General features: G+C 44.0%; 1 protein-coding gene across 1 annotated transcript; it reads right to left on the bottom strand.

The window, feature by feature from the left end:
- Window positions 1-43,562: 43,562 nt before the first annotated feature.
- KLF15 (KLF transcription factor 15) lies at window positions 43,563-70,288 on the bottom strand. The gene is made up of 3 exons (XM_020981149.2): window positions 69,879-70,288; window positions 60,353-61,443; window positions 43,563-45,615 (listed from the first exon to the last, which is right to left on the bottom strand). The coding sequence occupies exons 2-3, from the start codon at window positions 61,375-61,377 to the stop codon at window positions 45,444-45,446; spliced, it is 1,197 nt and encodes a 398-aa protein (XP_020836808.1). The 5' UTR covers window positions 61,378-61,443; window positions 69,879-70,288; the 3' UTR covers window positions 43,563-45,443.
- Between the last annotated feature and the right edge of the window lie 1,801 nt (window positions 70,289-72,089).

The raw sequence follows: 72,089 nt of genomic DNA, 5'->3' as shown, positions 1-72,089 counted from the left end.
CTCAGAATCTCTAAGCCTCAGAGTTAAGACAGGACCTTGGAGGCCCTTTGGTCCAATGGGCACCAGACAAAAATCTGCTCTAGAACAGTCCCTGAAAGTGGTCTCTGGCCACTGTATGAAGACCTTTGGAGAAAAATCATACACTTGGAGCTGAACAGGACTTTAGATGCCATCTCATGTAACCCCCCTATTTCACAGATGAGAAGACTGAGGCACACAGAAAGAGAGGTGAAGTGTCTTGCTACCAGGTCACCTAGGTAGCAAGTGTCAGAACTAGCATATGCATCTAGGTCCTCAGACTCCAAATTCAGACTCTTTTCCACACCTGGACCATCACATAACCTGCTGCCTGCCAAGTCAGCCTATTCCTAGACACAAAGTAATTTTTAAAAGCTTTTTACTTGTCACAGATCTCAGCGGGAAAAGCATCATATCTGGAGTCAGAAGCTCCAGATCATAATGTCTGCCACTCAACACCAGCGCAGTGAATAATAATACCTAATATCTCTATAGCTGCTTTAAGGTTTGCAAAGTGCTTTACAAATGTTATCTCATTTGATCCTGACAACAACCCTGGGAGGGTGGTACTGTTATTATCTCTAATTTTTTTTTTGGCAAGGTAATCGGGGTTAAGTGACTTGCCCAGGGTCACACAATTAGCGAGTAGCATGTGTCTGAGGCTGGATTTGAACTCAGGTCCTCTTGACGGCACTCTATCTACTGTGCCACCTACCCACCCCTATTATCTCTATTTTTACAGATGAGGAAACTGAGGCAGAAAGAAGTGATTTGCTCAGGGTCACAGAGCTAGTAAGCATCTGAGGCTGAATTTGAACTTGTCTTCCTGACTCCAGGTTTAGCACTCTAACCACTGAGCCACCTAGCTGCCTCCAAGGCAAAGAGAGATTAAATGACTTGCCCAGGGCCACACAGTCAGTAAGTGTCTGAAGCTGGATTTGAACTCAGGTCTTCCTGACTACAGGCCAGTGCTCTGTGCATTATGGGGCCACTTAGCTGTGCCTTCTAACTGTAGAAGACAATGCAGATCTTGTCGTTAGACAACAGCTGGGTTCAAATTCCACCTCTAACCCGAACTAGCTGTATAACCATAGAAAAGTCACAATCTCTCAAAGTCTCAGTTTCATCATCTGAAAAATGGGAATGATCACAAATGTACTTACTTTATGGGATTCTTTGGAGAAACATGTTATATTGTATGTAAAATACTTTGTCAACTTGAAAAAATTTGGCTATTATTGTGGTATTCGGTCCCTTATGATACAGATGAACATGCAATGGATTTCTAGCCCAAAGACCTGGGTTTGAGTTACAACTTTACTGCTTATGCTATCTTGAGCAAGTTGTAGAGGCCCCCCTCTCTGGGGTCATTTCCTCACCTGTGAAATGAGGACATTGGACTATGGCACCTCTGAGGTACCTTTTAACTTCTAAAATCTGCTGATCCTTGGGCTCACACTTCTTCATCCAAGGCCAAGTTCAATCAGTATGTCATATATTAAAAATGATGATGATTATTGCATCTCATACTGAACTTCTGTGTGTCCTTGGGTGAGTGACTTCCCCTTTCTGGGCCTGTGTTTTCTCCTCTGTAAAATGAAGAGATCAGACTGGCTGAGTTCTAGGGGGTCCATCCATACCTGAGATTCTGAGATTCTGGGATTCTGGGATCCTCACAACATAGGGCGGAGAAGAAAGATGTCACCAACATTACCACACCACAGTGTTGGTATGTGACAGACTGAGCATTCACTTACCTTGCTGCTATCATTCCCAGGGCCGTACCCTGCTTCTCCCATCCATACAGAGCCATGTTGTTTAGGTCTGGTCAAAAAGATGTCAGAAGAACCAAGAACACTTCCTTAAAATAAGAAGGGCTGAATTAGAATTTAGTTGTGTCAAAGTCAAATCAAAATGAGGCTGCTAAGCCTTACAGAAGGATCTATGCAGGTTGCATAATGACTTAGAAAACCAAATATTAGCATTACCTATGTTTTATTGTATTTTTATTTATTTTGTTACCTATTTCCCAGTTACATTTTAATCTGGTTCAGGCAGAACTCTGGAGTGTCTTGGGCAGCACAGGGGACACATCTTTAACACTTTTGAATTAAATGACCTCTAAAGTCCCTTCCAGCTCTAAATCTTATGATATGAAATAATTTCCTCTTCCTAGGCATTTTTTTCTCTACCTATAAAATAGGGTTGGGAAGGAGGGACAGTATCAAGTGATCATACTTTGTCTGATTTACAGATCTGTCGTAAGTTTAGACTAGATGCTGCAAAGATGAGCACCTTGACCATCAGAAAGACCTATGCAAATATAAGGAAAATTCTGTTATCAGGTCATAACCTTCCTATCATTCATTCCATCTTTGCCTATGCCTTACCTCTCCTAACCATATTCTTCCTCCTCCCTGGGACCTCTAGTCTCTCATCTCCCCCAGATTCTCCCAGGCCATCCCCTCTGCTCCAACTTCACTCTCTTTACCTCCCACTCTGGACCCCTTTGTTAGCCAGTCTAACTGGCCACTCTTCTCTCCTCTAGAATACCTTGCCCCACTGTCCTTTTGACACTCAGAGCTTGCTGAACTCCAATCCTGGATTAGACCTGAGATCTGTTTCCTTTACTCCTATCAGTATGTTGCCTAACAGCGCTAGCAGAAGCTATACTAATGAACTAACTGGCTCTATCCCAAATGTGCAGCATCTAAACAAATGAGGCAACTAGATGGAGTAATGCGGAGTGGGCTAGAATGGGAATCAAGAAGATCTGAATTCAAATCTTACCTCAGACACTTACTAGCTGTGCGACCCTGGGCAAATCACCTCTGCTTTCCTCATGAGTTTCCTCATCTGTAAAATGGGGATAATAATAGCACCTACCTCCCAAGGTTGTTGGGAGGATCAAATGAGTTAATAGATATTAAGAGCAAACATTAAAGGACTATATCCATGTTAGCTAGTAGTAGTAGTAATAGTAGTACTAGTAACAATAGTAGTGGTAATAGTAGTAGTAGTAATAGAAATAGTACTACTTTTAATAGTAATAGTAGTATTAGTAATAGTGCTGCTACTAGCAGTAATAGTAGCAGTACTACTAGTTTTACTACTAGTACTATTTCTGTTATTGCTACTACTATTACTACTACTACTTTTACTATTACTACTACTACTTCTACTACTAGCTAACATGGATATAGCCCTTTAATGTTTGCTCTTAACATCTGTCAACTCATTTGATCCTCTAGTAATAGTAGTAGCAAACTCAACTGGACCTTCATGGTGGAGAAAACAATCCTTTTACTCTTCCTTAATTCAGTCTCTATCCTACCCCCTCCCCATGCAGAGGCTCTTCAGACCATCTCTTTTCTCCTCAATTATCTCATACCATCCCCTTCTGCCACAATCTGAGCTTAGGAATTTACCTCATTCTTTATGGAGAAAATAAAGAATATTCACCCACTGGCCATGAGCTACCTCTCCTCTCTTTTCAACATCTCAACAACCTTTGACGTTATCCTTCATTTCCTCCTTTTTTTACTCCAGTTTCTGATGAAGAGTGCCCCTTCTTGTCAAGACCAACCCCTTTACATGTCTTTTTGACCCCATCCCTTCCCATTTCCTCCATCAGATTGTTCCCATTCTCTCCTCACCTGTCTGATTTTTGGTCTCTCCCTATTTACTGATTTCTTCTCTACTGCCTACTAATACGCAAAAATCTCCCCTGGACCCAGCCATTCCTTTGAATCATCATTCTCTGTCTCTTATTCTCCTTTCTCAGGCAAATGCCAACCAAAAAAAAATCATCATGCTCATGGCCTCCAATTTCTTTGCTCTCATTTGCTTCTCAGTCTGACACTGTTAATCACCTTCTCTTCCTGGATACTCCCTTCTTTTGGCTCCCATGATATTTCCCCACTTCTAGCTCTTCTCCCATTTTCCTGGCCACTCCTTCTCAGTGTCCGTTGCTGAATCATCTTCCATAGCATGGCCCCTAACTTAAGTATTGTCCAAGACTTTGTCCTAAGCATTCTATTTTTCCCACTCTTTCTACACTCTCTTACTTGACCACCCTATAAGTTTCCATGGATTTATAGAGATAAGAATCTCTGTACAGGTAGCTCTCAGATCTATCTATCCACATCTAGCCTTTCTCCAAAACTCCAATCAGTAATCACCAACTGCCTACTGGAATTTCAAATTGGATGCCCCATAGACTTCTCACTCTCAACATGTCCAATACAGAAGCCATCTTCTCCCCAACCCAACCACACTTCTTGCCATATTCTCTGTTCTTTTGAAGGCTCCATCATTTTTCCAGTCACCTTGGTTTACAGCCTCATTCAACTCCTCACTCTCTCTCACCCCACATATCCAAATCTTGTCAAGTCTTGTTGCATCTACTTCCACAACATCTCTTGCACCCAACCTCTTCTCTCTACTCATGTGGTCAAGATCCTTGTCAAAGCCCTTCTCACTCATTTGACAATTGGGGATAATGATAGCACCTACCTCCCAGGGTTGTTGTGAGGACCAAATTAAATAATGATCAAATTAAAATATTTGATATTTATAATATTTGATATAAAAACAATCAAATGAGATTGATGTTAAGAACAAATAGTGAAGGGCTATATAAATGTCAGCTAGTAGAGTAGAAACTATGACAATAGCCTCCTAATAGGTCAAGCCTTGCCCTACTCCAGTGCATCCTCCACACAACTGATAAAGGGATTTGCCTCAACTGCAGGTCTAATTACGTCTCTTTCCTTCTCAGTTAACTCTAGTGGTCCCTTATTGACTTTGGAATCAAATATAAACTTTGGCTTTTAAAGTGCTCTGCAACCTGGTCCCATCCTATCTTTCCATATTCACCCATCATACGTCACCCCCTTCCCAAGCTTTGTGGTCTGGCCAACCGGATCATCTCACTGTTCATTACACTTTATAAGCCACTGTGGATTTTTTGGAGGAATGTGAGTGACTGGGGAAAGTATTCATGAAAGAAGATTGAAGGAGAGTTTCATGACATCCATCATCTCCAGTCTGATAGCCAGAACTGGACCTGCAGGCCAGGGTACTCAGAGCTAAGTCAACAAGCATTTATTAAGTAGCTACTATGTGCCAGGCACTGTGCTAAGTGCTAGGAATACAAAGAAGGCAAAAATTAGCCCCTAGTCTCAAGGAGTTCACAGTCTAATGGAGGAGACCATAGAAGAAAGAAAGGAAGGAGGAAGGAAAGGAGGGAAGAAAGGAAAAAAGGAGGGAGAGAGAAAGAATTTAAGTACCTACTGTGTGCCAGGCACTGTGTTAAGTGCTTTGCAAATGTTATTTTATTTGATTCTCACAACAACCCTGGGAAGTAGATGCTATTATGATCCTCTTACAATTGAAGAAACTGAGCCAGATAAAGTTTAAGTGGCTTTCCCAGGGTCACACAGCTAAAAGTGTCTGAGGCCAGATTTGAACTCAGGTCTTTCCTGACTCCAGGCCCTGTGATCTATCCATTGAATAAATTGGAAATAGTCTTAGTGGGAAGGGGTCCTTTGCTGGGCCATCATCCATATCACACCCTCTAACCTGGATCTTCCTCCAAGACTTTTTCCTAAGCTCTCCTCACCCTTTTTTTTTTCTCTCTCTCTCTACAGTCTTACAGAGTAATGTTTTTAAATGTGTAGGATTACAAAGGAAAGCAATTACATTGAAATAATTTATCAAAATATATATTTTAAGTTCACAAGCCTCAGATTAAAAAGCCCTGATCTAGTCCAAACCCCACATTTCAAAGATGAGGAAATTGAGACCCAGAGACAAGATCGTTGGCCTTCAGATCCAGGGATCTTTCTCTTCGGCAGGATATTCCCCACACTCCAGCTGCATTGTAGTGTGAATCATCTGTCTAGGGACTCTGGACACCTGTCACCCGTTGTCACCTGTCACCTGGGCCTGGCCGATGAGCCACCAGGGGTCTGCATGCACTGCTCTGTGCTGCTTTCTCAGGCCTCAAAGAGTTAGCCCAGTCTGGGAGGGCAAAGGAGGCCCTGGGAAGCCCAGGCGGCCAGGCCTTTCTCTCCTCCTCTCTGTTTCCCCGTGGGCCTCTCTGAATGTGTCTCTGTTCTCAATTACTTTTATCAATGTCTTCAAAGGCCTGCCGGGCCCCTTCTCTCCACCCCTGATGATTCCCGGGAGACACACACCAGATTTGAGCTGGGGACAGACAGCGGGAGGGAGTGGGGCCCTAGGCTGGCTATAAAGTAGTAGAATAAACAGAAACAAAATGTACCAGAAGATGCTGAATGCCTCGGCCTGAGGCTGAGCTGCACAGAGGAAAGGGAGGAGGCCGCAGCCAGCCAGCCAGAGGATGGATGCCCTGTTTGGGATGAGGATTGAGGGGTAAGGGGTGGGGGAGGGGGAGGGGACACAGAGAGGAAAAACCGTGCTGGAAACATTAGTGCCTCTGATTCTCTCCCTTCCTCTTCTTCCTCCTTTGGTTCTGTTTCCTCGCTTTCTCTTCTCTACTTTCCATGAAGGAAGAATTACAGAAGTTCACATTTCCACACTTATTTATGATTTACATGGATCCCAAGGATCATGATGACCATTTTGCAAAGGAGGAAACTGAGGCTCTGAGAAGTAAATGCACTTGCCCCAAATCATGAAGGTAACGAGCATCAGGTAAGGAGAAAGATCCCAAACCCTTTACAGTCAGGATCAGAAGGACTTTAAAAGGAAAAAGACTTCAGAAGTCAGAGAACCATCGATCTGGAGCTGGAAGTGACCTTGGAGATGCTGCAGTCCAGCCCAACCCCCTCTTCTCACTTCTATTTTTAAAAATATGTTCTATTGGTGCTTTCGATTTTTTTATATCATAGTCATTTCCAGATTTCTCCCCTTCCACCTCTGAACCTGATCTTCATTTGTAATGAATTTTGTTCAACAAAAATATAGTGAAGGTCTGACGATGGACGAAACATCCTGCTCATCAGTGCCCTACCTCTCCGCCAAGAGGAGGGAGGTCTGTGTGGGTATGTATTCTCTAAGAACCTCCTTTGACAGATGAGAACAGCAAAGATCAGAGAGGTAAAGGCCTTCCCAGAGGCCACACAGGCAGCAAGGAGCCAAGCCAGGATTTCAACCCAGGCCGTGGGACCTCCGAGTCTACTCTCTAACACTGAGCTCCAAAACAGAAGACCCACTGACATTTTGAACTTCGTGGCTAGATCCAAAGTCCAAAGGTGATCATCACCATTGAAAGCCAAGTGGGCTCTTCAGACTCAAAGTCTAGGATGATTTCAACTGTACCAAGCCACTTCTCCAGTTATTTGTCCAACTCCTGCCATCCCCTCCTACCTTCTGACCCCTCCTACTTCAATTTCCCATTTGTAAGAGGCAACGCAACTATAAATAATGCTTGTTTCACTGTTGTCTGGTATGAGCTAGGACAAGGTCTCCCCTGGAATTGTTTCCTCATCAGTTACATCAATTACAATCAAAGAAAGTGAGCCAGGTAAAGTTTAAGTGACTTGTCAAGGTCACACAACTATAAGTGTTCAATTAGAGTTCAATCAGATTCAATACAATACAATATAGAGACAGGGAAGAATAATGAGTAGCACACTGAATACAGAGTCAAGAAAACCTGAATGTGACCTCAGATGTTTGTTAGCTGTGTGACCCCAGATGAGGTCCTCTGAGCCTCAGTATCCTTGTCTCTAAAACAAAAAGTTTGGTCATGATAATCTCTGAGGTCCTTTCCAGCTCGAAATCCATAATCCTAACAATTCAATTCACTTAATAAGCATGTATTAAATGCGTGCTGTGTACTAGGTCTGGGCATTCAAAGTTGAAAGAAATAATTCCTGCCCTCGAGATTACTTTCTAGACGGAGGACACAAAATGGCGGTGGGCAGCTAGGGATGCCCCAAGTCAATTAAAGGAAGGAAAGAGCATGAAATGGGAGGATTTCCGAATTCTTCAGAAATAGGAGCTGTGAAGGAAGCCTGAGAGACAGAGGTGAGGAGAGAGTCCATGCCAGGCACTGGGGATAGCTTGTGCACACAGTGAGGGAGATGGCCTGGATCAGGGAGATGGCAGGTAGACCAGTCTATACAAACTGTAGGGTATGAATGGGGAAAATGTGAAGGAAGTTTAGGAAGGTAGATCATGAAGATCTGGAGTCAGAAGAGTGAGGATCTTGGATTGGAGGCAGGGGTGGATTGACACCAGCCTGGAGGAAATGGGAAGCCATACGCTTAGCATAACCCTCCCTGCTTCTGCCAGGGATGCCAGTCTCAGAGCACAGTGGTGAGGTTCAGACAAGATGGGGTGGTAAAGTATTCTGGAAGAGACAAGAGGGTTGCGCAAGTCTACAGTAGGAGACTGTCCTCTCTGGAAAGCTTGTGAAATGGTTAAGTAAGGCTCCTCCTTCCCTGTTTGCACAACCAGCCCAGTTCGAGAAATGTGGCCCAGGCTGGAAAGAGGAGAAGAGCCGGCTCCGAGTTAGCAATGAAGTCATTAGAAGCTGTCTGAGGCCTCTTGTCTCCCCTTTCTTCTGCCCCTCCCCATGTCCTAGAACCCCTCTCCCCCAAGAAGGAGGACCAGGCCCTCCCATCAGTCTTGAGTCCCTACTTCACATTCTACCTCCTGGAGGAAAGCCTTTTTTCTGCTCCCCTTAGGAATGTGCAATCCCCCTTCAAATAATCATGTATGTATTTATCTATACATACTTATCTCCATATACAACATGATGTTGTATGTCCCCAAAAACAGCATTTATAGAGCCTGTTAAGGTTGACAAAGCATTTTGCAACTGCTTATTCATTTGATCCTCACAACAAACCCGGGAGGTAGATGCTATTATTATCCCCACTTTACAGATGGAGAAACTGAGGTATGGAAAGGCTAAAGTGACTTATCCCAGGTCATTCAGCTAATAAGTATCTCAGGCTAGATCCAGACTCAGGTCTTCCTGGTGCCAGGTCCAGTCCTCTGTCTACTATTCCACCTCGATGTCCCATAGCTATTATTATATACCTTTGGGGCATGGATCTGGTTGCAGGAAATTTATGAAATTAAATTCATGATAAATACATGAGGAATGGTTCACCTCACTTGTCACCCACTCCTGCTCCTTCTAAACCAGAACAGATTAAAAAAAAAACAACTCTGGCTATGTTTTGTTAAGCAGAGAATGTTTCCCTGTGAGCTATACTAAATATAATGGAATTCTAGAGAAGCATAGGACTATAAGAGTCAGAAGGAACCTTAGAACAATGAAAGTCAGAGCTGGAAGAGATCTTAGAACATAGAATGTCAGAACAGGAAGGGACCTTAGCCTTAGATCATAAAATGTTGATGGAAGGGACCAGACAGGCAGAGCAGGAGGGGACCTTAGAACACAATGCCAAAGGTGGAAGGACTCTTAGAACACAGAATGTCAGAACTAAAAGGGATCTTAGAAGAGCAGGAAGGGACCTTAGAACACAGAATGTCAGAGGTGGAAGGGACCTCAGAACATAGAAAGTCAGAGGTGGAAGGGACCTCAGAACATAGAAAGTCAGAGGTGGAAGGGCCTTAGAACATAGAATATCAGAGCAAGAAGGGACTTCAGAACATAGAAAGTCAGAACAGGGAAGGAACCTTAGCACATAGAATGTCAGAACAGAAAGGGACCCTAGAACATAGAAAGTCAGAGATGAAAAGGTATTAGAACACAGAATGTCAGAGATGGAAGGGACCTCAGAACATACAAAGTCAGAAAAGGAAGGGTCTTAGAATATAGAAACTCAGAACGGAAAGGCAAATAAAATGATGATTTGCTCCAATGACCTGGTTTTACAGATGCTCTGGATTTGGAGTCAGAGGAGCTGGGATCAGATGCTGGCTCAGTTACGACACAGCAATGCATAGCTCTTCTCTGGGCCTCAGTTCCATCATCTACAAAATGAACTTCCCATCTCTGACCCATACTGACTTTGTGAACCTGAGCAAACTATTCCATGTCCAAGCAGATCTCTGAGACTATGCATCAGAAGAAAGTGCCAACCTGCATTGGTAGAGGGAGTTTTCTCACCTGGAAGTCCCCCACCCCAATGAAATCACAGCTGCAATCCACAACAAAACACGTTTCTACAAAGAAAGTACTTGGGCTGTGGTTATTTTTGTCTAATCTTCTTTGAGGCCATTCCCTCAGGTTCTCTTTCCCACCTCTTCCTCCTTACCACCCCTCCCATGCTCCCAGCCCTAACCTCCTTCTCACTACTTTTCTTGGTTTTGGAGTTTTACTTCTTAACTTACTCATTTCTTTTTCTTTCTTCCTTTTTTCTAATGATCATATTCTTCTCTTTTTTTCTTTTAGTTAAAAAAATCTTCTTTTCTCCCATCTCCCTTCAAATTCTTTTCTTAGTTTTTTTTTCATTTTCTGCACTTCTATCTAAAAAAGTCTAAAAAAGATTTCCTTGCTCTTGTTCTCTTCATTAATTCTCTTCCCTTTCTATATATTCCAGATTTTTAATCTTTGATCCATCTTCCTTATACTAATTGATTTCTTCTCTACTTTCTGTATTCCTTTTGAAATTAAAGCTCCTAAAATACCATTTGGGTTTTGTCTTCTAAACAGTTTTTGTGTTATTACCTTTTATGTCCAATTTTAGTTGGACCTCCTCCCACCACAAAAATCAAAATTTCTCCCTTTCTTTCCCCTGTGTTTCAATTGCTCCCTTTTTCACCTTACCCATTTATCCATAGCCCCTCTTCTTGAGGAGGTGAGAGACTATAAACGGTATTTTCCCTTCATTGTTTATAATTAATTTAATTAGGGTTTATCACAAATTCCCCCTATATCTTTATACTTTCCTCTCCTTTTTTCATATGTCCTCCAGTTCTGCAGTTTAATCTCACAAAAAACACTAATCTACCTGTAGGTGAGATTTAGTCCAGAGTATTTCAGTGCTGTTCCTCCACAACCATTTCTTATTTTTAATTCCACTTTATTTTAGTTAATAAAATTAAATTTTAGTTCCATTTTAATTCTTATCTCCTTGTGTAATTTTTGAAAGGAAAAAATCTTATTTATCCCTTTGCTATTATTTTGTTTTTTTTGTTTATCTTGCCAGTTGTTTTTTTCTTTTACTCTTTTATTCTGGGGAAATTTATTTTGTTACTTGTGCTTTCTTTGGTTGTCGATCTGTTTACTTTCTTTGTTTCTGTTGCATGGGATGTTTGCTCAGCAAATAATCTGCTCATGTCATTTTTTTTCATACGAATGTTTTACATGTCCCTCTTTTATCGAACATTCATCTTCTCTCATTGATGATCAGGTTAAGGTTAGCAGGGTGTACCCCCTTTGGATTGTAACTTGAGCTCCTTTGCTCTTCAGATGACTTTCTTTGACTCCCTTCTATAGTTCCTAGTAGGTGCAGATTAGTCTTGTTTTATTAGAATTCCCTTTCCTTTATATTTAAGGGTTTTACTTGAAGAATCCGTTGTTTGTCATTGAAATTGAAATTTAATCATTATGTATCTTGAAGTTTGTGGCATACATTGTTGTTTTTCTTCTTGTGGCTATCTATGGATTCTTTCTGTTGATACTTTGTTTTCCGAGTTTAGAAGTTGTAGACAATACATGTGCGTCATTTCTTATAGTATAGCAGTCAGATTTTTTCACTTTTCTGTTCTCCCGGGAAACCTGGGATTCTTAGGTTGTCTCTATGTGTGATCAATCAGTTTTTCTTATACAGAGATCACATGTTCTTTTAATGTTATTGCTTTTTGCTTTTCCAAGATTCTCCTTCCATGTATTTGAACTGGTAAGATTTGCCATAGTAGATTAAAATTTTTCTATTGTGTGGATTATTTCTGCCGTGAAAGCCATAAATTCCAGTTTTGTCTGCTTTTTAACAACAATAATAGCATTATTTATATTTATACAATACTTTAAGGTTTATAAAGCACTTTACAAATTTTAACGCCTATCCTCACAACAACCCTGAGATGCAGTTGCTATCCTTGTTTTACAGATGAGGAAACTGAGGCAGTCAGAGGTTAAATGACTTGCTCGGGATCATGCAGTTAATAAATGTTGGAGGTTAGAATCAAACTCATTTCTTCCTGATTCCAGGTCCAGTGATCTACCCACCTAGCCTACTCACCTTCCTCTGGAGGAGCACTCATCCGTAGGAAAGCTCTCTTTTTTTTCCCCCCCTCCTTCAACCAACTTTGCCCTAGGCCATAATTAAGCTTAAGTCTCTCTCCTACGTTCAAAAACACAGAACCTTTCAAACCTGAACTTCAGGTTGGAATGACTGGCACTGATCGGCAGAGGCCTGAACAGGTTCCAGGGGAAGCCTGGTGGTTTGTTTTTGTTTGTGAGTTTGCCTGCTTGTATCTCCTCCCTCCTTTTTGTTTCTTTTTTCTTGTTGTTTTTCTTCTGACTGAACATCAAGGTCCTTCCAACCTCTCCCCCTTCCCTGTTGCTATAGTTACAGAAAGGTACGTGCTAACATTTAAGAAGGCCAAAGAGATCAGAGTTGAACTGTCCAAAAGTTAATATTTAACCTTCAATCAAGTTCCAGGTAGAGTCCTGCCGGCTACCTATGAGAGGTAGCAAAGGTATCCACAGGAATAGCCTGAGTGCTAAAACGGAAGTGTCCCCCTCACCAAGGGACAGCCCTGCCTCTGATTAGTCATGTGATCTCAGGCGTCAGTTCCTTATATCTTCGCCTCTGTTTCCTCCCTTGTAGAGTTAGGGGATTAATATGGCAGACTTTAAATTCCCTGGTAGAGAAGTCCCTTCTCTCAGGGAGTGGAAATGGGAAGGCCCACCTTCCCCTGGCTGCTCACCTCTGTCAGTCTGTTTCGAAGGGATAGAACAAAATGGGACAGTGGGTGGGGAGGAAGGGAAGAAGAGGGCAGTAGAACAAGGTTTCCCATAAGTGGAATATAGGCGGGCTATTGGAGGAATGAATAAATACAGGGACCAAAATTGGGGGATGGGACGTAGGGTTCTAAATCCAGAACACGAGCTCTTAACTTGTGGAATGTAACCTTTTAAAAAATAACATCTTGGGACAGCTAGGTGGCACAGCGGATAGAGCACCGGCCCTGAGTTCAAATGTGACCTCAAAGCAAACACTTGGCACTCACTAGCTGTGTGACCCTGGGCAAGTCACTTAACCCCAATTGCCTCAAAAGGAAAAAAAAATCTTGCTGACTCTATTTCCTTTGTAATGCTACATATTTATTTTATGTGTTTAAAAATGTTATTCTAAGCAGTCTATAGGCTTCACCAGATTTCCAAAGGGGTGCGTGACAAACTGAAAATGATTAAGAACCTCTGATCTGCAGCTAGATGGGACCTTCTGGGTCACCTTCTCTAACCCTTTCATTTTATATACAAGAACCTGAGGCCCAGAGACTTTAAATGATGTGCCCAAGGTCATACAAAGAATAAAAAGTAGAGCACACACTTGAGTCTGGATCTTACGATTTCAAATCTTGTTCTCCTTCTACTGCACCACTGAGGAAAAGTCATCCTGGGTCTATCTCCAAAAGGGAGGAGGAAAGAGGAAGGGCCGGCTGGGCAGATGCTGTCAACACCTAAGAAGCTGGCCTTTTTATCTCTTCCATTAGGGTCAGAGGACTTACCACTCTGTTGGTCCTTCTCTCATAGCTTTCCTTCCCAGGGTCCTTCTTACTCCTAGGCAGATGACTGCAAATCTCCTACCACGAGAATCATTTGATTACAACACGGATGAGGGGACCAGCTTAATGATAATAATGACAACCACATTCATATAACGTTTACTATGTGCCAAGCACTGTGATAAATGCTTTTCAATTATTATCTATTTAATCTTCACAACAACTCTGGGAGGTAGGTGCTGTTATTATTCCCATTTTGAAGATGAGGAAACTGAGGCAAACAGAAGTTAAGTGACTTTCTCTGGGTCATACAGCTAGTAGGTGTTTGAGTTCAGATTTGACCTCGGGACTTCCTGATTCCAAACAGTGGGCTAGGGCCAAAGCCCAAGCCCTATGCTTCTTCCATCCCACATCTGGCCTCCAAGTGTCTTCTTTGCTTATCTCCAATTTGTGTTCCTCTGGACTCCTCTTCTTTCCAGATCTCCAAATTCCTTCCCTGCCATCCAGGGACACAGAACAGAAGGAAGAGAATGTGAGTTCTATGGTCCGGTGGTTTTCATAGAAGGTTTGTGGCAAACTCTCAAAAGTGATGTGCCAAAGTTCTTGCCCTTGCCCTTTTTCTTCTGGTCTGCTGGGTAGTAGGAGTAGGGGTAAATGTGAGCAGGAGAGATGCTAGAGTAATGGGCGAGGGGCAGAGATTGGCTCTTATGAAGGCATGGTAGTGGGTATTGTAGTTACCTGCGTCCCTGCATCTTGGCCCCCTACTGGACTGCAAGCTCCATGAGGGAAAGGCACCCATGGGGCAGTATGCACACAGAAAAAGCTTATTAAATGCTGTCTGAATGAATGAATGAATTCAACTGAATTGAAAAATATGTGAAGGGCCAGGCTCCCTGAAGGCAGACATTATTTTATTTTATTTTTATTTTTGGACCACCTAAGACGACAGCAGCTGGCAGTTAGTAGATGTTTTACAAATGCTGGTTGATGGATCTTTTTGTCAATAACACCTAGCCCCATTTTGGGGGGAGATTACTGAGTACATTTCCTTGGAGTCGGGAGCTCCTGGTGAGTAACTCAGTTTATCGATTCAGATTTGCATTGTATTCTGAAATGTATAGCCTTGCAGTTGCCTGGGCCCAAGATCATTCAGCCTGTGTTTGTCAGCAGCTGGAGTTGAATCCAGCTCTTCCTGACAGTGAGACCTGCTCTTTATCAAATCTAAAAATATTCATAAAATGCTTAGCACGGTGGCTGGAGTGGAGCAGGTGCTACATAAATGTTCCTTCTTTATTTACTACACCAGGCTGAACTCAGGACTGCTCAGGGCCTTGTAGGTAGCTGATGCTTAATAAATGTCTGTTGTTGCTGGCTCTTGAAGACAAGTATTGGGGGAGGGGAGGGTGGGTGTCATTTCCCTGATGTGAATGCCACACTTGGACCATGACGTGGCTCCTAATCCCTCCTCTGAGCTTTATCAGACGCAATAGCTGCCAGGCACCTGCCTGCGCAAAGGACATTTCAACCACCTTTGAAAGCCTTTCCCTTCCCCCCTCTCCAGGAATCCATTGGGCCCAAGTGAGGCTGAGTTGAGAGGTTTCCTGCTGAGAAAACTGATTTTCAGGACACTGAATGGAGAAAGTTATTTGCCTTTCCCTCTAATCTTCTGCTCCCTCAGTAGCCATAACCCTTTGCCCTCCTTGAAGACACCCAGACTTTTTTTTTCCTTTTGGCAGACTCATTCTCTTTGTGAGTTGCAGGCCAGGAAAGAGAGCTTTCCAGAAATTCCTTCCAGCTCAAACATTCTGTGGGTCTAAGAAATCTGTCAGCGCCGTTGAACCACAGGGGATGTTAGACATTGAGGCACAGTTTCAGAGTTGGAAGGAGAACAGGGGCCCTTCAGTCCAACCTATACATAAGAAACATGGCAGCCGAGTGGCTGTCCAACCTCTGCCTGAAGACCACCACAGAGGGGGACCTCATCACTTCCCTGGAGACAACCTATTGCTCAGATTTTTCATCTATAGAATGAGGGGCTCGTCTAGATGGCCATGTGGTCCCTTCTCAATCATGAGCCTACGGCCCCTCCCACATCTAAATCTATGGACCTGAGACACTTTTGGATAGCACTAATCCCTGGGAAATTCCCCCTCCCTTCATTTTACAAAGAAAAAAACTGAGGTCCAGAAGAAGTTCACACAGAGTGTGGTAGGGTCAGACCTGCAGCTGAAACCCAAATCTCCAAGCCTAACACTCTTTCCATAATCCCATTCTGCCCTCCAGACATCATGGCTTTCCTAGACCCCTTCTACCCTGAACTCAGTCTGGGGGAGAGGGGAGGATTTGGGTCAGGTTTCCACACACCTGAGTTGCCTTTGTCCCCTCGCTAATGAACTCTGAGCTCCTGTTTCTCTTCCAAAATCAACATCCTCGGGTCCCAGCATGCCAGGGACTTTGTGTCCATGACAACCCTCACCTTCCCTTGCCCATTGAGGAAGGCCCACAGAGCTAACACGACTTCACAGGCCAGGCTTCCGGCAGAAAGAGTGATCAAAGTCACTTGTGTACCTTTGATAATCACATGGCAGGCATGAAACCAAGTATATCTCAAAGTCAAACAGGATCTGAAGAACTCCGAAGAACAGTTGCCAGCCAGGGCTTTCCTAGGGGAGCCAGTAGGGAGAGACTATTCCTACTTTGACCACACAATTCAGTTCAGGGCAAAAAATAGATCTTTGAGGTCTAGACCTGTCATATAGACTAAAATTTCTCAGCACTAGAGATGGAAATGGTTTCTCCATACCATATGACCTCAATTCTTTCCTTTCAGTCAATCTCACTTATTTTTTAACTCTTTTTTTATAAAAAGATTAGATAAAGCTGGAAGGGATCAAAGAGGTTATTGAGTATAGACTTCCCCTTTTACAGATGAGAGGACAGAGGTCTAAAGATGCGGAATGACCTACCCAAGGTTATACAGCATAGGATTTGGTACATAGCAGGTGATTAATAAATACCTGTTGGTTGGTTTGGATTGATTTTGGTTGATTTTGGAATCTCCCGATTCCTGACTTGTAATATTCAGTGGGCTGAATTCTTTCCCCTCAAGACAAGAGGGGTGACAAAACAGAGAGTGACAAAAGTGACTTTATGCAATATATTTGCTGAAAAATTATGAGTGTGTCATTTTGTTTTTATAAATCCAAGTCTCTTATCTCTGACCTTATTCTCAATTCAGAGAGGCTTTGTCTTCACTTCTGACTGACCTAAGAGCAGTCATAGGATTATAGGCTTAGAGTTGGAAGGGATCTTAATGACCATCTGGTCCAATTTGTTCATTTTACAAAGAAGGCAACTGAGGCTCGGGAAGGTTCTGTGATTTGTTATAGGTAGTAGCAGACCTGGGATTCCAATCTAAACTCTCATTTTGATAGCAAGTTTGTAGAGTCATAGATCTAGGGCTAAAAGGGACCCTAGAGGCAGTGTATATGACAGGGCCAGATCTGATGCCTCCGACACACAGTGCATAGAATACACGCATTATCAATGGATTTAAGGAGGCTGCTGGTATAGAAGGAAAGGAATGAGGCCATGAGTTAGGAAAGACCTGCACATTACTTACATAGTAGAAAGGGTGATGGCTTTGGAGTCCAAAGACTTGGGTTTGAATCCTGACTCTGTCTTTTGAGACTTGTGTGACTTCTGGCAGGTCACTAATCATTTCTGAGCCTCAGTTTCTTCTTCTGTAAAATGAAGAGGTTAGATTATCTAAGCCTTTGGGGTCCCTTTCAAGTCTAAATTTATGATTTAGAACTTGGGGCAAAGTACTTCACCTCTGTGACATTAGTTTGTTCATCCATAAAATGGAAATAATAATATTGCTTTCCCTCTCTCCTACCAACATTATTGTGATGACCTTATAAACCCTCTACTCTCAGTCTGTCAAATCAAAATAACTTCTAAGAAATAAAAACTTGGGTAAATTAAGGGATTTTCTGTGTGGTCTTTTGGGGAATGAAAGAATCCTTTTGTCATGCTAATTATTCTCTTCCGTTCTGCTGATTTTTCTGGTCTGTAAGTTACTTTTCAGAGACGGAGTTTGATATAGGATGAAAGGTTTGGAGCCAGGAGAGAATTAGGGTCCAATCCTGGCTCTAATCTTTCATATGTTCAATGGCAAATGATCCCCACCAGATAGAGGAATCAACTGAGCTTCAGAAAAGATAATGGGCTAAGAAAAAGGCACCCACATATGATAACCAAAACAGTAGTAGCTCACATCTTTGGAAAGTATGGGGAGGTTGACTTACCTTGAGCATCTCGTCTGATGCTCACAACAACCTTATGACATAGTTGTTACCATGATCCTCATTCTACAGATGAGAAAACTGAGGCTCGGGAGGTTAAGTAACCTGTCCAGGGTCATACAACAACTAGGTGTCTAAGGCAGGATTTGAACCCAGGACTTCCTGACTCCAAGTCCTCTGCACTATCCATTTCTACGTGCTACCCAATAGGTTAAAATCTCCTTGAGGAAAAGGATTGTCTCACATCTATATCCCCAACACCTGGTACAGTGCACGGCACATAGTAGGTGTATAATAAATGCTTATTAATTAATTGATGCTATTTCCATAAATAATAGTGATTTCTTTAAAATGTGTTTAAAAATCAAGTTCTTTAAATCTTATTGTGAACACTTTAGGGTGGAGGATCATTGAAAGGAATCATAGTATAAATCCTTGCTAAAATAAAAAAGAGAATCACATGGTAAACTGAGGGACTACAATCTTCTTTTCATGTGTAAACAGTATTTTCATATAAAGGTTTTGCTTAAATTGAAATATATCTGCACAGTCTTCTGGACATGGAGAAAGAATCAGAAGCTTCGATCACCTTTCCCACAGTTTCTCTGCCGTCAAGGAAAGTTGTGTCCAACCCTTGAGGACAGACAACATGATCTCTCAGTGCAGAATAATAGAACTAGAAGAGACCCCAAAGATAATCCAACCCATTCTCTTATTTTACAAAGGAGACAAGTGAGGCACTTTGAAGGGAAATGACATGTCCTACATCAAACAGTAAGTTAGCAGCAGAACTGGGCATAGACACTGGGTTTATTTGCACTGCCCCATGCTAATTAAAGAACCAGCAATTCAAGTTTGGCAAAAGGAAGAACTTTGAGCCTGAACAGTGTGATGAGGGAAAATGGCAGCCAGCAGAGGATATCTGAAGGATAGAAGAAGGATCTCACTCACACTTGATTTCTTAGAAGAAGAACCTGACCTCCACAGACACTTTGTTTTTTCCCAGATCTGAAATAGATTAATGTCTAGGAGTAGAAATAAGATCATGAGATCTGGAACTGGATAGGAAACTCAAAGGGCATATATCTAATCCAAAGCCTTCATTCTAGAGAGTAGCAAACTGAGAAGCAAAGAATGAAGTTTTTTGCTCAAAGTTACACCCATAGCAAAACCAGAATCTGAACCCAGGTCTTCTGATGCCAAATCTAGTCACATGGAAGAAGAAGCAAACTTGTTCTGACTATAGAGAAAAGAGAAAACTACAGGGAGGCAAATTTTGCTTTAACAAACTTTCTAAGATCTTTCTAAGGATCAGAACTGTCCAACAGCGTAACAAGCTACCTCAGGAAAGAGTGAGTTCCCTGTAACCAAAAGTATTTAAGTAGATGTTTAAGCAGGGATGTTTAAGGAGGATTCCTGTCCTAAATGGGAAGTTACTTGATAGAACCTCTAAGAGCCTTTCCATTTCTAAGGTTCTGAAATTCTATTTTTCTTTAATCAAACCCTTGAATGCCTTCAATCTTTATCTCTACTGGTATACCTTGGACTCATCCCCAGTGAGTTAATCATTGAAGTCCCCAGTATGTAATTGCTCTGTGGACAGTTTGTCTCATCAGAGATACCATCAATTGTTTGTATTAGGCTTCTGGTGACAAATGTCCTCTTACTTGGCTCAGCATCAGGTTCTATTCCCTCTGAGATAGTAACTGAAACCCCAACCCCACCAATATCTAACTGCATCTTGCCTTTGCTCTACCACCTCCTTTCTTCCTCCTTCCAAAGTTCTTCCATCAAAGAACTGTCTTGTTTCCAGTTCTTTTCAAGCAAAAATAGAAAACAATGTAACTTGCCATGTTATGAATTACAGAATGTCAATGAAAGGGGTGTTAGAATATAGAATATCAAGGCTACAGAAAACATCAGAAATCATCTAATCTAATAGCCCCCTCATTTGACAAATGAAGAAACTGAGTCACAGAAAAGAAATGCAATGGGCTAAGGTCACCCAGCTATTTAGTTACAGAGCACAGACTAAAGCCAAGGTCTCCCGAGACTCTGGGCAGAATTTTCTCCACCGCACCACTAAATGAGTCAAAAAGGTTTTATTTAGCACATGACTATTATAGGGACTAGAAAAGGGAAATAGACAGAGGTTCCCAAGCAACTTGGAGGAAGGAAAACTTCCCAACTATGAAAGCTACCCCAGAGTGGAAGGTGACGTCTGGCAGGTATTGTCCTTCATTGAAAGACGTCTTCAAACAAAGGCTGGATGACCACCTGGTGGATATGAGTGAAGGTGACTCTTTCTCCACTAAGGTAGCATTAGATGGTCTTTGAGTTCCCTTCCCGTTCTGAGAGTTTATGATTCTCTGAAATGGAGGTTGTCCCCTTGAGAGGTTGTAAACTTGTCCTGATGAGGCAGTGTGGTGCATGGGATTGGGTGTGGGACTCCAACTCAGATGGACCTCAGTTGACATCCTGCTTCTGACATTCAGGCGTTCTCCCACTGAGCCTGGCACATAGTAAAGGCTTTGAATCCCACTTCCTGCTGCATGACCACGGGCCATGCTGAATGTCAGTTTTCTTATCTTTAAAATGGCGATGATATCTTAATCTTATGAGGCTCAACTAGGGTAATGAATGTCAAAGATTTTGTAAACTTTTTAAACTTATGTAAATATCAGTTCTTACTATTATTTACCAGGCTTGGGGCCACAGCAGCTTGCGCTGTTCCAAAACAAATCAAATCCAGCCTCAAAAGCCTAGGATTTGTGGCCACTGGGGGTATTCCAAAGCATGTGACTCTGGCTTCCAAGGAAATTTCCTATAATGCTTTGAGTGAAGGCAGTCTCAATAGAATAGTCACACAACTTCTCAAGGGGACAGCTTTGAAGGGGAAGGGGACAATATTTGCTTGAATGTATTATTTTAAGTGGGTTTGTTAAGCAATCAATCTCATTATGAGTAGGGGGAGGGGGGAGGTAATAGAAAGTATATTTAACTTAGAAGACATGGGTTTGAATTCCAGCTTTGATATTTAAGTGACCTTGGGCAAGCCACTTCCCTTCTGTGTTTCTTCATCTGTAAAATGAGGAATCAGACTGGATAATCATATAAGGGCTTTACTGGCTCTAACACTATGTTCATTAGTTCTTTCCAACTGTGACATCCTATGTTCTAAGGCCCTTCTGACGTTAAAATGTTGCTCCTACCTTTGGCATTATATGTTCTAAGACCCTTTCTTCATTTCATGGCTCTGTATTTTGAAAATAATAAGAAATATACTGGAAAATACGGGTTAGTAAAAAGTCATGAAAGATGTTGAAGACTTTTAGATTACAAAGGAGGCTCATGACTCTATAATCATGAATATTTGCTTCTTTCAAAGAAAGAATTGGTTGGCACTATCAATCAATCAGTCAATAAGCATCTATTAAGCACCTACTGTGTGCCAGGCACAATACTAAGCACTGGGGATACCAAAAAAAAAAAGACAAAAGACTGTCCCTGCCCTCAAGAAACTTACAATCTAATGGGGGAGATAACAAGAAAACAAACATATACAAGGCAAACCATATACAGGATAAATAGGAAATAATAACTAAAGGGAAGGTGGTGGAATTAAGGGGGATTGGGGAAAGATTCCTGTAGAAGGTGGGATTTTAGTTGGGGCTTAAAAGAAGCCAGAGATGTCAGTTGTTTGAGAAGAGGAGGGAGAGTGTTCCAGGATAGGAGAAGGCCAGAGAAAAATGTCTGGAGCCACCAGGCATAGAAAGCACTAGAAGATATTTTTCAAGTTAAATTGCTTAGATTTTAACAAACAGGAAAAACCTCATCTCTGAGGTAGGAGTCCTTCGTGAATCAACTGTCTACATATAGACATAGTCATGTGACTATTAGATCAAAGATCAGAATCAGCACTAAATAATGAAAAAGAAAGATACTGGATTTAATTGAAATGTTTCTATTGAGAGACCTATTCAAGCAAGTTAGTAATAATGAAAAATGAGTGATAAAGCATAGGAAGGACAATGTTACATAATATAACTTAATATAGAAATTTAACTGATATAAATTAAACATCATGAGAAGGAAAACAAAAGATCCTAAAGAGTACCTTAGTCAGCAGCAGATACTTGACCTATTTGTCAAGTGGAAAGAGAGCAGCCAAAGGCAATGCTGGTTTAGAATAGAAACTCATTTGTAAAATCTTGTGATGGAACATGACAGAAGATTATGACCAGTATTGCTTCATAAAGCAGAGAGAAGCAATGGCAAGTTAAAATTGGTTTAAAGAAAGCAATTGGCAAGAGACCCACCTCGACAGAGTCATTCCAGGGGCATTTAAAGATGAAAACAGAAGGAGGAGAGCAAGCAGTAGAAGAATGGTGAAGATCAGCAAAGATTTTTACAAGAAACTGTTTTCACCATCGAGGACAATAGAATCACTGTATGGACTTGGACGCTAACAAGACGGCCCCAAGTATGCTTGGAGAAGTACAAAGGAAGCCAAAGAGAACAAAAACAGGAAAAGCAGCTGGAGTAACCCAAGTCCATAGAGGGGAAAGCTGTGTAGAGGTAATGCATTCAGGAGGATGTTAGGATCGTAGATTTAAACTAGGCAGGATCGCACTGGACCTAGAGTCAGGAAGACCAGAGTTCAAATACAGCCAAAGATACTGACTAGCTGTGTGACCCTAGGCAAGTCCTTTAACTTCTGCCTGCCTCAGTTTCCTCATCTGTAAAAGGGTGATGATAATAATAGGACCTACCTCTCAAAGGCAGCTGGGTGGCTCAGTGGATAGTACCAAGCCTGGAGTTAGGAAGATTCATCTTTCTGATGATAAATCTGGCCTCAGACCAGCTGTGTGACCCTAGGCAAATCGCTTCACCCTGTTTGCCTCAGTTTCCTTATCTGTCAAATGAGCTGGAGAGGGAAATGGCAAACCACTCCAGTGTCTCTGCCAAGAAAACTTCAAATGGGGTCCGTGAAGAGTCAGGCATGAATGAAATGACTGAACAACAACAAAGCTCCCATTGTTGCTGAGAGAATCACATTGGATATTGGTGACGCGATCTGTAAATGCTAGCTAGTAATTAATTATGACGTCTAGTCCAATGCCCTCATTTTACAGGTGAGGCCCAGGGAGAACAGGTGATCTGTCCAAGGTCACACACGTAGCAAAGTGTCAGAGGTAGGGTTTGAATCTAGGACCTCTGTGCCAATGTGCTTTTCACTAGTCTACTATTCGTAAGACATCTGAAGTAGGGAAAGATCACAATGTCATGGAAAATACCTTAGACCTTATTAACTCTGGCAGAAGTGACCAAGAGATCATAAGTAATCACCAACCTGCTTTCCCATCTATAGAAAATCTTGAGGATAATGGATATGATATACACATCAGGGGTATCTTTATTGAGGGAACCGGTAGAGAAATGAAAGGCTTTTGCATGAGATAGCCTACTAGGAGCTAGGTCTTTACCATCACACAATTGATTGAAAGATACAACGAATACAGGATTCCATTTGGCTTATTGTTGACTTGGAAAAGCATGCCATTTAGTAGGGCAAAATGCCACTTTAAAGTCACTTTTCCCATCCAAATCGTTTTAAATTCTCTAAAAGACAAAACCCCAGAGTTAACCTTGTTCAATGAATCTTTGATCATAAATGTCATAAAAAGTATAAAGAAGAGGGAATGATGTTCAAATGGCCTTAAAACAAAGAATGTCAAAACTGGAAGAAAGTTTAGCCTATAGATAGTTACAAGTTTAAAGGACCTTAGAACATAGAATGCTGGGGCTAGATGGGACCTTAGACTATAGGATGTTAGAGCTAAGGGGAGTATAATATATAGAATGTTAGAAGAGGAAGGGATCTTAGAACATCAAATGTCCAAGCTGGATAAGATCCTAGGATATATAATATAAGAAATGGAAGGAATGTTAGAAAAGAATGTTAGAGTAGAAAGCAGAAATAAACTAGCAATACTGATGTAAAGGGAAGTCACATGAAACATACCGTCAAATCAACTTTTTAAGGTGAATTCAGTTAGGGGGTGGGGAAGAACTTGGGATACAAGATAAGAGAGACTGAGACAGAGACAGAGAGAGGAGGGAGGGAGAGACAGAGAGAGACACAAAGAGAGACACAGAGAGAGAGGAAGAGAGAGACAGAGAGAAACAGAGAGACAGAGAAAGAGAGAGAGAGAGAGAGAGAGAGAGAGAGAGAGAGAGAGAGAGAGAGAGAAAGAGAGAGAACTCTATATCTTTAGAGGTGTCTCATTCATCTCATCCAAAGAGTTCTTAACCTGAGGGCCATAAACTTTTTTCATGTTCTGAAAACTTTAGTTCAACATAATTGGTTTCTTTGTAATCCTATGCATTTTGTATTCTGCATTTAAAAACATCATTCTGGATAGGGGTCCGTAGGTTCACCAGAGCACCAAAATCCATCTATGATACACAAAAAGGTTAAGAAGCCTTGATCTAATCTATCCCTGTTCCTTTTTGTAAATGAGGATATGGAAGCCCAGAATATATAGCAGGCAGAGGGTTCAAAATGAACATAAGACAAGAGAGAATTCCCATTAGCCTTCTTAAGGCTGGCAGGGCTGGGACAGCTCCAACCTCCTTTCCTCACACAGATAGTTCATGCATCATCCATCAGGAAGAGCTAAAAAGAACTCAATAAAATTGCCCCACCAAAAGGCGGGCTAGCACACTGAATTGCCAGTGACCACAAACATTATGAGAAGTTTACTCAAACAGCATTTTTGTGATGCTAGTCCTCAGCCCCATACCAAAACTAGCAATTATAGCACCTAGGAACAAGAACCATGCTGAGGATGAACAGCAGGAAACAGACCTGGGCCAAGCAATAGGGAATCAACGTTGTAATTCATGATTTGAAAATAATATAACAAGCGATAAAGAAAAATTCAGACTGGAGGAAGAGTTAGTTACTAATGTGACTTCTATGCAGCTGGAGGATGCATGTTTGGTACAAGATTTTGGTGAGGGTGGGGAAGGGTCAGAAGCCTCAGGGAAGTTCAGGAAAGTCCACTGAAGCTCAGCTTCCAAGGAGATTAGGGATTCTACAAGGCCAATCTGAGAAGAGAATACATTTCAGTCCTAGGGGGCAGCCTGTCAAGTGTGAACAGCAGCAAGGCCAGTAAGCCTATATTTGAGAATGCCTGAAGAGGAGTCATCCATGGCAAGATGGAAAGCTAGGTTGGAGCCACGTCTTAAAGGGCTTCAAATGCCAAACAGAAGACTTTGCATTTGATTCTCCAGGGGGGAATGGGAAGACACTGGAGTTTATTGAGCAAAGGAATGACATGTTCAGACTATAGGAAAATCACTTTGACTGTTGTGTGGATGATGAAATGGATAGGAGAGAAAAAGTGAACGGAGGAACAATCCCCATTGTCCTGATTATGGCATTCGGTTGTTTGAGCAGCCCACTGAGTAAGTCCAGCAATATCTAATTTGGGGCAAGTGCTACAAGTGGACAAAAAGCCAGACCCCACATCAAGTACCAGAAAGAGAGCATGCCAGATCGGACTGGGGAAGCTGGGTAGAACTGTCAGCAACCCCAGGGCTCACTGGCCCCAAAATCTAACCATCTAACACCAATATTCTTCTGCCCTTTAGTCAGGACTAACAAGCACTTACTAAGCACCTACTATGTGCCAGGCACTGGGCTAAGCACTAGGGATAGAAAGAGAGTCAAAAGACAGTCCCTGCCCTCAAGAAGTTTGCATTCTAATGGAAAAGACAACATGTAAATAACTAGATTTGCAATTCATTATGTAAAAATAATATAGACAAACAATAAATAATGAGATCGATATTAGATAGAAGTATATGTGTGTGTATTCTGAGAGAGTGATAGTTACAGATATAGATAGAGATAGACCTATATATCTATTTGTATGTCTATATCTATTTATATGTGTCCAATATCTGTATCTTGATATGAAGTAGAAGAAAGAAACCTTTCTTCTACTTTATGTGGATCTATCCCTACATATCTATGTATATTTTTATCTATCTAGATCTAGATCTAGATAGATCTAGATAATACATATCTACATATCTATCTATACCTAGGTCTAGATAGATGTAGATCCAGATACACATAAAGTAGAAGAAAAGTCTCTGTTTAGATCAGTATTGCTCTAGATACAGATAGTACATGTAAAGTAGAAGAAAAGTATCTAGATCTATAGATCTAGATAGATAGAAATAATACACGTAAAATAAAAGAAAGGTTAGATACCTTTCTAGATGTATATCCAGATAGATTCAGATAAGCAGATAGCTAGACAAATATAGATCCAGATTTATACAGATAATACACATAAATTAGGGAAAAGTTATCTATCTAGATCTATATCTAGATACAGATATAGATAGATAGATATAGACAATACACATGAAGTAGAGGTATCTATCTAGATCTGTATTTAGATACAGATAGATATAGATATAAATACATATAAAGTAGAAGAAAGGTATCTCTCTGTATCTAGAAGACAGACACATATACTTCTATCTAATATCTATCTTATTTAGATAATTATCTTATTATCTAGATTGATAAATATAGATACACATAAAGAAGGAGAAAGGTAATCTCAATGAAGAAAGCACCAGCACTTGGAGGGATAGGAAAGAGTTCCTTTAGAAGGTGGGATTCCGGCAGTGCTGCAAGCCTACAGATTATGGAAGTCACAGGGAACTGTTATCATACCAGGCATTCCTGACAGAGCCCAGAACATTACAAACATTACCCATATTATCCATTATCCATGGCACAGTGGAAAGAGAACTAAACTAGAATCCCGAAGACCAAGGTTGACGTTCTCGCTCTGCATTTACTAATTATGTAACTTTGGGTAAGTTAATTTAGTGACCTGGAGCTCAACTTCCTTTACTCTGAAGGTAAAATAGCGGTAATGATATTCCACTCAACAGATGAGTTGGGGAGAGAAGACAGAGGCACAAGACCCTTAAGGAATAGTGCATGATTACCGCAGTGATAGACCTAGATAGATAACTTTTTCCTAATTTAGGTGTATTATCTGTATAAATCTGGATCTATATTTGTCTAGCTATCTGCTTATCTGAATCTATCTAGATATACATCTAGAAAGGTATCTAAGAAGATAGTGTAGCAGCCACACCTCCCTGAGTGTATGTAGTTAGATAGCACAAAGAGCAAGGTCAAAGGCCGGGGCTGACGCCTTCCAGTTCCCTGTAGTGTTATAATTACCTGTGGGGCACACTGACCAAGGTCCCTATCTCCCCAGCAAGCAGCCAAGGTAAACACATTTCTTAGATGAGTGTTAAGAGGAAGGAATGGGCTATGCTGAGGAACAGAAAAGGCTCCAAGCCTCTCTCAGGACTAGGAAAAGATTTAGGGTGCTTAACAGATCCTGAAGTGTGGTGGAGTGAAAAGAGGACTGGATATGGGCTCAGAGGGCCTGGGTTTGAATATTACTTAATTCCTTGGACGTACCATTTATCTTCTCCAGATTTCAGTCTGCTCACTCCACTCCACCCTAAAATGAAGGGATTAGATTTAGGCTCATTGATCTCTAAGGCTCTTTCTAGACTGAAATTCTGGGGTCCTATGAACTCATTCCCTTGTGTGCCAGGCTCTTTAGAGAAGAGCAAAGAGAAGGAATCTTAGGGACTCCATAAAGAAACAGAGCTCATATACCACACAGGGCAGTATATAATCAACAGGGGCAGCTAGGTGTCACAGTGGATAGAACACTGGATCTGGAGTCAGGAAGGCTCCTCTTCCTCAGCTCAAATCTAGCCTCAGACACTTACTAGCTGTGTGACCCTGGGCAAGTCACTTTACCCCATTTGTCCCCGTTTCCTCATCTGTAAAAATGAGCCAGAGAAGAAAATGGCAAACTACTCCAATATCTTTGCCAAGAAAACCCCAAACGGGGTCATGGAGAGTCAGACACGACTGAAATGAACGAACAATATAATCAATGTTGTGCCTAATCATGACATGTGAGAGCTCAGAGAAGGGAGAAGTCAGAGCTGGCACGGTCAGACAAGGAAGACTTCAGAGAAAAGATGGGACCTAAACCCACCCTTAAAGGACGACAAAGAGGAGGAAACAGAACACAGCAAAATTCTAGACTCACAGCAAACGAGCCCTGGAAGGAAATCAAAAACCATCTGGTTCGAGCTTTCAATTTTACAGAGTCAGAAAGTAAGATGCAGAAGGAGTATGACTGGCCCCAGACTATTCACTGAGTTAGTGGTGAAGTGGCGTCAAAAGTACAGTGTGCTAGAGACCGTTTGACCCAGCAATACCACTACTAGGTCTGTATCTCAAAGAGATTTAAAATGGGGGGGGGAGGTAAAGGACCTATATGGATGCAAATATTTACGGCCGTTCTTTTTGTGGTGATGAAGAATTGGAAAATGAGGGGAAGCCCAACAAGTGGTGATATGTAGAAAAATACTCCTAGTGATCATTGCTTTCAAGGTCCCTGAGCTCCACGTTTAGGTTCTGATGGCATAGAATGAGTGTAAATTGCAATTGTTTTCTGTTCTGGCCACAACTCTGGGGGAGTCTTCCCTTCCCAGATTAATATTTTTGTGATGGTAAGTTAGGCCATCTTTTGTCTCAGTTCTTACCTAACCCTTAGTCATTGAATGGGTGTTGCCTCAGAGAAACAGAGACCTGGGAAAGACCTTAATTTAGAAAGGCCAAGGTCACCCATTGTATCCCAGGCCATTGCCAGCTGTCTTGACTTTTGAATTGCCTGTGGACTTTGATGACTCTGGAGGAGAGTAGTGAGGCTGACAACTTTGCACAGCTCTGCCTCACTTAAATCTAATTCATACACTAGTCAAGACATCACCCTTTTGAGAACAAAAGACCACCACCAACGATAATACCAACAACAACAATATGATTGTGATGAAACACTATTCGCTATAAGAAATGACAAGCAGGATTCTTTCAGAAAAACCTGGAAAGATTTATATGAACTGATGCATAGTGAAGTAAACAGAACCAGGAGAATAGCAGTACTCTGTACAATGATCAGCTGCGAATGACTTAGCTCTTCACAGCAATACAATGATCCTACTTAGCCAATTCCAATAGACTTATAATGAAGAATGCTATTTACCTCCAGAGAAAGAGCTGATGGAATCTGAACGCAGACTGAAGTATCCTTTTTTTCACTTTCTTTATTTTTCTTTTTTTTTGTCTGTGCTTTCTTTTGCAACGTGGCTAATATGGAAATATGTTTTTGCATGACTGCACGTTATAATCTATATCAAATTGCTTGCCTTCTCAAGGAGAGGAGGAGAAAGGAGGGAGGAAAGGAGAGAATTTGGAACTCAAAAATTTTTAAGTGAATATTAAAATTTGTTTTTAAGTATAATTGGATAAAATACAAAAATTAAATTAAAAAAATAAAACAACAATAAAAGGAATAGAGTGTGCTAATATTTAAATTCTGATTTTCTTGGATTCCATATGGTGGTCCCATAACAGAAGCTTGTCTGGGAGTTAAGGAGTGAGATATAGGGTAGAAAATAAATGTGGGGGGGGGGGAAGAGAAGCTGGCTAACACCAACCCTTTCTCAGAAGAAATGATGATAACGTGCATGCATTCTTAATATTTTTGGTATCATGAACCCTTTGGCCACTCTGAGGAAGCCTAGGGACCCCTTCTCACAATAATGTTTTTGAATAATTGAAAAAAATGCTAAATTTCAGTTAGAGATGAGTGAAGATAAAAAGATAATTTGGTTCCCATCCAAGTCCACAAACCTCCTGAAGTCTATCTATGGATCCACGGTTAAGAACTCCTAGCATAATGGAAAGAACAATGAATTTGGCATCAAAAGCCCTGGGTTCAAGTCTCACCTTTGTGACTTATTGGCTATGTGGCCTTGGGCAGTTCAATTCAATCAGGCAATCATTTATTAAATGTTTTCTGTATGTAAAGCACTATATAAGCACGAAAGACTCAATAACAAAAACGGCGTTGCCTTCGAAGACCTTACATATACCAGACAATACAAAATTATAAGCAGTTGAGTAAATACGACATAATTTGAATGCTGGAGTATTTCCATTTTATCCTAGAGACAACAAAGGGTCACTTAAAGTTGTGAACAAGTGACTAAAATGGTTAGACCTGCTCTTTAGGAAGATTATGATGTCTCTAATAATTTTACAGCATCTCCTTTTGCTCCTGAATTTACAGAACAGAAAAATGGACTTTGCATCGTCCACGTAAGACCTTCTTCCTGCACCATAGGAGAGAAACAGAGAAGGAAGAAAGGGGAGAGAGAGTAGAATAAGCATTTATTAAGCATCTATTACTTCATGCCAGTCACTGTGCTAAGCACTTCACAAATGTTATCTAATCCTCTCAATAACCCTGGGAGGTGGATGCTATTATTATCCCCATTTTGTAGTTGTGGAAACTGAAGCAGAAGTTAAGTGACTTGCCCAGGGTCACATAGCTAGTAAATGTTGGAAGCTGGATTTGAATTAAGGTGATATTCTCCAACATTGTTTCATCCTGTTACTGGATGGCTGAGCTGTCAGTTGGCAGAAGACCAACCAGTGTGGCAGGGGAAAAAAAAATGCTACCTGATCTGGCGTTGATTGACAGGTCAGCCACCCAGTGACATCTGTGGAAAAAGTAACTACAAATGGTTTCCCCTTCCACCATATATTTTTATATGATCCACCTATTAACGAGACCATAGTAGTAACAACAACAATAAAAAATCCTGCATGTGTCCTCTTGTGATGACTGAGTCACTCCAAATTTATTAGAAGTGAACCTTGAAAAGAAAGGCATCAGTCCCTTGTCAGAGGAGCAGTACCTCTCATCCTGAGAAACCTTTCCAAGACTCAGCATAAGCTGAGGTGTAGAGACAAAAAAGCATGGGGCACATTTAGGAAACAGTGAGTTCATTTAGACTGCACTGCAGGTAGGGGGTAGAAGAGTAATAGGGTAAAAAAAATTAGAGATGAGTTGAAGACATACCGTAGATGGTTCTGGATGTTGGATCACAAAACCCAAATTCCATCTTGTAGGCAAAGAGAAGAGAAGAAAATGCCCAGAGTAGGGTAGAAAAATAATCAGAGCTAGGCTTTGGGAAGAGAACTTTAGTGGTGGCATGTAGGATGATTTAAGGAAGGGAGAAATGTGAATTTTAGCCATGTTGAGTTTGAGTGTAGGAGAAGATGTCCAGTGGGGACTGGAGCTCAGGAGAGGTATGAAGGCTCTGTGTGTGTGTGTGTGTGTGTGTGTGTGTGTGTGGTGTGTGTGTGTGAGAGAGAGAGAGAGAAGAGAGAGAGAGAGAGAGAGAGAGAGAGAGAGATCAGCACAGATAAGATAATATAATCTTTGAATTCAGGGAGATAATGAGATTACCAAGTGAGTTTAGAGAGAGATCCAAGGAGCTATGACAAAACCTTGAGAAATTTCCATTGATAAGGGGCTTGAGATGCCTTTACTAAAAAGGAATTGTCATAGAAGCAGTTTCAGAAACCAAAGTCATAGAGAGGATCTGGGGGTTGGAGGGGAAGGAAAGGAAGATGTGTTGACAATCTCAAAAGCTGCAGAGAGTTCAAAGGAACAAGGACTATGAATAATCTGTGGGATTTAGCAGTTATGAGATCATCTTGGAGAGAGTAGTTTCAGGCAAGTGGTAGGATGAGAAGCTTGACTGCAAGGAAGTTGAGAAGTGAGAGAAAGGTGAGGAAATAGAACCAATGAACACAGATGGAGTTTTCTAGGAGTTATGAAACGTAGGAAAGACATAGGATAATAGCTTTAAGGGATGTGAAGGTCATTAAATATGAGAAAGACCTGAACTTATTTCTAGGCAGCCAATAGGCAAAAAGAGATTAAAGGTGAGAGAATGATTAAAGGGGTGAGCTTCTAAAGAAGACAGGAGGGGATGGAATCCATGGATCAAGTAGTTTGGCCTCAGTAGGAAGTAGAACTGCCTCTTCCTCATATCCTGGAATAAAGGAGGAAAGAATCAGTAATAATGGAAAGGATTTTTGAGATGGGGTATTGGGGAAAAGAGGAGTTCATCATTGATGGCTTCAACTTTCCCAATAAATTAAGAAGCATGGTCCTCTGATGAAAAGGAGATGGAAACAGTGGCATTGGAGATATAAAGAAAGAAAGAATGGAGAATGTGGCAGAGAGATTATTAAGGAAGAATAAAAATATGGTTACACAACAGTGAGAAACAAGTTGAGATTTTATAACACAAATTCATAGTGAACCTAGTCACTATGATTATAAGCATCATTCCAGCAGCATTAAACAGCCTTTGGACAGGGAGCAGAGGTAGAAGATGGTGGAAGTAACTACAGACTGAGGTCTGGCAAGACAGTAATAACAATGGTATGACAAAGTGGAAAGGGGTTCAAAAGTAGGGGAACAGTGTACAGTTGAACAGAAGAAACTGCAGCTAGAGTAAGAGTGCTGGACTGGGAAAAATACAGAGGGTTAGAGTCCCTAGATGGTGGTGAGGATACAAATTACTTTTAGGAGCAGCGAGATAGAAAGAGGGAAGGGAGGATAAGAGACTGGAATGTAGGCTTTTTGTATCCCCAGCACAAAACACAATCCTAGGCACAGGGTGGGTAAATTGAATTGAAGGAATAGAAAGAGAAATTTCATAGATCTGGATTGAAGAGATAGCACAGTTACGGATAAAGGTGAGATCAAGGGCATGACATCACTGCAGCCTACCAGACAAAGAGAAGTTGTCAGTCATGGGAACTGAGGAGTTTGATGAACGGGGAGGCTAGGGCATTTGAGAGAACTCTATGAATATTTCTATGTGGATGTTCCTTCCAATAACGTAGATCAAAACCATCCATTTCTACCCATCCATGAGACTCTTATCTATGTCCTTCCATAAATTTGGTGCATGTTGGTGACCCACCCAACAGGCTTTGCATCTCTTGGCATTCTGAGGATATCAATGAAACATTTAGGCTCTCTGTCAATCAGCACTCCTCCTCAATATATGACTAATCCTTCTTTTTTATTATTCTGCCACACGTTTATCTAATTTCCTTTATACCAATTCTCCTTCATAATTCCTAATTTATGAGGGATGTGTACATCAGAGTGTTCAAGTAATGTGGCAGGAGTTAAGTAGAAGGAAATACTATCAAAGAAAAGAATCAGAATTTGAGAGCTGGAAGGGACTTAGGCGGCCATCCATCTAGTGCAGCCCATACACAAAAGGAATCTCTACGATATAAACATGCCAAACACACCAACAGGTTTCTGCATGAAGACCTGTAAGGAGGGGGCATCCATCACCTCTTGAAGCAACATATTCTACTTTGGAATAGCTCTAATTGTTATAGGGCAGAAGAAATTACCTAGAAGCTGATAAAGGAGTTCAATAAAGGTCTAGATTGGATGATGGAGATGGAGTAAACATTAGAATTGGAGAGGTTTCCAGATTTCAGTACCGTGTGTCAGCTACAGTCTCACATTCAAACATCTTTTACCTTATGGAGCCTTCTAACTGACCTCCTTCTCCCACTAATAAGTCCCTCCTGAGGCCACCATTTTGGGGAGAGATCCAGGCCAGCTGATCTTCATTCCCCTCTTATCTGATTTCTCAGACGTCAGCATCATTTCCCCACAGTAGGTCCCTTTACTCTTCCTCTTCTGATTTGTAGGTCTCCTTTCCCTTCTTAGAAAGTAAGCTCCTTGAAGGGAGGGTCTGTCTTTCTTTTTGCTTATTTTTTACTCCCAGCACTTAGCACAGTGCCTGGCATAGAATAATGCCCAGTGTGTTGGAGGGTTTGAATGAAGGCTCACTCAGTACAGGAGAGGGTAGTCAGAGATGTAATGTCCCTTGGAAGGAGCCAGGTCTTCATGAGGACAAGAAGACTGGAGGAGAGAGAGGGAGGCATCTACAGTGAAGGGAAGTTTGTTAGTGATCCAAGGAGGTTTGGAGGAATGGTTCCAGAGAACACAACGGAGAGGATGAGAAGGATAGGGGCTCAGGAAGGGTAGGGTTGAGGTGGACAAGGTTGAGACGGTAGAGATAAGTAGCACAGCAATGAGGTTTTCAGCTCAGCAGCAAACCACGTCGCAAGGATCAGAGTTGGAGGAGTTAAATGTTGACTAGCCATAGGAAGGGGGCCATAGCAAATAACTGGGGCTTCCACCCTCCAGGACCCTGTGATGACAGAGAGGGACATCAGCTTGTTCTTTCAAATGCCAGGGAAGGAAGGGCTGAGCTGGGATGGAGATCAAAGGTCAGGTTGAGCATCTGGGGAGGTAGACACCTGGTGATTGACCCCCAAAGGCCTGACTAAATTCACTCAGAGCCATTCCTTTGCCTCATCCTAAGATCATAGAATCATAAGCTTATAGATTTAGAGCTGAAAGGGGTCTCAGAGTTCACGTAGTCCACACTTTTCATTTTATAAACAAGGCAGCTGAGACTTGGGGAGGTTAACGGATGCATTCCCAGAAGAGACTCTCTTCGTGGAGTGATTCCTTAGCTACTGGCATCCAGGATACAGCAGAAGGAGCTCTTATCAGAGCCATCTCTCAGCAACGTGACCCTGAAGAAGTATTTTTGTCATTCTGGGTCTTGGCTTCCTTATCTATAAAATGAGTAGGTTGAACTAGGTGATTGTCTTAAGGCCTCTCCCATTTCTAAATGTCTCTGGTTCTCTGATTCTAATCCTGTGCATGATCCTGGCAGAGAAGTCTGCTCCAAGTGGCTCTGGTTGTGCTGACAGGAGGCCTGGTTTCTGGGTGCTTCGTGGTTAGAGAGGACAGGAGCAATTGTGGTTTCACGATAGCTTGGAGAAGCAGGGCAAAACAAATAATACCTCCACACATGGCTGTCAGTTCTGGAGCAAACTGGTAACTAAGGGAGGCAGCGTCGTCACGGTGTCCCCCAGGGCAGAATATGTGCACACCCGCCCATGTAGTGCCAGAGGAAGGAGGCTCCCAGGCTCTGGGGGTAGAGCTCGATCCTCTCAGTCCCAGGGATGGAGAAGGAAGGAGAAAGTGCTGAGGTAGGGATCTTAGTGATAGAGGAGGCCAACTGTGCTTGAGTGCTTGGAAGCTGGGGAGGGTAAGCCATGTTTTCTTTCTGAGTCTTCTCCATCTATAAACTAAGGGGGCTGGACTAGATCATCCCCCTTGCAGAAGGGAGAAGGGAATAATTGGTGCAGTGGACAGAGCACTGGGTCTGGAGCCAATAAGACCTGAGTTCAAATCTAGCCTCAAACATTTCATAACTGTATGACCCTGGGCAAGTCACTTAACTTCTGTTTGCCTCAATTTGCTTAACTGCAAAATGGGGATAATAATAGCACCTACCTTCCAGGGTTGTGAGGACTAAATGAGATAGTAATTGCCTGTCATATAGCAGGTGCTATATAAAAGCTTATTCCCTTATCTCTCTCCCTCACAGCTCTCACAATCTGACCCCATGATCCTGCGGCCTTTCCTTAGTGATTGTAGAGATTTCATATATCATATATGGGTTATAAGCCATAGTTCTTCAGTCTAAATGCCAGGAAGTGCAAAGAGCCAATGTGAAATTGGGAACTGGACTCAGCTCTCCTCAGTCTATTGATGGCACAAATGTGGAAGACTCATGGCACCAAGAAGCATTAACAAGGGAATCTGGCAGGAGGTGCCATCTCTGAAACAAGGAAGGACCTGGACGGAGACTCAGACAAGGAGAGGTACATGATGAGTCCTCTCCTGAGGCAGTATGGTGGGGCTAAGCACAGGGTCACTAGATGCAGAGAGGTCTAGTTAGTCCATGAATAAAAATCCACTTTTTATGGTAGACGTCGCCCTCTCTCCCAAATATGGTGGTTTCCTATATGGGAAACCTAAGCAATGGCTGAGAGTGGGCCCCAGTTAAATCTTGTTAGGAAGAATGAGGGAGGTGGGGTTAGCCCCAAATACTTGGGTTTCCATGGGATTGTGGGTCTATAGATAGAAAGGACCTCAGAAATCATCTAGTCCAATCCCTTCATTTTATAGATGAGAGGCCAAGAGAGGTCAAGGATCCAGGTCACCCAGACAGTCAGTGGCAACATTGGGATTTGAACCTAGGCCCTCTGACCTTAAATTGAGCACACTTTCTGACATACCGCATCACTTCCCAAAGGATGCTAGCATATTCATCATGCTGAGTGAGTCAATCCAGTGTTTGGACAGCCAGACTATAGAAACTTTTGCCTGACCTTTAAAATAGTCTAGTAGGCTGAAGAGAATGCTGACCCTGGAGTCAAGTGACTTGGAGTCACATTCTGTCTTGGATTGCTTACTAGTTATGTGGTCTAGCTTGCCAGTTTTAAGGAATTTCTCTCTCTGAGCCTCACTCAACCTCCTCATCTGTAAATTGGGTATAATAGTATTCCTATGACCTACCTCCTGTTAAACCTGAAAGGTGAGTTACCAATGCTCGTTGAGTTAAGCTGAGTTGGTTTGGGCTTCCTTCATGTGGTTGCTTAGATCCTGCCATTGATACACTGCTGACCTTTGCTCTTGCACCTTGGACACTACCCCTGCCTCTGCCCCTGGCTTGCTAATGACCTCCCATAAGCTGCTCTGATGGTGATCCTTGTCACCCCTCCAAAAAGTTGTTTCTGACCCATCATTATATGTTACCACTGAAGACTGCCCCTCTAGAACCAGACTCATTATTGCTGCGAATGCCATGGAGGGAGCTGAATCAAAGCTTCAGGGTAACCCAGCTCTGAGAAAACTGGATCGATGTCTATGGAACTCTGTCATTCTTCAGCACTGTATTCCCAATTCCATTCAACAGATATACTTTAGGCACCTATTAGATATAGGATACTATGCTAAGTATTAGACAAAATGTTTTGTAATATTAAAGTTATTTTTAAAGTTCCTGTCCTCAAGGGGGTTACAATCTAATTTCCATAAAAGAAGTTCATAAGAGCTAGAGATTACCCCCATCTCCATTTTATTTTATTTTATTTTTTTATATTTGGCTAGGCAATGGGGTTAAGTGACTTGCCCAGAGTCACACAGCTAATAAGCGTTGTGTGTTTGAGGCTGGATTTGAACTCAGGTCCTCCTGAATCCAGCGCCGGTGCTCTATCCACTACGCCACCTAGCTGCCCCCCCATCTCCATTTTAGAAAAGCAAGAAATTGAAGCCTAGAAGAGGAACATTCTTTTATCTTTCTCAAAGTCACAGATCAATGCAATGGCAGAGGTGGAACTAGAAGCCAGGTCTCCTGATTTCAGATCCAGTCCCTTTCCATGTAAGGAGAAAGTCAGTGTAGTTCAGGTGGTGAGTTTATCCCCCTGAGCTGGACATAGAACATCAAAAACATGGAGGGGGAGGGGACTGTAATCATTAACTTTGGGCAGCTGCCAGTTCCTTCTGTTCTAGAGTCACCTGCTTGTTGAGATCAACAACTCCTCCTTCCCCCTCCCCAACCCAGCACAACTAGACAAAGGAGAGGGAGTACTCACTGGCATTCCAGTTGTGGGAGAACTTCTGGAGGGCAAAGAAGGCATAGGGGAATCCACCTTCATAGACTCATGGAAATTATCAAATGTTCAAGCTGAAAGGGACTTCAAATATAGAATATTAAAGGTGAAAGGGACCCATGAACAAAGAATGTTAGAATATAGAATGTTTCAGGGGGCAGCTGGGTAGTGCAGTGGATACAGCAGCAACCCTGAAGTCAGGAGGACCTGAGTTCAAATCCGGCTTTAGACCAAACATTTGACACTTGCTAGCTGTGTGACCCTGGGCAAGTCACTTAACCCCAAATGACTTAAAAAATATATAGAATGTTTGAACTGCCTAAGTATAGAAAGTTATATCTTGAAACATAGAATGTTAGAACAGAGTATTAGGGCTGGAAGGTGCCTTAGAGGGTAGAATGCCAAAGCTAAAAAGAACCTTAGAGCTCACCTAGTTCAATTGCTTCATTTTTCAGGTGAGGAAACTGAGAACCGGAGACAAAGCTACCTACTCAAGGTTACGTGGCTTGTTAATAGTAGAGCCAGGACCCAACTCCTAACCTAGTGCTCCTTCCACAAGGCAGTCTCTCCCTTGAGCTCTGATCACCTTGACAGCTATGTGACGTCTCTGCTGCCCTTTCTAACTCAGTTTTTATCTCCAGCAATCCTGCATGTGTTTGGTGGTGAAGAAATGAGGGACAAAAGCAACCAGTCATTGAGAAATATCCAGCACATGCATGCTGGGGGTCAGCAATTGATTGTCTAGAAGCTATACCATTGAGATTCATGTCTGACTGCCCTGGAAAGGGCAGGACCATAAACATGATAAGCCCCTGTGGTTCCAGGTCACAGAAGGGCTACTGAAGGCAGCAGAATGAGATTGAGATTGCAAATCTCCTCTTGCTAAACTTCTGAGGACGGTCAGTTTGGGGCCGATGTTTAGCTACGTGGGAGACTTGAGGCAGCTACACTTAAACACACTTAATATTAATGAAAAAGACCCCAACTGGCTATTCATAGGTCATCATCAAGCCTAGGCAAGTTGATGGCAAACCTGGACAAACGAACCCTGGAAAGGTGAAGAAGGTTCTTGCCTGAAATCTCACAGATAGTAAGTGGCAAAGTCAGGATTTGAACTCAAGTCTTCTGACTACATGTGTTCTTTCACGAAGCTCAAATTGTACTTGAAAAAGAGCTGGTACCAAGTCGATCTCTCAACTACTCTTACCGATTTCTCCAAACCGGTTCTCTCTGGGCACATCCATTTCTGGTGAACACACAAGGCTTGTAATGCATGATTCAATGGGTTCCAGCACTTTGCACAGTCCCTGGCACTTAATAAATGCTTTTCCATTCATTCATTCTCTCTTGAGTCATTGGTCCATCCAAAAAATCTAGTTTGCCTAAGGAAGAACAGAAAGAACTACATACAGCTCACTTAGGGACAGTAATACTGGTTGGGAGAGATCCTTGGAAACTGGAAATAAAAGATTCTGTGCTCTATCCTTAGAGAGCATTTTTTTTTGTAAAATAAAAAAATACATTTTAATTAAATTTTAATTTTTAATAAATACAAAAAACTTTTTTTAAAATTATGTGATGGGTTGTAACACAGAGAAAGGATTTCCCTTGTTCTACTTGGTTCCACAGGACAGAACCTAGAACAATAGGAGGAAGTTATGAAGAGGCGACTTTAGGCTCCTGTGCATTTCCTATAAGCCCTAGTGATATAAAGATAAAGGGGAAATAGGCCTTAACATCAATGAGCCATGATAGCCAAGGTCACTTCCAGTTCCTAGCCTAGGATCTAAGATCACTTTAAGAACATAAAATGTTATTGATTACAAAGGTCTTCACGATCCATTCTTTCCTCATCTCTCTATTAAGGTCACCTCATCATGGTATGGAGGGGACCCAAAGGCTATGCTAGTAGGATGCACATTCTGGAAGGTCCTGAGATTGGAAAGACTTTGAGAGGAGTCCTCCAGACATATGATTATGTCTGGCATCCAAGAACCAGTCTCTCTATGCAGACAATGGCTTGTCACCAGAAGTCTGATCACTTAGGGATGGAGTGGCTGGTTTCGTTTTGGTTTAGTTTAACTATTCAATTCAACAAACATTTTTTCAGTGTCTACTATGTACAAGACTGCATGCTAGCCATTGGGGACACGAAGACCCATCAGAGTCCTTGCATTCAAACAGCTTACCTTCTACTAGGAGAACATGATATAAAGTAAATACAAAGCACATACAAGGTAAGATCAATCAGTCTTCAAGTATTTATTAAGCATCTACTCTGTGCCAGGTACTGTGCTAGGAGCTGGTAATTCAAGGACAAAAATGAAACAGTGCCTGCCCTCCAGGAGTTTACATTCTATCTGAGGTGACATCGCTTACATACACAAAAGTATATTTACAACTATCCAAAGTAATTTCAAGCACTTTAACAATCTGGGAGATTCAGGAAAGGCCTCATAAAGGAGATGGAATCTGAGGGGCGATGTGAAACAAACAAGGCGTTCAACTCCCAAAGGCATCATGATAGCATTAATGGATGGAGAACCCATAAGAGTGAAATCATGACTACTAAAGTTCTGATGTAGCTCTAACTCAAATAGTGACTATCCATGCCAACACTGAGAAGAGGACGGGACTTAGATGCATACAATTTAGATCTGAAAGGATCCTTTGAGACAATCTAATCTAAACCCCTCTTTTCAATATGGAGAATTGGAGGTCTACAGAGAGGAAGTGGCTTTCCCGGGTTCCACCACTGATATGTAGTGTGGCATAGTAAATAAAGAGCCTTCTGACTTAAAGTCAGAAAAATCTACATTCAAGTCCCTCCTCTGACCCATCTGACTATGTGATCCTAAGCAACCTAGACTCTCCAAGCGTCACTCAACTCTCTAAAACTCTGAGGTATAGGAGAGTCGATCTGCATTAGTGAAGGAAAGTTTCCTGTGCCAAACAAATTCTGTCCTCATGTAACTGGTAAGAAATAGAAGTGAGATTTAAACATCTCTCAATCCAGTGATTCTTCTACATACCATTTAAAGTCAGTAAGAAAACCTGAGGCTGACATTTACTGCTACTTCTACCACTACCACTACCACCACCACTACTACTATTATTGCCACTACTACTAGTAGTATGACTATTACAACTATTACTAACACTACTAGTATTATTACTACTAGTAGTATTACTATTACTACCACCACCACTACTACTACTTCTATTATTATTATTACTACTAGTATTAGTACCACCACCACCACCATTACTACTACTACTACCACTATTACTATTGCTACTATTATTACCACCACTACTACTATTATTCCCATCACCACCACCACCACTACTACTATTACCACTACAACTACTATTACTACTATTATTACTGTCACTACTACTAATATTACTACTATTACCACCACCACTATCACTACTATTACTACTATCACCCCTACTATTGCTATTACTACTATTATTACCTCCACTATTACTAGTATTATTACTATTATCACCACTACCACCACCACCACCACCTACATTTGCTATCTATGTTTGCTAACAGCATTCACTAGCTACTTTTATGTGACCCCAGGCAAGTCTTTTCACTTTTGAGTTTTCTGTTCTTTATCTGTAAAATGGATAGCTTGGTTTTGCACCACTTCTCTCACAGAGTTGTGAAAGGGGAACGCACTTTGTAAACTGTAAACTAATAAACAAAGAACCACCACTGCCAGATGAGCCCCACACTAACTCCTTAAGGTAGGCAGGAGAGGGATCATGGCCACCATTTTGAAGATGAACAAACAGAGGTCCAGCTGAAGTAAAGTGATTCAGCCTAGGTCATAAGGATAGTAAGTAGCAGAGTAAGGACTCAGATCCTGGTGTTCATCGACATCTCACCTATGAAATGAGAAGGTTGGACTTGACCTCTACAATCCCTTCCACCTCTAAATCCTCTAGTCCTGTGATCTTTATGGAGGAACCAGGAAAGTCCTTAAGCAGGAGGGAGCTCCTAAGCTATGCCAGGGTTCTTTCCATGACACCAGGCTACATTGGTCTAAGGCCATTTCAAAATTCTTTCCCAAAGAGAGTTCATTAATAGGCATTCAGCTGTACCCCAATTTGCAAAAGCAGCCAATGGGGAGAATATATGTTCAGGCCAAAGCATCCATCTCCAGCGGTTTGAATGACTCCATCTCCAGCATGGGTCAGATATGACTGTGCTCCCTGGCACACTGCCAATGCTCTGATTCTGACCGCTGAACTGAGCAACTGGCATTAAAAATCCATAAATATCTGCAGTATTCATATAGCACCTGTTATATGTCAGGCACTGAGGGACACAGAAAAATATTAGATCTGGGCCCTTCCACAAAGGAGCTGACAAGTCAAATTAGGAAAACAAGTCTCACATAAAGGAAAAATAGGTAATTAGACAGGCCAGTCTAGTGACCTGGAATATTAGGAGTCAGGGTGCCTGGGTTCCAGTCTAGTCTCAGCTACTGATTGTGTGGCCCTGGCAAATCATTTCTGGGCTTCCGTTTCTTCTATAAAATGGAGGAATTGGAGGGAGGGAGGAAGCCACATGGCATAATGGATAAGGAACGAAATTTAGAGTCAGGAAGACATGGGGTCAGTTCTTGCTTTGAACATTTATTATCTGTGTGACCCTGGACAGGTCACTTTATACTTCTGTGCCTCAGCTTCCTCATCTGCAGAGTGAGGCAGTTGGACTTCGTAGTCTTCAAATCTCCTTCTAGCTCCTGATCTCTGATCCTAGGGTACCTCGAAAACCTTCCTTCTAGCATTAACACTCTATGAAACTTTGAATACACTTACGTGCAAAAAAGGGAGGGGTTCAAGGAGCTGGAGCAGCCAAGGAAGTCCTCCTGGAGGTACTGGAACTTGCAGAATAATAACTCACATTTCTACAGTTCCTTAGTGTTTACAAAATGCTTGTCTCACTGAAAAAAAAAATCCTATGTAACAAGTCCTATGGGTATTACTATCCCCATTTTAGAGGTGAGGAAACCCAGGCTTAGAGTTCAAGTACCCTCAAGTTTACCTAGGCTTACATACGTAAGTTTCAGCACCAGGATTCAAACTCAGTTTGCCAGGAGGCAAAAGTCTGTTGCTTTTTCCACCACAGCTGTTTCTCACCCCTCTGAAAGATGGGTAAGGTTTGGATAGGCAGAAAAGGTGGAAACGGTGTCCAGAGGTGTCAAACTCATGGCCAATGGGCTGCTCGAAGCCCGTGACACTCCCAAATGTGGCCCCAACCAGATTAGCCGCAAGGGACCGGTTCCACTGAGAAGCAAACAATGGGGACTCAAATTTGAGAACATTTGGGTGAGGGGAGAATTGGCTTTCTGTTAATTGGCTAATAGTCCAGTGGGGCTGTGTGTTTTGGGGGATGTGTGATGTATTGTACGTATGTGAACGTGGAGCCGAGAGTCTCCACTCAGTTCATAAAGTTCAGAAAAGATGGTTGGCAAAAATCTTGATATGGTTCATTTATCTCAATAAAAGCCCACTGGAACTCCAAAAAAAAAAAAGTAATTGGGAAGTGTTTCACCAAATGAAAAACACAACATAGATAATGTTAATTTGTGATCTTCTAAGTCAGTATGCAGCCCACTGAGATCCATTTCTATTTGAGTTCGATGCCACTAGCGTAGACAGTGATGAAAACTGGACAAAGCCCTTGTGGGAAACAGGAGGGAGACCAGCCTGGATTGACAAGAAGGGGTGCCCAAGGGAGCAAGAGTTGATCAGGCTGGAGAGGCAGGATGGGGCCAGATGGCAGATGGCTTCAAATGTCAGGCTGAGGAGTTTCCATTTTATGGTGTAGCCTCAGGCCCCTTTATCTCCAGCAGGGTCTGGCATCCCACTGTATGGAGAAAGAACTTGTCCTGGACTCTCATCTACCACTCACTCAAGTCAAAATTTCCAACACAGGGATCTGTTTCCAACTTCACAGCTGAACAAATAAAAAAGGAAATACACAAGCACCCAAAGTATTTAAAATTTCCTTTTTTCTTTTTATTGGCAAAGTAAATATATTTTATGAAGGACAAAAGAAAATATACAGAATTGTAACTTATATACACTGGCTTCATAGATTTTTTTTATTTCAAATTTACACAAATTTTGATATGTTATTAAAAGATATTTTATATAGATGCCTCTATGTACAGTTTATTTACATACATTCATAGGATGTGAGATAAACCAGTCAATACGAGCTAGTTCATTGTATGTTAATTTCTAGAGAACAGAAGGAATGCATCACTAGCCTAAGGTAGTACAGGGCGCTCTTACATACAGCATGTGCTTCATTTTGATAATGCTCTAATGCTAGAATTGCAGTGTTTTATTTGGGATTTGTCCGGGACACAGAGAGATGAAAGAAAGCCAACTGATAGTTTTCTCTGAACAGCAGCGTCTTAGTAAAGATAGCCCCTATCCCATTTTCTCTGACTACTGAGTTCTATTTGATTCTACTGTTTCTTACATTAAAACACAGATCTATCTCTCTCTCTCTCATATTCTCTCTCTCTCCCTAATACACACACACACACACACACACACACACACACACACACAGAGGCTTGCATGATAAAGCACCCATCAACAGGAATCTACAATGATTTGTTTTATTTATTCATTTATTTTTTTAAAGTTTTCTTCTTACCCACTGAGGCTCAGGGGGCTGCTGGGACCGTAAAAGAGCATCATGAAAGCCAATATCTGCCATACCTAAGTGGGGCTCACCTGGAGAATGGCCCTCTTCAGGATGGAGGTGGGCCCATGAGCACCCATGCCACCTTCCCCCACAGGCATGCTCCAGGCATCTCAAACACTATATACTCTACTGGGTTGCAGACCAGGCTAGGGGACTGGGCCCCTTCGAAAACAAAATCCACGGAAAATAGGATAGCTAGCCTCTGTAGTGGTACAGGCAGTGTGGGGGCAGGGGAAGAGTGCTAGACTTCAGTAGGACCTCTGTTCAAATCCTGTCTTAGACATTTATTCGAAGTGTGACCATGGACGAATTACTTCATCTTTGCTTGCCTATTTCCTCATCTGTAAAATAGGGGTGGGGGTGGCCTAGAAGGACTTTAGGGTCCCTTCCTGCCCACAATCCATGACCAACAATGAGATATGAAAGAAATGACCTTTGACCTACTTTCACTGATTCCTTCCTGAATTCTTGGCTTCTGTGGGATACATCCTTTGGAAATAGCATTCTGTCAGTTCCAGATGGGGGGAAACAGCTGAAATCTCAACTTTGTTTTTAAAGCTTCTTGAATCAGGACAGATTAAGTAGGAGGTACGGGCCCATAAGAAGAAACAGGGGTTTCTGAAAACCTCCTTCCATCCCTCCCCTCCCCCACCAGAGCCCTTGGCAGTGACCATAGGGACACAAAGGACTTGTTTTCGTTTTCCAAAAGGAATTTGCTATATCCAAACTGGACAAATAGGCCCAGCTTAATAAAAACTCACAATGAATAGCCCTGTTTATGAGCAAAGCCCACAGGAATGCCAGAACTGTAATTAACTAGCTACAAGGAGCCCATAAATTTTCCTTGTGCCGAAGAAAACAGCTTAAAATAAAACACTGTAATTTCCGAGGGAAGAAGCGGCAGCAAAGACATGAAAGGGGGAGGGGGGTGAAGGTGGGGGGGGGGAGAAGAGCAGGCATAAAAATAATAACCGCAGAAAAGCTTCATTCTCAAATTCCATTTGGAGGACACTAACATTCATGTGTGGTGGTGTCAGATAACAGTGTTCCCTGTTATGGAGACAAATAAATTATCGCTATAAAAAACGGTGAACAAAGTGCTGGAGTCAGCTGTTCTCGGCCCAAGAGGTGGGAGGAGAGGGCAGGGGGAGGCAGGTCAGTTCACGGAGGAGCGCACAGAGCGGTTGCTCCGGGGGAAGCGATGCACCTTGATATGCTTGGACAAGTGGTCGCTGCGGGCAAACTTCTTTTCGCAGACTGGACATTGATACGGCTTCACACCCGAATGGGAGCGTCTGTGTCGAGAGAGTTCGTCCGACCGGGAAAATCTGCCCATGTATGGGAAAAGAAGCAAGTGGTTAGAATCGGTCGACTCGTGAGCTCAGACAACAACACTGCTGGGCGGGAAGGAGGCCCTGGAGCTCCTCCAGTCCCCCTGCCCTTTGCGTCCCAGAGAAGGAAACTGAGGCTCGAGGAGATGTGTGCTGCCCGGGGTCGTACAGTGAGGCAGTGAGCACTGGGGCGGAAGGCAGCCGGCTTGCTCTCCTCCTGGACGCTATTCTTGCTGCTCCCGCTCTCCCTTATATTTCACTGTCTAATTAGGCTAATGCTCTCAACTCTCCTGGCATAGGTGCCACGGGATGGGCTGGCTCTTTTTCTTTCATGTCATCCCACTTCTAGGAGAGGGCCTGGACAGGAAACAACACGATCCATCAGTAGATGGGCCAGGGTCTTCCAGCTGCCCTGGGCCCCAATGGCTCTGGGAGGTTGGCACAGAGATCTTGTTCTCATTTGGAGGAGGGTGAAACTGAGAAGCAAAAGCCTGTTCCCCAGCTATGGAAAATGATTAGACACGGCTGGGGATAGCAGCTTGACATTTCACAGCATGTGTCGTCCATATCTCATGTCACTCCCTTACTCAAAAAAACCATGTTGGGTCCTCACTGGCTAGAAAATTGAGTCTACATTCCTTAGCTTTGCATTTAAGGACCTTCAGGATCTGGCCTAATTTTATATTATTCTTCTTTCTGCACCGCCCCCTGCCCCCAATACTGCAGCCAAGCAAGACAACTCGATAATCCTCAAATACGTTTTATAGCTTCCTGATTCTACGCCTTTGGCTCATACCATTCCTTAGGCCAGGGGTGGGGAACCTGTGGCCTTTTAGGTCCTTGGCTGCAGCCTTTTGACTGAGTCCAAGTTTTACAGAACAAATCCACTTATTAAGGGGATTTGTTCTATGAAGTTTGGATTCCATCAAAGGGCCACACCGAAGGACCTCGAGGGCCACATGTGGCCTCAAGGCCACAGATTCCCTATGCCTGCCTTAGGCCTTTCCCCCCCAGATTGCTGCCTATTGAAATTTTACCCATCCTTCAAGGCCCAGCGCCAACCCTACTGCCTCCAGGAGTCTTCCCTGATCCCTTTCCTTTCTCTTGCCAAACCCAGCACTGCTGCCTTCCAGCAGGCCTATATGCAGAGATGCCTCGTATGGCAGACTATTCCTGAAGGTTGCCCTCATTGAACAAAGCCAGGGAGAGGCCAGCTGCTATCATGCTTTACTTAAGCCTGAGAGGCCAAAGAGTTAATGGCCTGGGAAGCTTGTTCTGCTGAAAGGGCTGGGTGTCTGACCAGTGGGCCAGGTATCCAAAATCCTCTCTTTCTCTCTCTCAGCTGTTTACCCAAAGCCATCCAATGAACAAAGTTGTGGCTATTTTTCAAAATTTGGGCACAGAATAGGTAGGGACATGGGTTTGGCGAGCCAAACCACTCCTTACAAGTTGAACAATGGGCTTAATTCACACCTAAAACATTTGAGTGTAGACTTTTCAGAGAGATTTCCCCCTGAGTGGACTCATTCCATTTGGGAAGGACATACTGTTTACTGAGAAGAATAAACAGCCATCAACTTCAGAAGCCAGCTTGGAAGGAAAGATACCAGAGATTGTGTGACCAAGAGTAGAACAAACAGACAAAACAATGCCAAAAACATCATTTCCAGCAAGAGGAAAGTAATGTGCTCTGGCCCCTTGGCAGGACCTGAGGTGTCTTTGTAAACACAGCCTCTGAGCCTCGAAAGTCCCTCCCAATTGTTACTGCCCCGTCTCCTCCTCATCCCAAACTCCGGCTAGCCGATGTGGCCAGTGGGTCATGAGCTGTCCTTGTCACTCCCCCGCATGCCCCCAAATCTTGAGTCTCCTCCACTCTCAGCCACGGGCATTTCAGATGTGTCTGGAAGTGAAGCAGCTACCAACAGGAGAGGAAAAAAGCAAAGAGTATGAACTCCATTGAACGCAAACCTCCGTTCTAGATTGTAGGTCTAGACACTGTACTTAGAATAAGAGTTGGGATCACATGGCTTGCTCCCAGGGGCCCATTCGCCTCAAGAAGCCTTCCTTGACTACTCTAGCTTACTCCTAAGGTATGTTGGCTATTGAATGTCAAGTGAGAAGGTAACTCGGAACATAGGCTCTAAATGCAAAAGAAAAAAACCAAAACACCACACCATTTATTGAAGCACTGACTATGGGCAAATCACGGAGAACAAGGAATGGGAGAGGTAGAAGAACTCTTGGAAGACAGAATGCTGGAAACAGACCAACTAAGAACCAAAGAACAATGAACACTGGGGCTGGACTGGACCTTAGAACTTGGCATGTGAGTGCTGAAAGGGACTTCAGAATGTTGAAGCTGAAAGGGTCTTTAGAACAAAGAACATCAGAGATGCAAGGGTTATTAGAACACAGAGTATTTGAGCAGAAAGGGCACTAAGAGAACAGAACATAGGAGCTGGAAGAGCTCTAAGAACACAGCATGTTAGTGCTACAAGAGACTTTCAAACACACACTGTCCAAAACGGAAAGGCCCTTAGAACGTGGAATGGCAGAGCTGTAAAGAACCTAGAGTCTAAACCCCTTATGTTAACACAAGGGGAAATCGAGGCTCAAAGATGGCAGCCTCTCTGAATTCATTAGAATTCATGTAGTAGCAGAGTCAGACTCGCATCTCCTTGGATCTCCTACGTCCCTCAGCCAAAGTTTGTTTTGAATGGGAGAAGTGAAACTGAGTTTGCAAATGTCCAATTCTGGCTGACCAGTACTGCAATAATCAGGCAATGTTCCAACCTTAATTCCCAAACTCTTCTCGGGGTCTCATGCCACACTAGCCCCTATCCAGAGAAGCCCTAAATAGAGACCACTTAGGATACAAAAAGAGGCTGGAGGGCAAGGCCGAACAAATGCTGTTCATCTCTTTAGAAAGGATCCCTACTGGGGCTGTAGGGGTGTCACATGGCCGAAATGTGTGTGTTACTTGAGCCATGGAAGAAGTGTGAGTTAATATGTTAAAAATACACTGGGTCTCATAACCAAGGTCTTAGTGGAGAGGCAAGAATTTTGCAACACTGTTCCCCAGAGCCCCTGGGGCAGATCGGCTTACTGAGGCCACGGAAATAAAACCCTAGGCATGTTGCTTGTGGACAAAAGGACAATTCCTTAAAGCCAACATGTGGGACTGAGAGAAAGCTGGGCATTCCTGAATCAACGGATGAAACAAGGTACAGTGGAAAAAATGTTAGACCTGGATTTAAATCCCATCAACTCCCACACACACACACACACACACACACACACACACACACACACACACACTAGCTGTGATCAAGTGACTTCAGTGGTCAGTTTTCTCTTCTTCAAAATGGGTGAGCTGATCCCTGCCCTGCCCTGCCCTACCCTGCAAAAGGAAGGTTGTGAAGATCTTTTGAGATAACAGGTTATGGAAACACTTTGAGAGCAGTCAAGTGCTTTAAAAAAAAAAGTGAGGGGTTGTTTTTATGATCAAGTGTTTTATTCCAGGTCACACAGCTAGTAAGAGGCAGTTGGGTTTCAGATCCCAGTATTCTGACTCCAGGCCAGGCACGCTTTAAAGGAGAAGATAGTCTCACTCTAGGAGCACAGAATGAGCATCTGCCCTGAAGGCAGCCTTAGAAATAAGCCAATCCTATCCTCTTGATTTAAACATAGGAAACTGAGGCCAGTGAGGTCAATTCCAAAGTCACATATCTACAAGAGCCAGATCTCAGATGATGTCAGTTTTCTTTCCACTAACACAACAGAAAAACAGACCTCTTGTAAACCCAGCTAGGGAATGAAGAATCTAGTTAATGTGGGTGCAAATGTGGGGTAATCTCAGGGAAAGAAGATTAATGAAATGGCTCCGGTAACTGGGAAGCTAAAGTATCGCAGCTTCAACATAAGTGAATGTACCCAAGACCAGAATGGGTTGCTACGACTAGAAACCATGTGACTATATGTTCAGGGAACAGAAGACACTCAGCTTAGAAGACAGAGGAGAGATATAACTACTGTCCTGAAACACCCAAAGGGCTATCACGGCACCACGGGAGCCAGCTTCCGCCTCTTAGCCCAAAAAGGCAGAGTTAGATTGAAGCTGATTTTCACTTAGTTTAAGGAAGAAGCATGGGAACTGTCCAACAGAAGAATGGGCCTCCTTGGGAGGCCATGAGCTGCCTTCCTTGAGCCAAGGCGGAATGGACACCTGTAAGGGATGCTGCATGTGTGTGAAGGACTGGGGAGGTCATTCCTGTATTCAGGGAGAGCTCAAGGGTCTATAGCTTTACAACACTTTGCATTTTCCAAAAAAATTCTGGCCATGTTCTGGCAACACAATAGAACATATTAGTCACAAAGTAGAAGAGGAAGAACAGGTAGGTTGACCCTAAGGATGCTAACAGAGTACTATGCCCCTCGGATGACAGTCCCTTATGTCTGTAGAGTGCTTTTATATGGTTCAAATCCTGACTCCGACACTTACTCTGAGGGACAGAAGACAACACTAGAGACTTAGAAAAGCCAGTAGGATTTCCCAAGGTCAAAAGACACGTTCGTGGCAGGATTGGAATTTGAACCAAGGCCTCAACTCCAAATCAAGCTTTCCCTCTACTCGACTCCCTGAAACTGCCACCTCTCCCTGACAATCTCAGCAACTTCTTAACGGGGTATCTCAATCACGGTCCCCTTAGCCACATGGATAAAGAAGGCCACTGAAGGTCCTTGAGAAGGGCAGTGACAGAAACAAAGAGGTGTCTGAAGAACATTAGCCTGGTAATGCTATTCAAGATATGTTCAGATTCATTGGTTCATTCACAAGAGGGGGGGACGGACTAGGACACCCCTGCCCACAGGACCAGGACAGTCTGCTGAAATGGGTACAGAGAGCAGATAACCATTTCTTAGGGCCATTCCACAGATGGCAGGCACCACGGCAGCAGGAAGCCTAAACCACCTGCTTACCAGCGCAAGACAAATCCTGTCTCTTTAAACCAGTGTACGTGCTCAGGAGAGGCAGGCCTGATCCAGGACACGGATCTAATCTTTTCCTTCTTAATCTTGGTAATCTCACTTTATCTCAGTAAACCCCTTTGCCTGACAGGTATCCAGGGGTATCGATTTCTAGAACTTAATGATACGCTGCATTAATACATCCAGATGTTTATTCTGCTGACTCATATGATCTTAGATTGGAGGACGGGATCTTGCAGGTCAGCTAATCCCAGCCCCATCCAGTGCAGGAGCCCTTCCGACACCGTCCCTAGTTGGCGGCCATTCACGTTCTGCTCGAGTGTTTCCATCAATGGGGATTATTCACTGTCTCCCAAGTGGCTCAGTGGAGACAGCAATGGCCCTGGGTTCAAATCCTACCTCTTACATTTGCTACCTGTATGACCTTCAGTTCTAAATTTCCTCATCTGTACAATGATGGGGTTGGACCAGGTGATGTATACAGTCTTCTAGATCTATGACTGATCTTTTAGTACTATCAAAAAGGGCTTAGGCTGAAGTCCTAGCTGTGTTGCTAATTATATGACCTTGGGTAAGTCAATGGACCTCCAATTCCTATAAAATGAAAGTGTTGGATTAGATGGGCCTGAAGGTCCCTTCTAACTCCAGATCTATGCTCTTTCTGTCCCTAGGAGTCAGCCCACACTTCAGCTGGACAGCTCTTCCTTATAACTGACCTGAAATCTGCCTCCCTGTAACTCCCACCCCTCTCCCCCATCAGCCCTGTGCAGTCACACACAACAAGGCTGGATAGGCCCTCTTCCACATGGTGCCTTGCCCACCCCATCCCCAAACACACAGAGACATCCCAATTCTCTTCTACAGGCTAAACATCCCAGGATCCTTCCACTCTTTCAAGACCTCTCATCCTCATGGCTACTCTCCTCTGCTAGTGAACCAGTTTCTTAGGGGTCTTTTCCTGACCTGGAGCTGGACACCTCATTCCAGTTTCCTTTTTGCTCATCAAAAGTAAAAATATACCCACATCTAGCATGCCTGTCTTTTCTGAAGCAAGATTACAGGCAAGGGGAAGCAAAGCCTGGAACGGCTTCCATCTAGCTTGGAGTCACTCCAAGGACCCAACTCTTCCTGGGGCAGGTTAGACAAGTAGTCAGGGCGTGGTACTCATGAAGTCAAGATCATGACTAGATGGGCCAGGTGACTTTGGCCTCTCTGTTCACCAGCTGCAGATCACAACAGACCCCAACCAACCATCTAAAAACCTTGGGACACTGATTTTAAAAAGGACCTCATTTACTGGAGAACTAGGGGGACCCATTTACAAGAGAGGGTGGCAGACTAAAACAGATCTGCCCCCATGTTCAGGTGGGATCCATGAGGATGGTTGGCTCAGCACAAACCCATTCTCATTATTTGGGACACAGTCACTTAACGCACATCCTCTTCACAGGTTCAGGAACACAATAATAATAATCATAATAATAATGGTGATAATAGCTAATATTTATGTAACATGTTAAGGTTTACAAAGCACTTTACATATATCATCCCATTTGATCCCCACATGAAGTCTGTGAGGTGGGTGCTATGGTTATATCCATTTCACAGAAGAGGAAACTTGAGACAGGGAGATGTTAAGTGACTTGCTCAGGGTCATACAGTTAATAACTGCCTAAGGAAGGTTTTGAACTCGGGTCTTCTTGACCAGATCCATCATTTTTAGCTACTATAACACCTAGCTATATTATTTTTATATATCAAATGGCAAAAGACATAAAGCATTTCATACAACTTCAGTCATATAAACTGCCACTATTGTGAAGGGCTACATAAATATGAGTTGCTAGTATTACTCAGCAGCAATATTGGCTGTAGATACAGAGGAAGTGGGCAATTCCCGATTTTGTATGATTTAAAGGATTGCAAAACGGCCCCCAAATCTGTGGTCTACTGGTCTAATAATCCCAGCATTTGAGTCCCTTTATTGCATTATGGCACAGTGTCTCCAGAAAGCTCTTTTGAAAAATAGAAACATACTCAGTTGAAGGACCTGGGAATGTTTAGCCTGGAAAGGAAAAAAATGTGATTGGGACAGAAGCACAGTAGGAAGGGTGGGGAGGGTGCAGAGGCAGAAACACTATCTCCCCACAGGCTCATCAGGTGGAAGAAGGAATTAACTTAGTGTACATGGCTACTGAGAGCAAAATTACCCCTAATGGGGAGAAGGGAGAAGGAAGAGGATTTCAGCCCAGTGGAAAGAAGAAGTTTGCAACCATCCTCTGTCCAGCAATAGCTGCCTGACAGCTCACCACCACTGTTTGAGTAGAGGCCACATGACCTCATACCATCCTCCTGAGGCTGTCCTCATAGCTGGGGGGACCAGAGAACCTCCAAGGTTCTGATTCTGTGTCATGGAAGGGTCTGACATGAAATCTCTCATTAGCTACCTCAGCTTCCCTGGGCCTGTCTTTGGTATATAAACTGCATAGTCCCCAGGAATCCCACTTCCCACCCCTCCAGAGAATCTCTAAGGGTCCTTCTATCTCTAAATGCTATAATTTCACTTTTGCTGCACGGTGTAGTGGGAAAAGCCCTTGGTAGGTAGTGAGCTGTCTGGGTTCCTCTAATCCCAGAACTGCTACCCACTTGCTGCAGAACCTCATCAAAGTGATTTCCCTTTTCATAAGAACTCAATCTTTTCCTCTATCTGATAGGGAGAACAATCTGACCCTTATCTTTCTCATGGGGATGTTGTGGGGAACCAGTGAGAACCAAGATATGATAGGGCTTTGAAAATTTCAAGGATTCTTTTGGGTTGGTCTCCTAGAAGAGACCCTGGAGGAGTCACCACCACGACAGAATTACATAATCAACCAAGGTTTTCTTTGGTGCCCCTTTCACTGACACCTCCTCATTTCTCACAACCCCCCCCCCAAAGCACACCATTGTCCCATGTTCTCTCCCCCAGCCCTCTATCCAAATGTACTTCCAGGAAAGAATACCATAAACTCATTCTTAGGAAGGGACTAGGGAAGAGAAATTACAGTGGAGAGAGTGATGGATTTGGGACCAAAGGACCTGAGTGTGAGTCACTCATCAGCCACCTACTACCTGGGTGACCCTGGATGTGTCACTTCCTTTCTCTTGAACCATTTCCTCATCAGTAAACTCAAAGGGCTCTGTAGATCAGGGGTTCTTAACCTTTTTGTTTCAGGGCCCCTTTTGGCAGTCCGGCAAAGCCTACAGACCCCTTCTCAGAATAATGTTTTTAAGTGCACAAAATAAAATACGTAGGATTATGAAAGAAATCAATTATACTGAAATAGTTATTAAAATATTTTAACAAATTCATGGATCTTAAATTAATAACCTCTGGTTGTTACATGGTTGCCGATGTACCTTTAAGATCTATGGAAACTCCTCATGAGTAGAGATTTTCATTCTTTGCACTTGTATCCTTAGCACCTAGCCCAGTGCCTGGCACATAGTAGGTGATTAATAAATGCTTGTTGGTTAACTGATTGACCCTATGACCCCCTCCCAGGAGGTTTTGCATTTTGCTAGACAACAAAGCCACAGGCAAAAAAATAGTAGAAATTCTCACCCTAGTGAGAAAGAAGGGGGATTCTCTCTAGGCTGCTGATCATTCTGCTGAATTATAAGGCCAGCCCTAGCCTCTATGTTTTCCTGACCCTTCAACTGGACTGAATAATAAAACCAAAGTGTCCTATTGACGTTAGAGCTTAAAGGAGGGGACTTTAAAACACAAAATATCCAGGACAAAAGGGCCATTAGAATCATTGGTAGAACTCAGAACACAGAATGTCCCAACTAGATGAGACCTTAGAGTCTTAAAGAGACCTTAAAAGTCATCCTACAAATGAGGAAACTGAGGCCTAATATGAAGAAAGTGACACCCAAAGTCACATGGCCATGAAGTGACATAATTGAGATCCAAAGCCAGGTACCCTAAATCCAAATTCAGTGCTTTTACCGCATCATCTTGTCATTTTAGGATAGGAAAATGTCAGCCTTTCCTAGTTGCAGCATGCAAAAAACCATGATTCCTGGCTGGGAGAAACCTTTTAAGATCCATTATGCTGCCTCTGCTTTCATAGATAACTTTATTCTGAGTCATGAATACTTCAGGAATTTTACAACCAATCCTATCCACCCCCACCCTGCACTCCCCCCCCCAAAAAAAAACCCCAAAAAGCATAATGGAAAGACCATTATGCTTTAGGGAGTGGGGCAGGGGAGAAATGAGACTGGGTCAGAAACCCTGTAGTTCCATTTTTGCCATTGACCTTGATGTGACACTTCCCTCTCTGAGCCTCAGTTTGGAATGAATAGGCTGGATTGGATGATCTTTTAAAGTCCCTTCCAACTCTAACAGAATTTTATGATCCTATGAAACAAATATTCCAACATTCCCCACTGGAGCAAAGTGTTGATGGGGTGGGGTTTGGTTGTTTTAACACAGGGTTCTATACCATGGGGCAGGGGAGGGGAAAGGAAGCATATAACGTATACTCATAAAGAAGGATAACTGCTTCTCAGTTTCAGAAGACATCAGGACAACCACCTCCCAGTTTGAGAAGACATCAATGGTCCTAACCATTCATAAAGAAAGATAGCCACCTCCTACTCTGAGGAGACATCAATGGTCCTGACCATTCATAAAGAAAGATTACTACCTCCTGGTTTGAGGAGATATCAATGGTCCTGACCATTCACGAAAAAAGATAACCACCTCCTACTTTCAGGAGACATCAATAGTCCTGACCATTCATGGAAAAAGATAACCACCTCCTACTTTGAGGAGACATCAATAGTTCTGACCATTCATGAAAAAAGATAACCACCTCCTACTTTGAGGAGACATCAATGGTCCTGACCATTCATAAAAAAGGACAACCACCTCCTAGTTTGAGGAGGCATCATTCGGTCCTGACCTCTAATACAGGAATCTCACTATGGCACCCCAACATGGCACCATCCCATTCTGCCTTAATGATTCCAATGAAGGGAAACTTGCTACCTCACAAAGAGATCTATTCTATTTCTGGACAGTTCTAGCTGTAAGAAAGGGTTTTCTTAATCTGTCTCCTTTAACTTACAGCACACCACAATAGAGCTGGAAAGCGTCATAAAGAATAGCTAAACTAACCAGCTCATTTTATAGATGAGGAAACTGAGGCCTAGAGGTTAAGTGGCTTGCCTACAGACAGCCAGGGTTAGACCAGATATTGGTTTAATCCTAGATCTGATGATGAGTTTCACCTTGGTGCTGACTGCCCAGATCACAGCTGTCAAGCAGTGAAGGCTGAAAACAATTCTTTCTTCAGTACCAGCCTCTGTGAAAACAATCTAGACAGGTGCCTCAATCCTCATTGGCAGCAGAAACTTTATTACCCAGCATTCCTCAGCAAGGAGAAGCTGTGGGATCCAACCACACTGGCTTCATGTCCATGTTCCCTCAGGCAAAAGTCATGTACTGGACAGAGCCCTAGATGTGGAATCTGAAGACTTAGGGTCAAGTCTTAGCTCTACTAACATCTTGGGCCATCTTGGAGAAGCCATTTCACATTTCTGAGACTCAGTTTCCTTTCTGTAAAATGGAGCTAACGCCTATCTCCCTCCAAAGATTGTTTTGAGACAAAAGCATGAAAAGCACTTCATAAAGTGTTATAAAAATATTAGCTATTATTATTATCATTATTATTATTATTATTATCATTATTGGATGTCACCAATGGGGGATGATTTCCTCAAAGGGAAAGGGTTAAATTTTCTATGTATTCCATTTTCCTGCTTAATCTCAGGGATTTTAGGTAAAGTAGTTCCTTTTCACCAAAAGCTTGAAAACCTCTGATTTTATAGTTATACTTCAAACTTAAATAAAGACACACTTATCCATATCTCCAAGTTAACCACGCCTATGAAGAAACAACTGGGTTCCTTGGATCATGAGGTCAAACCCGAGGCACCACCTGGTGGCAGTGCACCCTAAACACAGGTCAAATTTCTATGAGCAATAAGCACCTTTCCAAACGAACACTCATTCAAATGAGCAAGCAATAACGTGTGTCATGGGAGCCATCCCAAACCCTCACTGTCAGATCTGAAGCCACAGCAAAAAGAGGAATTCAAAAGGAGACATTTGAACACAAATAACTCTTGTAGGTGAGGATGCTAAAGTGGTGCGATGAAGTGTTGGGAGTCAGGACCTGAGTTCAAATCTCGGCTCCAGCCCTTACTCTCTGTACAAGTCACATAACCTCTCTAAGCTCCCTTCCTCATTGACAAAATGAAAGCATTGGACTAGAATGCCTTTAAGGTTTCATATCTATCATCTAGATCCTGTCTCCCCAAAAGGTCAAGGTAGGAATAAAGCACACAACTACCCTCACTGGGTTCACTGTTCTTTGTTGCCTTCCTGCAGGAGGGAAGTGGTATATGCACACCAAAAGGCCTAACTTGGGATTGACGGGTGGTGATAGGACAATAAAGAGAAGACCTGAATGGCAGCTCTGCCATTGACAAACTGTGTGACCTTGAACAGGTTACCTCCTCTCTCTACACCTGTTTTCCTACCTAGTAAATGATGTGCGAGGACCAGAAGATCTCAAAGTTCCCTTCTAGCTCTGCCCATTCCAGGATTAGACTGCAAGTGTGAGCTTTATATCTCTGGAATATACTCACGCCCACATTAGGGGAAGAGTAGGGGGGAGGTGAGGTAGCAGGGTGTGCCAGATCACTAGAGATTTTTCTCCAACTCTCTTGCATTCTGTGCCCAGGGAATTTGGAAAACAGCCATTCCTGATCTCTGTTAAACCAGTAGCTTACAGGGAAGTGGCAGAAGGTCATGGGTAAGTGTAATCATTCAGAAAGGGCCTTTATAATCACAGACATTGTTTTTTAAAAGTTCCACCTCTTTGGGCCAAATGTGTGCCCTAAATGGAAACAGGCCGAGTCTTCATTTCAGCATAAGTGCTCTCCCTCAGGGCAGGCTGTAGAGGTTTAGTACTGCTTCTGACTTTTAACAATTTAGCAGGGGCACACACACACACATACATACACACCCCTTTCCATCCAAGGGCTCAACACTGCCACAAATTCCATTGAGGACCCCAGAGGGTTACTATTTCCAAGAACTTGAAGGACAAGCAGGTTATTAACAAAGAGAAAATGATTTGCACACTCCCCCCCCCAAATACACACACACACACACACACACACACACACACACACACACACACACACACACACACACACCACAGCAAGGGCCTGGAACAGTTCTTACAGGCTAGAAATTCCTGTGGTGTGACCTATACCAAGAAAGAACATGGGCTTTGGGACTGCATGATGCCTGTGAAGTCCTGGAGAGGATGATGAACTTTTGGAAAAGGTAGAGACTTTCTTTTTGCTGAATGATTTAGGAGCTGTTCAGAGTTTGGTTTGCCTAAGGCTACTAGTAGGCTGAGAACCCTGGAATTCTGGTGCCTGGAGGGTGGGAAAAATATCTCTCCTTCCTCAGCACACAATCACAAGATCTTCCAAGCCCAACCACCAAGACAGGCCCCACAATATTCCAAGTTAGGAAAGCTGGCTGCTACTAAGCAAGGTTTGGGCCGGGCATGGCTCACAGCCCTGGCTGGCATGATAAACGCTGATGACTGAAATAGGCCTGAAGACAGCTGAACTCTAGTCCTGGCGATGCTACTGGGAAATTCGCTTCCCTTTCCCAGACCTCAGTTTCCTATTCTGTAAAATGAAGGGAGGTTTGACTAGATGAGCCTAACCCTTTAGGTATGCTTGGAATTTCTTTAGTGCGCCTCCCTACAAAAAGTTCAATCCCCTCCCAGCAAGGGCCCTGCTCCAGCATGCTGACTGATTCCAGCAGGACAAGGAGTGGCCTGTGCTACTACCTGTGGACATGTTGGGGATGTTCAGTTATCACGGGCCTTTCATGTAAGAGGTTTGGACCTAGAAGGGACCTTGGAGGTCACGGAGTGTGACTCTTCGGCTCCTGAGACCCAGTGACTTTCCCTCTGGGACAGGGAGAACACCCAGAGTCTTGGCCAACCATTCACCCTGTTTCCACCTCTTCCATGAAGCCTTCCTTGATTAGCCCAGCCCAGGTAGCAAGTCCAGTGTGAAGAACATTGGCTCTGAGGGTAGAAGGCCTGGGTTCAAAACCTGCCTCTGATCTTTGCTAACCTTAGGCAAGTCGCCTAACCTCTCTGGGGATTAGTTTTCTTGCCTACCTAAAAATGAAGGGTTAGATTAGGTGACCTCTAACACCCCTTCCCACTCTCTATGATCCTCTGACCTCTATCCTAATGCACTCAGAATCTATGCTAGTCATTTGACCTTTGGCATGTAGTTTCAGCCAGGCTGTTCATTTCCAGGGTGACCTTATCCTTTTTTCCCCTCAAGATTTCTTTCCTTGGGGCAGCTAGATGGCACAGAGGATACAGCACCAGCCCTGGATTCGAGAAGACCTGAGTTCAAATCTGGCCTCAGACACTTAACACTTACTAGCTGTGTGACCCTGGGCAAGTCACTTAACCCCATTGCCTACCTGCCCCCCCCCCAAAATAAATAAATAAATTTGTTTCCTCTTCTGTAAAATGATGGAATTAAAACTCTAGTAAAAAGAGCATCAGACATGGAATCAGTAGCCTGGAGTTTGAGTACTGGCTCTGCTACTTAGCTGGGTGACCTTGGACAAGTCACATCCCTTTGGGCCTCAAGTTTCCTCATCTATAAAACAGGGGCATTGGAAAAGAAGCATGAGGTCTCAGGGGGCAGCTCGGTGGCATAGCGGATAGAGCACCGGCCCTGAAGTCAGGAAGACCTGAGTTCAAATCCGGCCTCAGACCAAACACTTGACACTTACTAGCTGTGTGATCCTGGGCAAGTCACCAAACCCCAATTGCCGCACCAAAAAAAAAAACCAACCAGGAAGTACAAGGTCCCTTCCAGGTCCAACAGTTGATAAATCTATGGTGTCAGCTTAATAACTGAGTCTACAATGCCTTATACTTTTGGCCATCTTGTCCTCTCTGTCTCTACTAGATCCTCAAAGGGAAGGAGCTATGACGCATTGATCTCTGTGCCCCTCCCTCAGCCTATTCCTGACCCTCTCCACACCACACTAACCCCCCCCCCCCAGAATACAGACCAGGGCCTTGCACACAGTAGGCACTCAGTAAATATTGGTCTGATCGGTTGACTGACTGATGAACTTTGCCCCTTTTCCAACAACGGCTGGGGATCCCGGACATAGCCTGGTCATAACTTGGGCAACTCCACACCCATTGCCCAGTTCCCTAAGGTGTCCACCTCAGCTCTCCACAGAGCAAACTCCTACTGCAGTGAGACTAAAGTGAGCACAAACACATAGCAAGCCACAGCAAGCCTCACCCAGTTGTTAGGAAACTGGAAATCAGTTGGTTTCTTGCTTTGGAAACCGGTGTGGCAGAAGCCCACATACATATAGCTATAGCTCTAGGTGCCTTGTGCCAACTTCTGGAGGGTAGTACCACTTGGCTTTGAGATTCTCCCCTCCATGCTCCACCCTTCTCTTTTGGAGAGGAGGAATTGATTGAAACCAATGGGCAGCCTTATTCTACAGTGTCTTATTTTTGGAAAAAGCACAGCGCTTGTCTGCTAGGATTGGAATAACAGGCCCATCTCACCATAGGCAGTGGTACCCATGCCACCCTAGGATACTGACCTCCAACCACACCCAGGCCACGTGCACGCAAAAGGCTTCTCGCCTGTGTGCCTCCGCAGATGGGCCTTAAGGTGGCTGCTCTTGGTATACATCTTCGTACAGCCAGGGAAAGTACATTTGTGCATTTTAATGAGTTCCGCCGCTGGGTTCTTTGGAAACTTCTGGCCTACTAGGATCCCTGCGGGGCCCGGCACCATGCCACCTGGCCCAATGGGCTTGGCCGCAATGGGGACTGGGGCGATCCGCACAAACTTGGAAGGCAAGTTCAAGTTGGAGGACTGGACAATCTGTGGCACCAGCGCAAAGGTTTGCCCCTGGATGTTGACGAGGAGCTGGGCGATTTTAATGTTGTCCGCACTCTGGCCCGGCGAACTGGGACCCGTGCTTGACTCTTGTTTGATCTGCATGGGTTGGATCTGGAGTATGACGGGGATCCCGCCCTCTGTGGCCGTTGGACTATTTGAACTGTGGGCACCTTCCACTGAGCTGCCAGACTGGGGGGTTTTGCTTTCTTTCAAGATGCCCCCCGGCAGGATGTGGTCTTTATGCTGCCCAGAAGAGAGCTGGTTGCAAACGCGAAGGTCTTTGGTCCCATTCTCAGGCCCTTCCTTGAGCTCCAGATCCATGTTTTCCTCCAAGAACTCCTCAATCTCCTCCAAGGTGGGCTGGAATGGCCCCATGTCTTCTGGGTCCGGGAACCGGAAATGTTCCTCTTTCACCATGGGCTGGCACCGCCGCCAGTCCCACCAGGCCACAGGACTGCCCCCCAGTGTTGCCTGGGACAGCAGGTAGTCTAAGATGCTGTCCTGGCCCTCGATGCTCGATGTGCTCCCGTAGCTGGAGCCTAGGACCTGAGAGTCAGGGCTGGAGCAGGAGCAGAAGCTTGAGGAGTCACTGTCATCTTCTGACAATGGAGAGGGCAGCATGTGGTATGCCCGCCCGCCAGCCGGCATGTCCCCCAGGTAACCAATGGGGAACTTGGTGGTTGAGAAAGACTCCCCCACCGGGAGCAAGTGATCCACCATTCCTAGAACAGGGCTTCTGGGATGCCCACCAGCATATACCACGAGGTCTCAAGGTCAGATGCAAACCTGCAGAGAAGGGACAGAGAGGCAGAAGAGTCAAGCTATAGGTCAAAGTGCTCACTCCAGCAAGCCTAGTCGGAGAAGGCAGGCTGGGAGTTCAAATATTGCCACATGCTCGGCTAGAGCTCTATCGTTGGTGAATTGTGTCTGCCTAAGCATTTTCCAAGATTGCACCACCTGTTTGCAAAAGAGCCCTTTCCAAAAGCATTTCACAACTCTGGGCCCGTTGGGTTGCAGACAAGGGCTCCTTCCCAGAATTCTCCGGGAAAGGTACAATGAATATGCAGAATACACAGCCATTCAAAATGGCCGGAGGGAAAGGAACATCCCGGTAGACCAGGTATTCTACCTGACTGAGGATCATGGAGTCATCTATGTACATAAATCATGGATTTCATGCTTGCAAGGCCAGCCCTAGGGAATGCAGGGATCCTCATGGTATCCTCAGCAAGGAAGCAAAAAGGCAAGACAAAAAGGCATTGGCAAGACCGTGTTGGCATCAACCTCACAAGTGAGGTACCTTCCCAATGAGAATTAGCATAACATAGAGGAAGAAGCTGAAGTCTGAAAGTCCTGAAGCCTAGGTTCTGATCCCATGAAGGTCACAAACCTTAAGCAAAACTCTTTCTCTGGACCACACATACCTCTTCTGCAGAATAAGACGGCTGGGCTAGAATTCAAGGGCTCTTAACCTAGGATCTGTAAATTCGCATGCTTATATATGTATTTCGGTAACTGCATTTCCATAAAATTGATTTCCTTTGTAATTCCATGTATTTTATTTTATGTATTTAAAAATATTCTGTCACTCTAAGAAGAGGCTTACCCAGACTATCAACGGGGTCCATGATACAGAAAAGGTGGCAATGCATGATCTGTAAGGTCCCTTCCTGTTCCAACCCACTATGATCCTTGCCAGTATCCTACAGTAACCCATTATCGATCAGGGCCATACTCCCTCCCACTGACTGCCATTTTGCTGGTGGCCTGACACTGGACTGGCTTTTCTCTCCTCTTTACAGAGTCAACAAGAACCAGCTTGGTCAGAAGTGCTATTTCTCAGAAGAACTTTGCCCCTTCAAAAGCACTGCAGCTGTCTTGTTTATCAAGGCTCGAATGGGGGGAGGGAAGGAGGGGAAAGGAGAATGCATTTCATCTGTGGCCAAAGCTTCTAAGGTTACCCGACTTTGGCTGCATGCACATGAAACTTGTGCTGTATGATGGAAAGTGACAAAGCCCCCTTCATCAGTCCTAACAAGCATCCTAATGAACTGTTTCCAAAGGAGACCGATGGAAGATCTAGGCCCACACATAGCAGAAAGAACCCTGGACCAGGAATCAAGAGACTTAGACTTGAGTTCTAATACTGAATAACTGTGTGACCTTGGGTAAGTCACTTCTCATCTCTAGTTTCCTCTGCCTTAAAATGAGGGTGATGATGGTTGTACAATCCAGGAGGCCTACTGTAAAGAAAGTAGTACAATCCAGTAGGGCTACTGTAAGGAAAGTAATTTCTAAAACCTAAAGAGCTATCAAAGAGTCATTTGTTAGAATTGCTATAAGGTCCCACTAGTTCTCTAGAATTTATCTCTGGGTGAGATAGAAGCAAGCCCTCTTCCCCCCAGGACAACTCAAAAGTATTTGTAATTGTGTCGGCGGCAACCCCCCGTGATCAATATGAAATATGTACAGAATGGAATCTGGGGCTACCTCCCACTTACAAGGACCCAGACCCAGGCTTTCCTGCCATCTTGTTCCTCTTCAAAGTTAATGTTTTCTAATTAACAAAGAAAGACCCCAAATCACAGATTGTCAGAGCCAGGGAGGACCTTAGAACAGAAATTGTTAAGAACTGGAGAACTAGGTTAGAACACAGAATGTCAGTGCTAGAAGGGACCACAGAACATAAAATGTCAGAGTTGGCACACAGAATGCTTGAGTGAGAAGGGACCACAGACATGGTTTCATTCAAACCCATCATATTCAGATCCTATGTAGTCTAATTGTAGGTGGCTAGAATGAAGAGCTGAAGTGAGCCTACATGGCTGTGTTCACAGAATCCTAGCATTAGAGCTGGAAGAGACCTCTGAGGTCACCCAGGGCAAATCTCTCATTTTACACGTGTGGAAACAGAGGCCTAGAAAAGTTAACCGGACTTGCCCAAGGTCACCCAGATCACAGCCAGGATAGACTTCCAAAGCAGGATCTCTGACTCCAAATACAGTGTCTTTTCCAATATGTCCCCATACCTCTTATCACAGCTGTCATGGATATAGAGCATTAAAGTCTGCAAAGCCTTCTTCTCATGACTGTCCCATGGAGTAGGAAGGTCAGGCATTATCACCTCTGCTTTACAGACACAGATTTAAGGAAATACCTCCCCAGGGGTCACACAACTAGTAAGTGTAATTCAGACACAGGACAAGCCAACTTTCAAACTGCTATGCCATCAACTATACCACACTGCTCTTTCTTATTCATTTGGCCTATCCAATCTCATCTATCCTTCAAGGCTTGAAAACTGGGTTTCCAGTACTGGTTCTCCCACCAATTAGCTGCATGACTGTGGAAAATTCACTTGATCTCCCAGGCTTAGTTCACCTATCTGAACAACAGCTAGAATTCTGCCTCTAAGGTAGCTCTGGCATTCTATTATTCAAAATTCATATCCCTTTTATGATGATAATAATGATGATGATGATGATGATGATTGACATGGGCAAGGCATTTAAACTTCTTGCATCTCAATTTGCTCATGCGGATAATGGGTTAATTGCTATTAATCTCTCCTTGCACCACCACAACCAACCTCAACTTAAAAGGTAAAATGATCAGAATCTGATGTACACAGATGACTATGTCTTGGGTTAACTCCCAAATCTCCAACATACCTAGAAAAGAGACAGGACTGAACACAAGGGAGTACTAAGAGGGTTTAGAACTAGCTTGGCCCAGAGAGATCATTTAACTCAGATAAAACAGGATGGAAATTTAGATCTTAAAAGTCTTCTAGTTTAAACTAATCTGGAAAAAGTTTAAGAAGCCCTAATCTAGTTCAATCTCCTCATGTTACAGAGGAGGAAACTGAGGCCCGGTAGGTAAGGTGATTTACTCAAGGACAAATGTGTGATAAAGGGGAGGGCAGGAATTGTGTCAGACTTCAAAGGCAGTATTCTTTACATTGATCCATGGTAAGCTAAGTGATGGGATTTGAACCCAGGTACTGGATCCTAGGGCCGAATGAGTCTCCGCTATTCAAGAAAGACCTGCATATTCAATTGAATTACTAGAATGACTCTGCCTGTCCACAAAACACTGGTGTTGGCTCTAATGAAATGTCAGGGCCCAAGAACAATTTAATCAGTTGGCAGATGGAAATAATAAATAGGCTTTAAAAAAAAAAGCTCAACAAAAGTTGAGAGTTGTTTTGTTTTGTTCAGGTCCGTGACACTCACGGAAATGGAAACTGGAAAGTAGCAAAGCCTTCGGAGAACTTTCTCAGGCTCCATCACAGTCTCTAGGTAATGTCACCACACTGGACAGCTGTTACATTTTAAGGTCTCGACCTCATAAAATACTCTGTGTGGCCCAGTGGGCACGGCTATCTCTGGGTTGAAAACATATTCTTTTAACCAATCGTTAATAAAGAGGTGGACCATTTGCAAAGAAGGATTGGTATAAAAACAAAAGCTAACGATAAATAAATAGCCCACTTGTTGGCCTGTGGGCCAGTGGAGTGGGGTGGGCTTGGGTTTAAAAGTCTACATTCAAATCCCAAGCAAGTTGATTTAACCTTTCTTAGCCTCAGTTTCCTTCTCTGCAAATTAATGAGGTGGGACTAGATGATCTCTGCAACCTCATCTGGTTCTTAATCCCATCCGCGTTCCTAAGATCTTCAAAGAGCAGGTCAGCCATGAGGCCAGACCAATCTCTTGTGTCTATGAAGCCCGTTGGCTCAATGACGGTACTTGAACATGTAAGAAAAATGAAATGAAGACTGATTACATCTTTCCTGAAATTCACCTGTTGTTTTCCTACTATGTGCTTGCCAAGCCCTGAGCATCAGATGGCATGAGAGAAAAGAGAGAAGATTGTCATCTTCACAGCACAGAACAGTACTGGCTTTGAAGACCCAGGTTCAAATCCTACCTCAAATGCTTACTTACTTGTGTGACCTTGGGTGGTATATCAATAAGTATTTATTAGAAAGAAAGGTAAAAAGAATCCCCTTCCTTACAGAACAGGCATTATAATAACTACGTATGTACAAGATGTATACAGAGAGTAGATAGAAGGTGGGCAGCTAGGTGGCACAGTGTTTAGAGCACTGGGCCCAGGTCAGGAAGACCTGACCTCAGAAACTTACTAGTTCTGTGACCCTGGGCAAGTGACTTACCGCTGTTTGCCTCAGTTTCCTCATCTGTAAAATGAGCTGGAGAAGGAAATGGCAAATCACTCCAGTATCTTTGCCAAGAAAACCCCAAATGGGGTCACAAAGAGTGAGACAGGTAAAAAAGAACTGAACAGATAGAAGGTAATAGGGAAAGGGAAGGCACTAATAGCTGGAGGGATGGACAAGGGTATGTAATAGGAGCGGGGATGTGTTCTGAGCCTTAGAGGAGGCCAGAGAAGCCAAGAAGGGGAGGTGATGTGCCTGAGCATTCCCAAGCAAAGGCCTGGAGACAGGAACTTGTCTGGACCTCAGTTTCCAGATCTGCAAAATGGAAAGATACCTGTGAGACACCTTCCTGATCTTGATCCATGAATTATGGCTTAACATATGACAGAACATGATCCAATGTCAAATATGTTGTAAAGATCAACTGGCATTGGGTGAACCAGAAGGGAAAATCATTGACTCTTCACTGAAAGAGAAGCTCTATAGTTAAATGACTCGTAGAATAGGAGTCAGGAGACATGTTTTAGTCCTCAAAGAAGTCATGAACTTTCTATGTGACCTTGGGCAAGTCACTTATCCTAGCATCACTGAGTCCAAAAGGAATTCATAAAACACATCTGGGTTAACCCCCTGCCTTTATCCTTCTGTAAAGCCTCCTTCCATTCTGGTACAGAATGATTTCTAAGTCTAAAATGACTTCTAGGATCTCAGTCAGCTATGACTTCCTATGTGCTAAAGCTCCTTCCACCAATAACATCCTGTGTTCCAAGGTAGGATCCTCCTAGTTCTAACATTCTATGATTTGACACAAGAAAGTGTTCCCTGAGGAAGTGAGATTTGAACTAGGCTTTGTAGGACTCAAGATAGAAGGAGGAGGGGGAAAAAACACTGCTGGAGGAAGTCGATCAATGAGTGTTCAGTTCTGGATTTGCTGGGGAAGAATGAGAGTGAAATTTGGAGAGGCAGATCTGACGTTGGATACCCGCCCAAAGAGTTCAGGTTTGAAGTAGTGGGGACAACTGTCAGTTTGTGAATAGGGGAATGCCAAGCTGAAAAGGGAAACTGCAGATCACTGCGGTATCATCACAGAATGCAAGGCAGACTATTGTATTATGGGGGAGACTAAAGCAAATGGAAATCCATTAGGAGGTGGAAGACTTTTCTCCATTTAAAAGGAAACATAAATTACTTGCTTAGATTCAACCATTATAGTTTGGATTTTGTGCCAGGAGACAGGCAGGGAAGTTGCTACATATCCTTCTACGGAATGGACCCTAGGGATTCTCTAGTCCAGTCTCCCTTTTACAGAGGAGAAAACAGGTTCAGAGAGGTTACCTGTCCACAGCAAAGCCTAGACTTGCAAACCTAGGTCTCTTGGCATTCAGGCCTACTCTCTTTCCACCAACCCCAGCTTCTTTCCTAGCCAAGGCATAATTCCAAAACTTTCCCTAATGGTTCCTTCAGGCGAGACAAGGTTATGGGGGGGGGGGAGAGGCAGTAGATGAGTAGATGTTAAGGGACTGGACCTCTATGGAAGGAGGAATTTATAATCAAAGTAGCTCAAGCCAAAAGCTTACCATTAGGTTCATAGGAAAATTCAGGGGGAGAGGTGGGAGGAAGAAGTCTGATTTCCTTACAAAATAAGAGTCTCTAATCAACTTTGGTCCCAGATGCCAAAAAGCACAGTAGGTCCCACAGCATTAGCACCTACATTTCAGCAACATCTCACCCTTCAGAAAACTGGCCTGCCGCCTGGCTTCTTGAGTAACCAGAAGCCTTACACAACTGTAAATAAGTCTACCCCCCCTTTTTTTTGGGGGGGGTGATGGCTCAGAATCTCATTAGTACCCACACACCACAGCCTGCTCAAAACATTGGGGGCACTTCCTTCCTAGGGTCTTCACCAAACTGTTTGTCTATCATAAGCCATGACTGGTCCTTTTGGAAGCTGCATTATAAGAAGGAATCCATTTCAGCCTTCTTGGATGAGGGCTGGAAGGGAAGGCCCAGTCAAGCTAGTGTTGGGTTCCTAATCCGGGGGGGGGGGCTGGAGCGGGGTGTTCAGGCTTCTTCCAGGCTTCTCAGGGCCCCGGGGATCCCCTTTTACTGGAGGCTGGGAAAGAGGAAGATTTGGAGGCAGAGAAGAGAGGGGCTCAAACAGCCCGGGGCTCCCTTTGAACTTCGACACCCCTTGTTTGTCAGCAGGGTTGGAAGCATTCTGGGCCAGATCCTGCTCGGGCGTCATTATGCAAGATGAATGCCCGTTCCCTTTGCCCCCAGCATTCGCTGGGGCCCCCAGGCATTCAGCCACAGTGCACAAGGCGGCTCCAGGCATTTCTATGCTAATGTCCCGGGCCTGAATGGGTTTCGCACAAAATGTGCCCCGCGATTCAAGGCTTGGGAGAGAAGAGGAGGAGGCAGGGGGGAGGCAGGAGGGGGAGGGAGGGGAGACCGCGTTTCTCAGTCACTGAGACACAAGTTATTTTTAAAGGTTGCTACAGAGCACCTGAGTGCTGGTTGTGTGTGTGTGCATGTGTGTGAGTGTGTTTTTCCCTTTCCCACTCCCTGAATAAACATCTCGAAATGCCTACGGTATGTGTCAATTACACCTTGTTCAGCGCTGGGCCTGAAGCTCAGAATGGTTCCGATCGAGATGGCGCATAACCAAATGCTGGCTGTTGCTGTGTCCAGCCCCCCCCCGCCCCTTCCTTCCACCCCCTTCTTTTTTTTCCTTGATCCCAAAGAGCTGAGGATGACCGACAGTAACCCTGCCTCTCTCCGCTTCTCCTGTCAATAGGACCAAAACAGCTAGCGGCCAAGCACACGAGAGACGAGCTGCACCCACTGACTCGTTCCCCTCCAGCCCCCAGCTCCCCGACCACTTCTCTCCAAAACAACCCAGCTGCGGCGTTCCCGCAACCCCACGATTCCAATCCGCGGGCCGCCTGCCAGCCTGCCATCTGGAGAAGTTTAGTGGGAAGGGCTCCCCCTCCCTCCCCCCACAAAAAAAGCGGCTTCCTCTAGTTGCTCTCCTCTCGCCCCAGCCCGTGCCCCGAACACCGACCCTGGGAACTGGACACTTGGTCGCTGCCATCTGGCCCCCAGCGTGCCCATCCCCATCCCCGCAACCTGGACACACAAACAGCTCAGGGCCGCATTCCTGCGCAGCGCCCCCTTCCTCGCCCAGGCTGCGGGCACCCAAGCTCCCAGCCCCGACTGACCAGAACGCTCGGTCTGCCAGAGAGGTCAGGCACCTGGCCCCGGCCCGGACCCCAAATCCCAGCTGGGCCAGGTCAGTGGCTGGGAGTTCCGGTAAGCAGGCGCTTGGCCTTGCCTGGCTTGTTTACGCCAAAAGCCCACCTCCCAGAGGGCCGACTGGCCGGAGCTCAAAGGCCATCTTCCTTCCCCGCCCCGGGCCCATATGGCTGTAAACACGTCGACCGCTTCCCATGGAAAGAGTCTTTAGCTCGGCTCGACTGGTCCTGGGGATCAACCAGATTTTCAGGGCTGAGACCCCTCGGGTTGTATCCTATCCCCACCTACCCACCCACCCACCCACCGTAAGCATGACCAAGTCCCGCACCACCAACCCAGGGATACACAGATCTGAAGCCCCACTCCAACACGTCACCCAGAGACACAAGCTCACGGAGAGACACACTGGCACACATACACGTAACAGAGACACGCAGACACACGGGCACACAAACACGTAACGGAGACACATGCCGAGGTAGACACACACATAACAGACACATGCAAAGACACACAAACACGTAGACACACTCAGACACACAAACACGTAGAGGCAGACACACAAGGACACATCAACACGTATACATGTAGACATAAACACATAGATTCACAAGGACACTCGGTTTCTAGGGCCACACGTCCCAGCAGGTTTCCGCACCCATACCCCCTCCAATTAAGCAGGTCCCCATTAATATTCCTCTCACTTCCTCCACCCCCCCTCCCGCTGTCCGTCTCCCCAATTTGATCCCAACCTCTCCCCTCCCCCCACCCCAACACCTTTTCCTACCTGAACTTTCCGCACCGTGAGAATTTTAAGGGATTGGAGAAGAATCAAAATGGGGTTTGGCGCAGGGGGGATGCACCCCAAAAAGAGGGGGTTCCACCAATCCAATTCCGAATTCGAGGGAGCTCCTTTTTGGATGGAAAAAAGACAACACACTACCCCCCCCAAAAGGGGAAAAAAAACAGAAAACCAATCCCGTCTGAAGACTATGAAATGAGCAACTTTGCGGGCAAGGCAAGCACAGCCGGGCCCGGTGCCCTTGAACTAGAGAGAGCTGGCTCGCTCGGGCGGGGCGGAGGGAGGCAGGCAAGCGGGCGGCCCGAGGGGGCAGGCGGGCGGCCGTGCAAAGGCAGCAGCCGGCGCTGCTGATGTGTCCTTTAGCCGAGCGAGAGTAGTACTATATGGCCGTCACATGACCGCGGGGAGACTAGCCCTGGGAACGCAGGGGAAGGCTTGGAGGAGGCTCGGCCCCAGCGAGCCGGCCCATTGGCCGCCGCCTCCGTGAGGGGGCCGGCCTGCGGGCCGGGCGTCAGTGCCCGAGCTGGGCGGCCTTGCGCGCTCGCGCGCTCTCCCGCGCCCTGCCCCTCCGGACCCTCCTCGCCTCCGCGTCCCTGAGCCTTGGGCGCTCCGGGCTAGCGGAGGAGCCGGCAACAGTTAGCTCCCGGGGCGCACGGTGCCGCGCGCTCTACTGCCCTGGGAACCTCTGCCGGAGCTGGGAGGGCCAAGTGGGCGCGTGGGGTCGGGCTCTGCTCAAAAGCGTGAATGAGCCCGAAGGAAAGCTAAGGATGGAGGGGGCGCGTGCGCGTGGGTCTGGAGGTGCGCGCCGGGGTGCGCGTGCGTGTGCGTAAGCCCGGTGGCTCCGGGTCCAGTCTCCGCCACGGCGGCGCTAAGCGCTGGTCAGACCTTGAGGTCCCTCCTCATTCCCCGTCCCGGCCCCTCGGGTGGAATGGGAGGACTTCAAATGTATCTGTTAGTAGGGTCAGAACCTATATCTTGATGGAAGGCAAGCAGTCAAAAAGATTCATTAAGTGCTTACAATTATTTTCTTTTGATCTTCATTATAGTCCTGGGAGGTAGGTGTTATTATACTTTATATAGATTATGTAGTAGGTTCATTTTATAGATAAGGAAACTGAGGCAACAGGGAAGTAACCAGGGGTGGGGAACCTGCAGCCTCGAGGCCACATGTGGCCTTCTAGGTCCTTGGGTTCGCCTTTTGTTCAAGTTTTACAGAACAAATCCTTTTGCTAAAGGGTTTGTTCTATAGAGTTTGGGTCCAGTCAAAGGACCATTCCTGAGGACTTAGAGGGTCACATATAGCTTTGAAGCTGCGGGTTCCCCATTCCTGGGCACATATTCAATCAATTGGTAAACATTTGTTAGGGTACTACGTGTCAGGCACTATGCTAAGGGTTTAGGATGCAAAAAGAGGCAAAAGACTGCCCCTGCCCTCGAGAAGCGTACAGTGTAATGGGGGAGACTGGGCAAACAAATATATACAAAGTAGGCTATGTATACAGTACAGGGTAAATAGGATATAACAGAAGGAAGGCCCTAGGATTGAGAGGGTTTGGGGAAGGCTCCCAGTTAAAGGTGAGATTTTAGTTGGTAACTTCAAAGGAAGCCAGAAACGTTAATAGTCACAGAGGAGAGAGAGTATTCCAGGCACCCGGAACAGCCAGAGAAAATGGAGCTGTGGAGACCTATTTCATTAAGGGGCGGAGTGGGGATGAGGGGAATTTCTGGCTTATTTCTATCTTCCCCAAACACTTTTTAGGTCTTCAGACAATGAGTTGTAGAAAGGGCCCGATGCTCTGAAACCTTAGTCAATTCAACTCAACAAATATTTACTGAGAAGAGCAAAGGTGTGTGCCTGGCTTTTCTGGGGAGACAGCTATTAAGAATGGCATAGCACTTGCCCTCAGGGAGTTTAGTAGGGAAATTAAGACCTGTGGACAAATAAGCATCATAGATTGATTGAGAGCTGGAAGAGGCCTGGGAAGTCACCTTGTCCAACCCCTTCATTTTACAGAGGAGGAAACTAAGGTTAAATAACTTGTCTGAGGTCACATAGTAAGTACCAGAGCATGAATTTTTTGAACCTTGAATTTGGCTACCCTGGATCCAGGACTCTTTCCGCTACTTGACCCCCTCATTTTATAGAGGAGAAAAAAACATTTTATAGAGGAAAAAAAGAGGTCATAGTAAGAAGGA

Source organism: Phascolarctos cinereus, unplaced genomic scaffold (assembly GCF_003287225.1).
Source record: "Phascolarctos cinereus isolate Bilbo 61053 unplaced genomic scaffold, phaCin_HiC Scaffold_4;HRSCAF=312, whole genome shotgun sequence".
In the NCBI taxonomy this organism is placed as follows: Eukaryota; Metazoa; Chordata; class Mammalia; order Diprotodontia; family Phascolarctidae; genus Phascolarctos; species Phascolarctos cinereus.
This window is presented reverse-complemented; position numbering and strand designations above follow the sequence as displayed.

What these genes read in the sequence shown, in the direction of transcription:
- KLF15 (XM_020981149.2), bottom strand. Translation starts at nt 61,377, where the DNA reads ATGGTGGATCACTTGCTCCCGGTGGGGGAGTCTTTCTCAACCACCAAG. An exon ending in TGGCCTGGGTGTGGTTGGAG is followed by an intron (nt 45,616 to 60,352) that starts GTCAGTATCCTA and finishes ATACATGGGCAG; the next exon opens with ATTTTCCCGGTCGGACGAAC.